This window comes from Arvicanthis niloticus, chromosome 17 (assembly GCF_011762505.2).
Source record: "Arvicanthis niloticus isolate mArvNil1 chromosome 17, mArvNil1.pat.X, whole genome shotgun sequence".
Taxonomy (NCBI): domain Eukaryota; kingdom Metazoa; phylum Chordata; class Mammalia; order Rodentia; family Muridae; genus Arvicanthis; species Arvicanthis niloticus.
Genome location: NC_047674.1, coordinates 52,218,619 through 52,290,543, shown reverse-complemented (window position 1 = coordinate 52,290,543; position 71,925 = coordinate 52,218,619). Strand labels below are relative to the sequence as shown.

The 71,925-nt window shown below is 42.4% G+C and overlaps 3 protein-coding genes across 5 annotated transcripts in view; 1 reads left to right on the top strand and 2 right to left on the bottom strand.

Moving 5' to 3' along the window:
- Clic5 (chloride intracellular channel 5) overlaps positions 1-10,866 on the bottom strand; it is a 144,086-nt gene extending 133,220 nt beyond the window's left edge. The window contains exon 1 of the mRNA XM_034521469.2: positions 10,226-10,866. Within this exon, the coding sequence (XP_034377360.1) occupies positions 10,226-10,744 (519 nt within the window). The 5' untranslated portion in view covers positions 10,745-10,866. The remainder of the gene's footprint in view (positions 1-10,225) is intronic.
- A 27,055-nt stretch (positions 10,867-37,921) lies between these two features.
- Positions 37,922-47,808, top strand: Enpp4 (ectonucleotide pyrophosphatase/phosphodiesterase 4). Of its 3 annotated transcripts, none has more exons than XM_034521914.2 (4): positions 37,922-38,240; positions 41,540-42,398; positions 42,697-42,867; positions 44,533-47,808. In XM_034521914.2, exons 1-4 carry the CDS (start codon positions 38,196-38,198, stop codon positions 44,895-44,897), a joined length of 1,440 nt encoding a protein of 479 aa, XP_034377805.1. In that variant the 5' UTR covers positions 37,922-38,195; the 3' UTR covers positions 44,898-47,808. The 3 variants fall into 3 exon arrangements, with proteins under 3 accessions (XP_034377805.1, XP_034377806.1, XP_034377807.1); XM_034521915.2 differs by having other exon boundaries at positions 37,981-38,178; XM_034521916.2 differs by having other exon boundaries at positions 38,112-38,367.
- A 10,173-nt stretch (positions 47,809-57,981) lies between these two features.
- Enpp5 (ectonucleotide pyrophosphatase/phosphodiesterase family member 5) lies at positions 57,982-66,357 on the bottom strand. The gene is made up of 4 exons (XM_034521620.2): positions 66,218-66,357; positions 63,175-64,038; positions 61,601-61,777; positions 57,982-59,350 (listed from the first exon to the last, which is right to left on the bottom strand). The coding sequence occupies exons 2-4, from the start codon at positions 64,001-64,003 to the stop codon at positions 58,926-58,928; spliced, it is 1,431 nt and encodes a 476-aa protein (XP_034377511.1). The 5' UTR covers positions 64,004-64,038; positions 66,218-66,357; the 3' UTR covers positions 57,982-58,925.
- Between the last annotated feature and the right edge of the window lie 5,568 nt (positions 66,358-71,925).

Sequence of the window (71,925 nt, the reverse complement as noted above, 5' to 3'; positions counted from 1 at the left end):
TGGTGTGAACACGGCAGTCAGATGTCAGTCATCACCTTACAGCTTCCTTGAGGTAGGGTTTCTTGTTGGTCATGGCTGTGTACACCAGGCTGGCTGGCTGATGGGCTTCCAGGCTTCTCCCATCTCACTGGGGAAGCAATGAGATTATAGACTTGTACTTCCATGTCTGGCTTTATGTAAGTTCTGGAGATCCAAATTCTGGTCTTCATGATTATGTGGCAAGAATGTCACTCACAAAGCGTGTCCACCACCCCTGTCTCATGTTTCTGAAGGAATGTCTTCGAGTTAGGAACAGAGCTGCCAATCTGAGTGGCTTTCCCATGCATACATTAGAATTCACATATAGGTAGATTCTGAACACTGAGGCTGGACATGGGAATATAGCCTGCCCATAGGAGTTCACCTTGGCAGAAATACAAACAACTTTCCTTATGGTCTCCCAAAGGAAATTATAGCAACTCCAGAGGCTCCAATGGCATGAGATTAACAGATGAGATATCATATTTGTAACTTTGCCGGTGAATAATTATCTAGGATATGCTGAGAACTAAAGAAATAAAGATAAAGACTTTGCAGAAGACAACACACCTTTAAGAGAAGAAGAGTAAGGGTCAGAAAGGGACCTTTCACCAGAGGCCAACATATTTGCTGAAGCTGTCACTTTACAAAATAATGCCAGGGCCATTCGACTGTGTTACACTTTGTGACTGTACTGGACATTTCAATTCAAACTCAAAGAAAGGAGAAGCAGCCCAAAAGAAACAAAGACCTTAAACTCACCTTAGACTGTGTCAGTTTCTAGTTGGGAGAGAAAATAAGTCAGACTTCAGGATTACTGCTGAAAAATGATTTGAAAAACTGATTTTCAGATACCAAAACCAGGCACATAGGATCTACATATGGTCTACCTGTCTCTGTGCTGAGTGCATAATGGACTTTGGAGTTTGAGCAGGTTGAGGCAGCTGGAATTGTCCATTCTAAACACCAGAGAAGATAGATAGATAGATAGATAGATAGATAGATAGATAGATAGATAGATAGATAGACAGACAGACAGACAGACAGGGCAAGAGCATATTTCAGACAAGCCCTCTTATATCTTTGGCTGCATACAGACTTGCATACTCATTTGAAGAAACTATAAAACATAGGAAAAGAGCTGAATGGAATGGGAGAAAGAGCCCCAGGTCTGTACCCTGGATTGGTGAGAGTTTGTGTCTCCAGGTAGTAGAGTAAGAGAACCTAGTATACAAGCATTGAACAGAGTCTTCACAGGACACTGTTCCATTAACACAGCCAAAATAACTAGACAAATCTCTTCCAAGTATTGAACTTGCAATGGAGAATGTGATGGGAGATTCAGTTTTTCTTTCTCTGTGCCAGCCGGTTTCTCACCAGCATTCAGAGACACAGGAATTTGCTTGAGTGCTCACCTAGTGTCTCAGAGCACTCAACTAAAGTTCCCATAACCAACAAAGGCCAATTCTGTTCAACAAGTATTTCTCAACCTCAACTGTGGGCCAGATTCTGCTAACTGTAGGGATTATACAGCAACAACTGGAAAGTGCTTTCACTGTGGAGGTTTCTGCTCAGTGGGGAACTGAAGGGAACCAACCAACCAGGTCATGTCAATCTGTAGTGATGAGCATTAAGACAAAGGTAAGTGCTGAAGGAAGGACCCTCAGAATTCCCTTAAGGATTGGAGGTATCTTCCCAGGAAACAGGAGTCCAGAAAGAAAAGAAAGGGTTGACCATATGGAGAAAATGAGTGTGTGTGATGGGGTGAGTATGTGTGATGGGGAGAGGGTTTGTCAATGTTTTCCTCATAGAAGGATGCTGAGAAGCACCATTTCACCCTTGTCTGGTATCAGAGTGCTCAGTCCTTCCTGATGCTCTTCTCCTAGCTATATGAAACGCTATCCCGGCTGCATGTGGTCTTTCAAAAGTGTAGAGTGTAGAGCTGGATGGAGTGTAATGGGGACTCCATCTATGTAGCTGTGGAAAAAGTCATCATTCTGGAGCAGGTGGGACTTTCTATGGATATAGTTCTTCCGGGGTCACCCATGCTTATGTAAACAACCCCTCATCTATACTCCTATGAGACAAAAGGACTTATTGGCTTACCAAGATGTACTTGGGTGGAATGGTTCCTTCTATTGTCTTGCCCTATCTAAGATAAGCAGACGTTTGAATTTCTTTAGGACAAGTTCAACCAACACTTAGACATATTGTCTCCTGTCACCTTCATTTTTGAGAACTAATAGAACCCCTATTTGAGTAATACTTCATTTTCCTCTTTTGAAGGAAATTCTCAAGATGACAGAAGGGTTTCGAGGAAACAGTTGACTACACATGAAAGACAAGGTTGCACTGCAGTGAGCTCTACCTCCTCCCATGTGGGCTTTAGGGCAGGAGTGCCCACATAAGGAAAAAGACTATGTCACAGTGGCAATTATGATTTCTGAGAGAGTGTCCTGAGGTCACCTGACACAGAACATTTTTCACAGAATTTTGGAACATCCTTGAGCCTTCTGAAACATGCAGATGAACTCTCAGCCTCCCAAGCCACAGGTGTCACTGTAGAGTAAAACACCCTGATGTACCTGCCTAGAGTACCAGCTTGCCAAAGACAGCTCTGTGGGAGCCGCTTGGGCTGGCTTCTTCTTATTGGGCAGTAATCTTCTTGTCATAGTGCTGGGGTTCTGCAGAATTCTTGTATTGGTTGAAATTAATTTTCAAAGAAAAGCAGTTCACATGGACCCCTCAGAAATGGCTTTCAATGTGACTGAGCCTCGATGGAGTTCTCAGCATTGAAATTAAGATGAAATCATAGCAAGAATCGTTGTCTGCTTACACCCACCCATTGCTTCATTTTTGTATGTTTCATTGGTTCTCTGGAAGGACAAATGCTCAGGAGACAAGCTTGGGCTTGTGTATCCTTTTGGGTTTTTTTTGGGGGGGGGTGTTGTCATTTTTCCATTTATTCATTTATTCACTTTACCATCCCGATTACAGCCTCCCTCGTCCCAGCCCTCCTCAGATAGCCTCTCTCCACTTCTCCTCTGAGAAAAGGAAGGTCCCCACCCTAGGTACCAATCCACCCTGGTACATAAAGTCATTGTAAGACTAGGCACATTTTCTTGAACTGAGGCCAGACAAGGCAGCCCAGTTAGGGGAACAGGATCCACAGGCAGGCAGAGGGGATGCAGAGAGGAATGGGGGTAGGGTCAGGTATATATGTAGAGAGAAAGAGCCAGGAAAATAAATGAAAATTGGTGGTGGGCAGCATGCGAGCAGGGGAGTAGCTCTGGGATATGCCAGAGACCTGGGATGGTGGTGAGTCTCCAGGGAGTCTATGATGGTGACTCTAGCTAGTCTAGACTCCTAGTAGTGGGCCTTATGGAGCCTGAAGTGACCACATCCTGTAACCAAGCAGGAATCCCAGTGGAGGGCTAAAGACACCAACTCACCCACAAAATCTTTGATCCAAAATTTGTCCTGCCTTCAAGAGGTTCAGGGAGGCTGTGTATTCTTACAAATGTTTGTTAAGAGCTTACTTGCAACATCTTTAACAGTGACATTACACCTGAGTGTTCTTCCTGATCATGGAACAGGAAGAGAACATTCCAGACATCTGGGGAGTACTCAAGCTTGGTTATTTTATACCTACCCAAACACATTTTTTTTATATTAACATAACAATAGTTGATATTTTTGTGCTGAATTTATATATTTCCCATCACCTTACAAACAACAAAGCAACTACAAACACACAGAGGTAACCCATAAAGTATTATTACACTAACTAGCTTTTATTAAAGTTTTCTCTATGTTAAAGCCAAGCACTTCAATATTTGGATATACACAGATGATGAGTTGAAAGGTAACAGCCTTAATTGCACACAGGTCTTTACAAGCAAATCTTTGGATGGATCTTAGTCACGAATCATGTAGATGTCTTGGTCCTGCTGTAGGTGGCTTGTAATTTGGTTGCCTGTCATCTGGTACAGTGCTTTGCTCATGACTCACCAAAACAATTGTGTTATTCTTGATGGCTTCCAGGATAAACTTCATGTTCCTTAGTTTGTAGGTAAAGTGACATATTAACTCTCCATTTTGTTATCTGGAATCTCCATGGACTCCTGCCTACCCAACCTCAGGAATGTAAGTCATGTTCTTGTGTTCCTCTGCTGTGTGTTGCTGGGGCTACCCCTCTACAGCATTAGCTGAGCTATGTGGCTCAGCATCTATGTCTAGTTTCTTCTCTCTCATTGCTCAATGAGATTTTATAGTTTCTCACCTGCAACAATAAACCTTGTTTGCCTTAAAGGCAAATGGATTAAATGGGATGGGATGCTTATGAACAATTGTAGGAAGAACTTGGTTACTCAAGAGACCTGATCTTATCAGAATGGTATTGTTTTTTATTCTACCATTCTCTGACCACATGAATTAGGTTGAGGAGCATATCTTGAATTCATGACCCTTGACATCATAGCAAGCTCCTGATATTATGAACCTCAAAGAAAAATGCTTGTGGAACATCTTTTATTATCAATGTATAGCAATAAAACTATCCAGTGAAGCATCTTACTATTCTGAGTCAAGTTATAATAAAAACCAATCCTTTAGAAAAACAACTTCTGCACTCATGATGGTGGCACACAGCTGTGATCCCAGCACTTAGGAGGCAGAGACAGGAAGATCAGGAGTTCCAGGTTATCCTTGAGTACATAATGAATTTGAGGCCATCCTAGGCTACATGAGGCTCTGCCTGGAAACAACGAACAACAGGAAAAACACAAACAAGACCCCACAGAGTCAAATTAAAGCCAGATAGAAAAATACCCTTGACTGAGTAGCTCGAGTCCCCGCTTGCCACTGACCAGACAGTGCTTCTCAGTCTTCCTAGTACTGTGACTCTTTAGTACAGCTTTCACGTTGTGGTGACTCCCAACCATAAAATTATTTCATTGCTACTTCATAACTAATTTTGCTACTGTTATGAATCATAATGTAAATATCTGATATGCAGAATATTTGCTATGAACCACAGGTTGAGAACCAGTGAACTACAAGCTCATGACTACACGTCTCAAAGATACCAAATGTGGTTGTTTGTGTTATGTCATCATTCAGGATGACACTGTTTACATTTCCTATGAAAAAATTTTACTTCTGCTCAAACCTATCCCTTCCACAAGCTGTTTTTTCCTTCGTATGGACCTCATGAGTGGTCTCATCACAGACAGGCTCTGTTGACCATGGTTGTCAATATTTTAGAGAGATGGGCTTCATTCACATGAGCTACGGGTGAACTGGAGTATTTGTTCTAGGTCAGTCTTTCCAACCACATCCAAATCTAGAGATGACCACTGTCGTCATCCTTCTGGAGTGGATGACTAAAGGCTCCATCTGTGTACACAGCTGATGAACAGGTAGAGTTAGGCATCTTGGAACCAAAGACCGGAAGAGCTGGAGTAGATTGCATTTCAAGTATGGGGAAATTTGGGCCCAGGAATATTTTACATGCTACAATTGACACCAGTGTTCTTTCCACAGCATTACATCCTCATAATAGAATAAAACAATCATATAGTTACTCAGTGCTTACTAGCCACAAACGTGCTTAAAATAAAAGTTATTTCTGTAGGGTTCAAGTTCAGTAGAATAAATCATTTAGGCCTCTATGTATCGAGATTTATCATATATCAGACAAGGTACCAAGCAGTTCACATGCATCACATTTTCTTATTACTCAGCATATCCCTATGAGGGACGTGTCAGTATAGCTTCTGCCTTTCCAATGAGCAAACTGGAACAGAGAAACTAAGGATTCAACCAAAATTAACTTGCAATCTTGAGTGTAGTTGAGTTGGCAGAATGCTTGCTTAAAACCCATAGAGAAAGCCCAGCACTGCCAAAAACCCAGCCTGGTGGTGCACTCCTGTAATCCCAGTAAACAGAAAGCAGAGGCAGGGAGGTTAGGAGTTCAAGGCCTTTCTCAGCTACATAGCAAGTTGGGGGCCAGCCTGAGGTACATAAGACTCCTTCTGTCTCTCAAATAATTAATTTTGGAAGCCATTCTATCACTGGTTAATGGCATTGTTGCTGCCCATGACAAATGGTATTTGTGCCATTTTCTTTTGTTAAAATAATCATTATTGGTTTTCTTGGGGGTTTTGGGGACGGGTTGGGGGCCTTAAACAAAATACAAGAATTCTTTTCTGCTGGCATGCTCCACCACCATCACATTCCCTGCTCTGGACACATACATACAGGAATCATTTGGAAAAGTCTGCTCCCACAGTCACATGTCCCTTGAGAGAAGGTCATGGATGAAAGGGAGATAACATCCCCATTCCTCAAGTAGCTAAAGCCTCTGAGTCAACCAGGACCCTTTGTTCATTAAACTCTACACTGAACCCTTCACCAAATCAATAGGCTCCTTCTTGCAAACTGTCTTTCACCCTCCTTCCCTTTTTCCCTCCCTCCCCTTTCTCTCTCTCATTGCTTGCCTACTGTCTAATCCAGCCTCAGCTCCCATGCCTATCCTTCTCCAAATACAGTCGTTTTTGTAAAAACAGTCCCTAGGAGTTCCTTTGAAACTGTCCAAAGATTGCCTGCATCACTCACTGTGGACATGAAAGTTCATCTAATGCCCAGGGGCTGACACAGACCAGGGTCTCCTCGTCTCTAGCCTCCTGTCACCTCACTGTCTGCTTCTCAACACCCAACCAGACCGATTTCACTCTCCCATACTCAACCTTCTGGGCTATGGGAAGCCAAATGGTGGCCAAAACCATGCTCATACTAATTCCTGGGGGTTGTAAATGTTACTTAATGTTGGACTATGGACTTGTAGATGAAACCAAACTAAGGTTCTTTAAATGATATTATCCTAGGTTATTACTAGATCCAATCTAATCATGCTTGTCTTACTGGAGAGATAGAAGGAGGGAAGAAAGAAGAGGAAAAATAAGAGAAGGGGAGGGGGAAGAGGAGGGGAGAGAGGAAGAACACGGTGATAGTGGAAACTGATAGACAAGATAAGGGAGTTGACCTGGAGCACTTCATCAGCTTCTAGGAGCTGCTGAAGACATAAAAGGAGAGTTTGTCCTGGACCCCAACAGCACAGCCTTACCATACCCTAGTGTGTGTGTGTGTGTGTGTGTGTGTGTGTGTGTGTGTGTGTGTGTAATCCTCCTGAGTGCTTGGATTATAGGAACACACTATACACACACACACACACACACACACACACACACACACACACACACATCTCCCAGAGCTGTAAGACAGTGTCTGTGCTATTTAAGCCACTAAGATTTCAGCCATTTGTCACAGCAGCAGTAAGAAATAGATATACCCATCTCTTGAATATTTATTGCTAGGGTTAGCAGCTGGCTACTGTTTCTCTTTATGCAATTACTATCTGTCACTTTATAAAGCCAGTGCATGTCACAAATACGGCTGGAAGGATGGAAGGACTAGGTGGATGAAGTAGTTTAAGTGTCTGGTTGACTCTGAAATAAATCTCAACATAAAGTTGGTTGGACATAACCATCCTCCCACATACCTGTCTCACACTGTCACTGGCATGCCCAGAAGAGGTGGGAACATTCACAAGTTAGTTAGCTACGACTACAACCCTGGTTGTCAGCACTAAAGTAGAAAATCCCAGGCTTAGAAGCCTCAGCCTGCTAAGAAGATGGCGATTATTATTGCCCTTTCAAATCGGAGTTCCAACACACATTCCAGAGAGTTGGGAGGAGAAAGGAGCCCACACAGGCCACCACACTGACCCCCTCTACAACTGTCCCAGCAGAGCAGGGCTTGCTAGATGTCATTTATCTATGCCATGTTGATTCATCTTTGAACAGCAATTTATAGTCAGGATGGGGCGGGGCATGGAGTTGGGAAGTGGGGCTCCCATGTGGTTCCCATGTGGGGTTTCATGAGGTTCCCATGTGGGAACTGAGATCCATAGTATAATCTGCAGCCACTTCATAATATAACATTACTAAGACACGCTATCAACTCAAACAGCTCAATCCGATATCTGCCTTAGAGAAGAAAGTGTTTAGCAGTCCCTTACTACTGTTAGACAGCATCTCCCACTGCTGTCACCAGCAAGCGACAAACACATTCCCTTTTCCTGCTGCTTCTGCTTGGCTCCAACCCCAAGGCCAGGATAATTTCCACTTCGATAAGCACTTTGCCAGATTTATAAATCACGTCTGGATGGGCCATCAAGGATGGTAATAACATTCCCTATCTTGCTGCATGAAGTCATGTGGATATTTCTGTCTTGAGAAGAAATGCATCTAGTTTCCACTTCTTAAAATGTGAGTTTGAACCCTGCGATGCCATTTTGATATGGACACAGAGATGGGCAGGTTGCTCGATGCCACCTCCTTGTGGAGCCTCTACTTATTTCTCTTTGCTCAGCTCAGCATCTCCTCTGGAACACATAACAGCATCCCACTGCCCTTCCATCCTGTCTCTTACAACATGGTGTTCATCTCTTAAGGACAAAAGTCACATCTTCTGCATCCCTTCTCCCCTTGGCGCTTGGCATGGAACCAACCAAGTATTAAGGAAGCTCAATGTGAGGTTTTTTAAAAGGTAGACCTAGGCAGGCACAATACACAAAACACAAGACACAACACAAAGTACAAAGCAGTGTATATTGAAGTGTTCAACTGAAAAAGTTCATTTCATCAGCAGGATATTGGAAACCATGGCAGGGAGAGATTACCATGGAATGGGGATTGCATAGGCTCATAGAGCAATTGTCTTTTGAAACAAGGCCTCGAGTATCCCAAGTTAGCCTGGAATATAGCCAAGGATAACCTTGGACTTCTGAGCTTCTTGTCTCCACCTTCCTGTGCTAAGATTAGATTTCTGCCAGCACTGGAAGTTTTATGTGATGTTCAGGATGGTGTGAGGTAGATATGTTGGCAAGAACTCTACCAGCTGAGATATATCCCAGGCCTGAGAGTAGCCGTACTTTTCTCTCTCGTGTGTATGTGGTACACATTTTGGGTGCATGTGTATATGTGCCTATGTGCAGGAGTATGCATATAAAGGACTAGGGCTGGCATCAGCAGTCTTTTGGGTTGTTGTTCACCTTATTCACTGGGACAGAGCCTCTCCGTTGAACTCAGAGCTTGATAATTCAGCTAATCTTAGTAACTATCTTGCTCCAGGGATCCCCTATCTCTGCCTTGGGAGCTCTGGAATTACAGTCAGACAGCCATACCCACTCGGCATTTACATAGGTTCTGGAGATCTGAACTCCACCCTCACACTTGAGTTTCTAGGCTTTCATCTTCCCAACCTTAGTATTCATTTTTATCAGCAAGAACTAGCAATATAGACTAATTTGTTTTCACATGAAGAAATTCAAGTGAAGGTGACTGTTATCTGCATTGGTAGGGGGCTGAGTGATTTGTTTAACTCTAAATCACTTTACCTCTTGGTAATATTCATAATCATAACCTTCATAGTATCAATCTAATACAAAGACCACTGAATGCCTTTGTTTCCATATCATAGACATTAAATATTAACACATGGTTGGCGTCTAGGTACTTCTCAAACTATTTTACATCATCAGGTCTTGAGTTGTATTTGTGTTGACTGAGCAGACACAACAACAAAGACAACACTTTCTGGCCAAGTATCTAAAGTATGTGCGAACTTAGAAACAAGAGGAGGAGACTCAAGCACCTGAAAGGAGATAAGACTGTCTCTCCTTAGCTTTGGTTTCATTTTAAAAAATAACATTGGCAAGGAAGAAAGAAAGAAAGAAAGAAAGAAAGAAAGAAAGAAAGAAAGAAAGAGAGAGAGAAAGAGAGAAAGAGAGAGAGAGAGAAAGAAAAGAAAATTAACCAGGCATGAAAATGCAGTTAACATCTGTCACAGATATAAAGATTTGAGTAGCAATTTCTGGTCACTTGTTTAAATGCTTAGAAAGCACTTTCCCTGTGTTTTATAAAAGTTGATGAGTAGACACACACTTTAAATAAACTTTCTAATTTGGATCATTTTGAGAAGTCCCGGCACTATTCCAAACGACCAACTTAATCATCTCTGCTCTGAAGTATGGCTGGTGAACCACTTGCTAAGGACATCATACACTGTCCCTTGATCTACAGAGCAAAACAAAACTCTAAACACTTCACCCTGTGTAGGTGTGCCTGTCAGAGACAGCCCTTACCTTCACAAACAGGAAGATCTCAGGGTCGCTGAAAGCTGCTTTATTTTCTTCCAAACCGACAGCAGCAGAAGGGTAGGCAGGGAAATCCTGGCTTGTGGCAAGGACCTTGCTGTGCTGAACCCTGAAGCTCAATAAAGAAGGCGCCTCTTCCTCAACCATTCTTCCTTTCTCCTGAGCTTCCCACGGGAGAGGCTCTGGGTCCTGGCTTAATGAATGTGAGTCTTCCATCGAGACATCCCCGACCTTCTGGGGCTCAGAAATCACCTCATCTGGCAGGAGGTAGCCATCTTCTTCTGGCTCCAGGGAGGTTGGGGTGGCTTCGTCACTTTTTGAGACATACGGTGACAAATAGTCGTATTCGTGGCTTTCTAGCCTGGTGGCATACAGACCATTTTCAGTCCATGAGTCTTCATGGACTCTGTCATACAAAGGACCATCATTTTCCTCCGGCGGGTCTGGACCCTCATCCGCACTCGTCTTTTGGATTGTATCATAGATCTCACTGTAGTCTTCGTTCATGTTGCTTGGTCGGGCAGATCCTTTCCCAGGCAGAGCTGAGTAGGTTTGGCTAAGGAACAGGCTAAAGGATGATGTTTTCCCACTGCACGAAGGAATCAATGGGCTTTTGAAGTGCAATCCTTAGCAACAGCCATCAATGACGGGTCTCTAACAATCATTTACCGGGAGACCTAATAAGCAAACCACAGGTCCGTTGGACAGAAGATAAAGTTCATCCATTTGGTTAACTCCTTCACTACTGAAAAGACTCTCAACTAGACCCTGGTGTTTCCTCCATATTCAGCAACTCTAAGAAGTTGAAGCATCAATCCAGTCCAAGTTGAAATTCTGAAGAGTCAGCCTCTTGTGACTCATGGAGGAGCCCCCTGCTGCAATCACCCTAACCACTAATCCCATTCAAGAGATTCCTGTAAGTCAGTGGATTATAAGTCCGAGTAAACCTGTCTCTTACATCTGAGTCCAATTCAGCATTTTGTTTTTCTGACGTTCTTTGTCATAAATCCCACGCAGCCCAGCTGAGTAACCAATTTCATTTACAGCTCTTATCTAGAACCCCAGTAGGTGATTAAATGGCAGAAGGAAAAGAAGATAAGTGCCTGTGGATTCATCAACACAGGTCACACCAACCGAGACTCAAACATTTGTGGCTTTGGTTTGTATCCAGCCCCCCCCCCCTCGCACTGTACACATTGTCCACAGTCGACAGATGCCTGCTCTGATGCTCTTATACACAGGGTTGTGGACTGAGCTCTAAACAAAAGAAGTAGAAAATCGCTATCCTGGGGGGGGGGAAGCAAACCCGAACTATATAAACTATATAAGCAGAACTGTATGAGGCCTTGCATGAGGTTGACCTTAGCTTGAGGTGTACAAGGCCACCTGGTAGGTAGATGTCATCTCTAGATGCTGCATTTTCCTGTATATGATCTCTGTTCTGTATTTTGGTGCTATGTTCTACTAAGGCGTCTGTCTCTTCAGCATACCAGTTGTACCTCTTTTTGAAGCGAAATTCATACAGGTTGTAAGTGAATTCTAAAGTCTAGACCACGTGAAAACCGGCAAGCATTACAGTCCTGGCTAAAGGCTCCAAAGCATTTTGTTTGGGTATGTTCTAGTGACAGCATATATCCTGAGGCTTCTAAGGAAAGTTCTACAGCAAATTTAGCTTTGAGTGCAGGTAAGGACTGGATAAGGGCAAAGAAGCCAGAGATAGATCTTAAAAGCTAATTATTGTAATTATTTTGTTTATCGAGACAAGGTTTATGCAGTTCTGAATGGTCTGGGACTTGCTATGTATACCAGGCTGGTCTCAGACTCCCAGAGATGACCTCTGCCTTCTAAGTGCTGAAAGTTTGAACTATTTATTTTATTGTAATGGTTCAATGGGTACAGATATTGGATAAATTATCTTAGGTTCCAGAATTAGATGTCCGTAACTAAATGGTCCCAGTTCAAATTTTCTTCATAACTTTAAAGCTGTCTATAACCTAACAGATCGTTAATCTGATATTTTATTTCAGATTTGAAGTCCATTCAAAGGCAAGTCCGTGTTCCAAGTTCACACAGATTAATGACAGTTGATATCAGTTATGGTTCTCAAACCTCCAGGGAAGAAATAGAGGGAGGGAGTGATGGCTCAGCAGTTCGAGCACGTGCTGCCGTTGGAGAAGATCCAGGATCAGTTCTCAGTACCCATCTGATGGTTTACAACTATCTGTGACTCCAGTTCCAGGGAGCAAGGAATCTGAATCATTAATTAATTAGATAATAACTGTTGGGACAAGGTTTCTCTGTGTAGCCCCGGCTGTCCTGGAACTTTCTCTGTAGACCAGGCTGGCCTGTAGCTCAGAGATCTGTCTGCCTCTGCCTTTTAAGTGCTGGAATTGAGGTTGTGTACCATCATTCCCTGCTAAGGTATCTGAATTTTACAGTCATAAAATGACATCAAGTGTATTTGTTAATTTTCTTGGTGCTGTAGCCAGATACCTAACGAGAAGCAGCTCAAGTAAAGCTGGGTTATCCTGGCTTGCATGCTGGCAACAGCAGGAACCTGACGGTCACATTGCAGTCATGATCAGGAAGCAAAGGGCAATGAGTGTCTGCCCTGCTAGTGCCCTCCTTTGTATAATGTCCAGAGCCCTGACCAACAGGAAGGTGCTGCGTGAGTTTCAGATGGGTCTCTCCATCTCATTAGCCGCATCCAGAAACTGTCTCATGCTTACACACGAGGGACTCGTTTCCACAGTAAGTCTAAATCACAGCAAATGGACCATGGAGATTAATCACCATATTGTAATAGAAAACAGTTTCAATTCATTTCACAGCTCTCAGTTCTAGCTGGGTTTAAGCTGAACAGGTGCTCAGAGAAAACCGTTTCTGATAGCTCGGCATTACTCACTGAAGCTACTCGGCCTCTTGGCCCATCACAACCTGAGTGTCTACATTTCAGTCTAAGCTCAGTGAGCAAACTGCAGGAACCCTGGGCGTCTGATGAGTCTTCATAGTCGCTGTATGTACTCTGCTCTCCCAATGCTCTCTCAAAAACTACCAAAGCCATTCGCAGCCACGCTGCCTGTCTTTTGTTTTATACTCTTCATTTATGCTATATATGTCTTCACAAATCAAACTTAGCTCCTCTAGACCAGCATCCAGTGCTCATAACCCCTGCCCATCCCTGCAGCCTGACCCCCATCCCTGCAGCCTGACCCCCATCCCTGCAGCCTGACCCCCATCCCTGCAGCCTGACCCCCATCCCTGCAGCCTGACCCCCATCCCTGCAGCCTGACCCCAAATAATAACTGCATCTTCATTTCAATTTACAGGTATTCTCTGCCCCTTGTATCTAAGTTGATTGGTATACCTTAGTGTGATTTTGGATTACACATCTGTAAGAGGTCCTAGAGGAGACTAGGTGAATGGCACTTATGGACATTTTATTATTTAGAGAAGATGGAGAAAGAAAGCAGTTAAAGTGGAAAGATTAAATATTGCAAAAACAAGACAAATGGAATCCTCTCAGTCAAATCTGAACAGTATGGGATGACAAGACTATATTGTTTTAATTAATAAAGAAATAGAGCACCCAAAATAGTACCACTTGTAAAATAGAGTACACTGTATACTGTCAAGCACCAAGGCAGATCATCCTGTTCCACCCTATCTCTCCACCTAACCATTGTCATCTGGACACTGTTATGATACCTAGGAGGGGTTACATTCTCAACCTCAGCACCCATTTTCAGGGATGGTGTCTCTGGACTGCTTCATTTCAACTGTCAAGTCGTTATAGCCTGAAAACACCTGGCGAGAGGATCTTAATGAGGATCTAAACTTAGTTACCCTGTGGGCGTCAGAGATCATTGTGATAGTTAATTGACCCAGCCCACTGTAGGCAACACCATTCCCTAGGCTGGGCCCTGACCTATATACAACTGAGAAAAATTATCTAAGAGCAAACAAGCAAGGATTCATGCATTTATTTCTCTCTGTTTTTGATTGTGTTTGTGACTTTTAAGTTCCTGCCTTTACTTTCTTATAGTAAGGGGCTGTAAGCTGTAAATGTGAACCAAATTAACCCTTTCCTTCCCTGCATTGACTTTTGTCCAGGGATTTGTCACAGCAACAAAATGAAACCAGGACCTCATCTTTCTTTCTTATTCAGGGTGCCTCTAATTTCCTCCTTCTGTCTCTACCATGAGCAGGTTGACCCTTTTGAAGGCACTATGTCACTTTTCTGGAAACTTCAATGTAGGAAAGCAACCCCTTGAAGCAAATGATCCTACAGATTGCCCAAGTGTGATCAGCTTCATACAGAGAAAGGAAGATTTAATACATATACATATACATATACATATACATATACATATACATATACATATACATATACATATATATATATATATATACATACATACAATGCAAAAAGATCCCTTGATTTATTCAGAAAAGAGAAAAGGCTGCCTGATTTGATTCTACTGGATACCTATAGTTTTACTGGGTTCAGGATACATGTCCATTATAAGCTGTCCCTTAGCCTCTCAGTTTCACATTTTATTTGTGTGTGTTGGTGTATGCCTACATATGCATTCATGTGGGTGTGTGCATATTTGTGCAGCTACTCAGACATGTGTATGTGAAGGCATACGGAGACCAGAGTCTGATGTCATTTGTCTTCCTCCCTTGCGTTCCATCATACTTGTTGAGACAGTGTCTCTTACTGAACCTGGAGCTCATGGATTTGGATAAGCTGACTGCTCAGTAGGGTCCAGTCCTCTGCCTGTCTCCACTTCCCCCGCTCTGGTGTTACTATACCAGTACACCTGTTTTTGTACAGCTACATCTAGCTTTTGCATGGGTGCTCAGGATCCGAACTCACGTCCTCATGCTTATTCAGCAATGGAGCCACCTCCCAAGCCCATTTTATATTTCCTAAACAGTATTTCCCAGTTCTACTGTCTTTAAGTTTCTTCCCCAAAATACGTGCTTGGCATGAACTAACATTATACTAATAATGTCAGTCAAAAGTCAATGGCAGGAGACATGTACTAACGGTGAGTCTGTAGAGTTGAAATGAAGCTAAAAATCCATACTGCCTAGTTCATTCATTTTTTTTCTTTTATGGTGATGAACATCATGACCAAGGCAAAGAAATGTTTATTTGATATTATGCCATCAGAGGGACAAGTGTCTGTAACGGCTGGGTAGTGGCAGGATGGCTGGAGTAGCGAGTGCAGAACCACACCTTGAACTGCAGGCAGGACACAGAGCAAATTGGAAATGGCACAAGTCTGCCCCTGATCCCACACCTTCCAAACAGTACCCACTGCCAGCTCCCCTACTAACCTTGTAGACACCCTTGTAGGTTGTAAGCACAATGCATTACTCAGGTGTCTGTGGGGACTCTGCTGTAGACAAACCTGTGGTATAGCAAGATATATGAAAAAAGTAGTATATACCGTTGTGTAAAGTAGGTAATGTCTGGTAATGAAACAAGTGACTATGTTCCTGGCTTATGCATTTGTTATATGAGAGTTTTGTGGTTGAAGAGTGTATGTTCTCTACTTCAAAAAAATTACTATAATACAGTCTTCCCTGTTAGCTTAGCAGCAAGCTCACACATGTTGTGTTTATGAGTTCTCTTAGGGGGTCACATGTCAGGACTGTCTAACCATTTGGTACTGTGATATGATGTTGTCAGGTACAAGTGTGTTGGGTGGCATTTATAGCTAGTCTAGGATGCATGCAGCTCATAGGTTACAGCTTGGCCACAAACTACCCTACACCATGTAGATTTGTGTAAATAAAGTCTATGAATCTTCATCTCAGAAGGTATTCTCATCATTACAACTGCATCAATGCAGGGAAACAGCTGCCATCTTGGGCTTCTGTTGTAGGATTCTTTAGACTGGGGAGGGGGGTTGTTTCAAGACAGGGTTTCTTTATGTAACCCTTGCTATCCTGGAACTGGTTCTGAAGACCAGCCTAGCCTCGAACTCAGAGATCCACCTGCCTCTGCCTCCCAAATGCTGGGATTAAAGGCGTGTACCACCACCTCCTAGCTAGATTTTTTTCTGTTTATAAAGGAAATTCACACACACACACACACACACACACACACACACACACACAATTTTTCCAATAGTGAACACCATATTGGACGACATAATGCATACATTTAGAATATTTAAAGGTGGATTTTTGTTGTTGCTGAGCCAAATGAAATTTAAAAAGGCAGAGGATGCTGTTAAGACTGCTCATCAAATCAGGCACTGAGAAGTAGAGCTTCCGTGTACTAGTTTACCTCTGTGCCCTTCCCAGACGGCAATGCTGTGATTCTTCAGAAAACCTGGAGTTATGACCACAGCTGGGAGTCCACCCACTGTAAGGCATGACACATTCAGATGGTGGACAGTTCCCCCTTCCAGGTAGTGTACTCAATTGCTGTATGCATGCAACATTTGCAAGCAGTGTAGACAAGCTGAAAGGACAGATGGGACAAATATTGAAAGTGAAGGATAGAAAAAAATTGTTTATCAAGACATTTTGTGTATGTGTGTGCATGTGTCTGAGAGAGAGGTGCACATGAGTGTTTGAGTACATGTATGATGTATGCATATAGTGTTGCTTTGCACAAGTGTATGAGTGTGATTTATGCATGTGTGATATATATATATATATATATATATATATATATATATATATGTGTGTGTGTGTGTGATGAGTGCATATGAGTGTGTGTATGATGTATGCACATAAGTGTGTGGGTACAAGTGTATGTGGAGTCCAGAGCAGTCTGTCCCCCCATTCCTCTATTGTTCCTACTATCTGTCTTGCTACTTTGAAACAGGGTCTCCTAATGAACTTGGAGCTTATCATTTGTTCTAGGCAGACTGGCCAGGAGGCTCTTGGGGTCCCACCTTGGGTCCTTTGCCAAAGCCAGAGACATCAACACTCACAGTCATGCCCAAGCCTTTTACGTGGGTGCAGGAAATTCCAACCCAAGTCCTCATCCCTGCAGAGAAAGCACTCTTACCCACCGAGCTACCCTCCTTCCCCAGAGGTATTTCACTTAATAAAATTTGTGTAGACTTAGGGAGACATTACATGCTTAGCAACATGTAATGTGGGGCAGAGGTCCTTGAGTTCAAATACAGGCGCTGCCACTCCTGGCCCTGAGTAGTCCTGGCCACAATCGTCTAAATTTTCATAACCATTTTTATGAAAGTGGATTATCCTCCTCAAAGCATTAATGAGAAACGTTAAGTGCAATCTATGAGGGAAATCTTAGCATCCAGCAGACTGCATTGGGTGTTCTGTGCTAGTCTTACCACTAAGCACTATCTGAGATAGCATAAGACTTCTGGAAAAGGAAGAAAATGATGGAAAAGTAGCATAATTAATCATAGCATATTAGCATATAACCGGAACCCCATTTCAGTGTGTCAAACTGATTAGTATGCATTTGGGAATGTATGCTCCTTCAATAAGCTAATCCCTCCTAATCATGGTGATTGCATTTGTATGTTGCGATAATTTCAACCTTCAAAAGTCAATCACAGGCATCATTTTTTGTGATGTGCACGGGAACACAGAAAACAGGCAGACATCTTCAGACCCATTTAAAGATAGGACTTCTGCCAGGGAAGAGCCTGCTCTCGTGGTATTTAGGGTCCTGGTCCAGTCAAGATGGCGCTGAGTTTCCATTGCTTACACACACACACACACACACACACACACACACACACCACGTTTGTGTGCTTTCCTAAAAGTGTGTTTTCTAAAAGTGAGCCTGAAAATACCACATGCTATAGTTAATCCATAGTGATGGATAGTGTGTTGAAATTAAGGTGAAGATGGTCATTTTAAAAAATCAAATGCAAACATTTGAAAGAATCATGTTCAAATCACTCTAAGGACTGAGAACCCCTGGTGCTTCTGCTTCCAGAGTCCACAAGGGGGCACCATTGTCCACTGTATCTGATCTATCTCTCTAACTCTTGACCAGCTACTGTTTAAGCAAAAACTGTATCTCAGAATGGAGTCAGCCTTGGAGCGTTCTCCTAGGGGATTCTGCTTTAAAGGAGGGAATCTTCAAATTCCAAGCGTTCTTAAACGCTTTTGATCAGTGTAAGTTATATTGCTTTAGGAATCCATTTTACTTACAGTTCATTTAACAACTCATATATTTTTTTAAAGTGTTTAAATTTGTGTGTTGGGGGGGTGAATGTGTGATTATGAATATTTACATGTATGTGTAGGCCAGAGATTGGTGTTAGACATATTCCTCTTTCCACCTTAATTATTATTATTTAACTATATTTATTTATTTATTTATTTATTTATTTATTTATTTAGAGTTGGGGTTTATTGAGCTTGAAGCACACTGATTGGCTAAGCTGGCTGGGTATCGAACTTGGAACACCTGTGTCATGTTTTCTTGTTTCCCTGTCCCCAAGCCCCAGTTCTAGGATTGTAAATGTGTGTCCCCACACCAGGCCTCACACAGTGCTGAGGATCTGAACTCTGGTCCTCAAGCTTTTCGAGCAGACACTTTACCATTAAAGACATCTCCCCGGCCCCTGCTTTGGGAAACTTAAAGAGATAAAATTGTGTATACTTGTGGTGTACAACATAGTGCTTTGATATGTGTGTGTGTGTGTGTGTGTGTGTGTGTGTGTGTGTGTGTTGGGTAAATACACTTAGCTTATTTTATAGACTTTCTATTCTGTGTGGTGAGAACACTTAAAATGTGTTCTCCGATCAATTTTTCAACATATGATATTTTCTCATTAACTCTAGTCCCCAAGTGGTACAACAGACCTGTTTAGGTACTTTCAGAGGTGCCAGGACAAAATACCTGATTAAAGCAACTCACGGGAGCCAAAGGATTCACTTTGGCTCATAGCTGCAGGCATGTCTAACCTGTGGGCTGAAAGCAACCTGATAATAACTGGCCCAACACATTTGTAGATGACAACACCCTACATACTCCTGGTAGGGGGGGCGTCTGTCATGGCAAGGAGGGCATTGAGGTGGGAGTAGTTCATGTCTGTGGCAGGAAGACCTTATTTACCTCTGGGGATGTCATGAAACTGAGAAATGTCCTGTTTCTCTGATTAATTCTAGGACCCCAGCCCATTATATTGTACCACCCACAATTTTCCCTCCCTGGAACCTGGAAACACCCACAGACACCACGACCAGAGGTATATCGCCCAGGTGGTTTAAAATTCAGTCAAGCAGACAATGAAAAATAACTGTTATAAGACCATGTAATAGTTCTTTTTCTGGTATCATGGTCAAATATCAGTTTACAGAAGGAAGAGTTTATTTTGGGTTACAGTCTATCACGGTGGGGAGGCATGAGGGCTGATAGCAGGCAGGAATGGCAACATGTATCAGGCATGGTGGCACAAGCAAGGAGCTGAGAGATCACATTTTTAAACACAAACATGAAGCAGAGAACTATAAGTAGGTTTATAGGTTGAGACACTGAACTCTCAAAGCCCTTACCAAGTGATGTACTTCCTCCAAGACTGAAGTACTTCCCCTGACAGCACCCCCTACTGGCAAGCAAGAGTTCAAACACCCGAGCCTGTGGTGAAACTTCTTCAAGCCATCACAGACTGCTTGCCTGTGTTGCCTCCCACCCGAAGTTTTGTATTCTTTCACCAGCATGTCCTCACTCAAACCCCTCCCCCTGGGCCTGGCAACCAAGGTTACATCATCTGCTTCTGGACATTTCACTGTTTCACAGTCTACATAGAAGTGAGTGCATGAAAAGCAGGGTTTCTGAGCCTGGCTTAATACACTTAGAACAATGTCTTCCAGGTTGAACTATGTAGTTTCAAATGACAAATTTTCCTTAATTTTAAAAACCAAATGAGGCCGCATTTGTTTGCACACACTGAATTTGCTTTATCCATTCACTTCTTGGTGAAAACGTAGGGGAATTCTGGATCTTGTCTATTATGAACAATGCTATAATAAACATGGAAGTGAAAAGATTTATTGGAGATATATAATATATATATATATACAAATATATATGTATATATAATTATTCTATCTATCTCTATATATATCTTTAGATATGCACACAAATGTGACTTTTTCTTGGGAGACCTCAAAAAATTATCTATTCACCCCAGCTAGGTCATTGATGACAGACCAAAGACATTGTTCCACCCAAGTCTAGCTCAGTGGGCCAGTGAGTTCCCTGGGGTTACTTATAGGAGTGTGGGTGAAGGGTAACTTACAAAGGCATGAATGACTCTCCAGCAGCTCCATCACATAAAAGCCCACGCCAGCCTGGCTGATGATTTATGAAAGCTCTCCTGGTGTTCCATGCTCAATCTGTAGTCAGATCCACAGAAGAATCTCTGTTCCTCCAAATCACTACTGATGATGTAACCCTGGTGAGAAGCCTTGTGGGTCTTGAGACTCTGAGCTTCCCAAACCATGCATGTTTGTTTAGCCTCTGGCACCTCACACACCTTACTCCTCCTCATACAAGTCAGCTTTTCAATGGCAATAACCGTTTGAGACAATCAGCTTATCTACTGCACAAATGTGAACACTGTTTCCCACAAGTTGTCCAGGGTCAGGGAGGCAGGAAGTAAGAAAGCAACTGAAGTCACAATGGGTTTGAACCTAGGAATCCCCTCTTCGCTTGACCTCTTAGCATCTCGACTTCCATTGCTAACTATGGACTAATAAATTCTCCTTACACCTGCTAGAGAAACAAATTAAGGTGATATTTTTAAATAATGCTTACTTTAAAAGTCCTTTACAGAGCCTTTAAGGGTTTTTTTTCCTATTTTTCTCTTTAATGATTCCACTCCCCTGCCCCAGGGTTAGTCAACAGCAGTTCCTTTCGGGGTGGGGCCTGGAGCTCTGCATTTCTAACCAGTGCCCAAGGGATACAAGCACTGCTGATGCCCATAACACAGTGAGCAAAACCACCTCTGTAAACACCAAAAGACGACTGAAAGTGAAAAGGCAAAAAGCAAAATATACATCAAAACTCTAGTGACTTTCTGTCATTGTGTCCAACTTTCCCACAAAAGCAACTTCAGGGGAGAAAGGGCTTGTTCAGCTTGCCATTCCATGTGACATCACTGCACGGAAGTCAAGAGTCAAGGCAGGGACGTGAAGCACCTGGTGCCACTCAGTTCAGAAGCGAGAAAGAATGAACACAGGCTTGCCGACTAAGCTCAAGTTATGTTATCTAGTCTCACAGGGTCCAGAACCCAGTCCAAGAGAAAGATGCAGTGCAGAGTGGGCTGGGTCTTCTTGCACCAATTAACATAATGACACTGTATCCTCTCATAGATGTGCCCAGAAGGCAGCCTAATCTAAATCCCTCACTAAGACTCTCTTCACATGTGATACTAGATTGTGGCAAGTCAAGTATTAAAACTAACCATCATGGATGGGTGGCAGCTCAACTCCCACCAATATGGTTATAATTAAAAAGTGAACAACACCAAGAGTCTGTGAGGATGTGCAAGTGCCTGGACTCCTGAATACCCTTGGTAGAAATATAAAAGTGCTGCATCTGCCTGAGGGAAAATGTAGCGAACATTGTTTGCTCGTGAGATGTGGTCTCATTGTGAAGACTTAACTGCTGGGCCTCTTGCTCAGAGGTTCTCAACCCTCCTAAGGCTGCAACCCTTTAATATATTTTCTCATGTCGTTGTGACTTCAACCATCAAATTATTTCATTGTTACCTCATAACTGTGATTTTGCTACTGTTGAGAATCATAATGTAAACCTCTGATGTGCAGGATATCTCATATGAGACCCCCCAAAGGGGTCCCCATCCACAGGTTGAGAACCACTGTTTTAGATTTAGCCTCCTTCGTGTTGGGATTGCAGATGTGTGACACTGCACTCAGCTTTAAAGAACATCTCATCTCACACACAGTTCCATGGATTTATTAGACATGAAAACACACGTCCACAAAGATGTCAGCATAAGACATCGTAATTCATAACAGCCCCAAACTGAAACTAGCCCCGATTCCACTAACTGGCAAAATGATCTGTTGAGTTGTGTGATGTGTCTCGAACATTCAATGTTAGACATTCTTTCTATGCCATGGGATACAACCTCTAGACACAAAAGAATACTTATAATGTGATTGACTATATTTATCTTATGTAGAAATCTATAATTTCGGCCAAGACACAACAGTGATTACCTAGGGACGGATTATTTTAATGGGTCATACGGGGAGTCTTCTGAGGGGCTGGGATATTCTATTTTCCAATAGGACTCTCTGGGTAACAGGCATACATGTGTGTTTTAACTCATAGAATAAAACACACTGTTCTTGGCAATATTTATTTATCGATCCACTTATTTCTGTGTCTGCCTGTGTGGTGTATACCTGTGTGCATGCATGTCTGTATGCAGGTACACTCTCCCATGCATGTGAACATGGAGGCTACAGGTCAACACTCGGTATCTATCTACTTCAGTACCCTGCTCCTTGGGTTTTGAGAGAAGGTCTCACACTAAACGTAAAGCCTTGTCATTAGCTAGTCTGGCTGGCCTTGGAGACTGCAGGATCTGCCTGCCTCTGTCCTCTCGGAGCTGGGATTATGGACACATACTGCTACTCTCGGCTTTTCCAGGGGAGAAGATAGATCCAAACTCAGGTCCTCTGTTAAGTTCATGAGAAGATATCCATTTATTGAGTGTTAAAGATGCAGATTTATGGAGACAAAAAGGATGGCAGAAGCATAAAAGGAATTCATTTTTGAAATTGTGGCTAAATTTTCTTCATTAAAAAAAATTGAGTAGAGAAATACAAAGGACAAGTGCGTTAGCTTTTTGTCCACTCTCCTGGACAGAGTCACTGGAGTGGCAGCGTTGTACAGAAGTCTCTATTTCCCCTTCTACTCAGGTAAATATGTATATATTTTAGAACATTGAATTCAAATGAAGACTTGCAGATGTTTCTGTTATTGATTTAATTAGTGCTGAACCAATTGGTTGGATGCAGGTTCCTTTTTGGAGTCAAAATAGGTTTCTTCTCTCCCCTGCCCAAGATCTGTTTTGGGTATGTGTGCGTGCCTGTGTGTATGTGCATGTGTGTGCACCACATGCATGAAGTCACCTTTGGAGGTGAGAAGAGGGTTTAGATCCCCTGAACTTGCAGCTACAGGCAGTTGGGAGCCATCCAATGTGGGTGCTTGGAATCAAATTCTCTCTGTCCCTTGCAAGAGCAGCAAGTTCTCTGGGCTGCCGAACCCTTGAAGCCCCTGGCCCCTGAAGGCTGGCCTCTCACTGGAACCACCTGGTGCTTTTAACCGCTGGCGGATGCAGCCTGCCTTAGAACAGAAGGCTCAGCACGCAGAGAGGCATAGAAAGAGAGGCCCGGGCACCAGTAACTTTAGTTTTACTTTATTTTTACTGTTTGTGTATAAGCCTGCATGTATGTCTGTGTACCAGTTTTGTTCCCGTGAAGAGGATGTTTACTTCCCTGGAACTAGAATTAAAACTCTTGTGAGCTGCCATCTGGGTGCTGAGACTAATTCCTAGTGCCCTGGGAGAGCAGCAAGGGCTTTGAACTGTAGAGCCATCTCTCTAGCCCTGTTACTACTACTACTACTACTACTTCTTCTTCTTCTTCTTCTTCTTCTTCTTCTTCTTCTTCTTCTTCTTCTTCTTCTTCTTCTTCTTCTTCTTCTTCTTCTTCTTCTTCTTCTTCCTCCCCTTCCCCTTCCCCTTCCCCTTCTCCCCTTCCCCTTCTCCCCTTCCCCTTCCCCTTCCCCTTCCCCTTCCCCTTCCCCTTCCCCTTCCCCTTCCCCCTCCCCTTCCCCTTCCCCTTCCCCTTCCCCTTCCCCTTCCCCGTCCCCTTCCCCTTCCCCTTCCCCTTCCTCTCCTCCTCCTCCTTCTTAATTTATGATTCATATTACATCCCAGCCACTTTCCCTTCCCCTTTTTCCTTCCAATCCCTACTCTCAACACCCCTATCTGCCAGATCTACTATTCCTCCATTTTCCTTCAGAAAAGAGCAGGCCTCCCAGGCCAAACATGACATAAGGACCTTGAACAGGCTACCTTCTGTAACCAGGCAAGGATTTCAGTGGTGGGATTCATTGTTGTATTTTAAAAATTCCCTCTTTTGGTGGAAATTTTACATAACCAGATTTTAAATTTCTTTTAATGTATTAAAAAGATTAAAAATAATCTTTAAACAAAATATAGCTTTCTTTAAGGAGATTTCCTATTTGTTCGGTTTTAAAAGATTCTTATCAAAGTATGATGAAGCAATAAATTTACAATTGGGCAAACTTTAGAGGGTGGAGCAATGACTCAGTGATTAAGATTAAATATTGCTCTTACGGAGAACCCCAGTTTCATTCTCAGCACCCACACTGTACATGCATGCACATAGACAGACAGACACACATAAATACATTTTTAATGAAAAAAATTGAGCACTTTGGTTTTAGATCACCAGAATACCTTAGTTATAGATTCTCAGAAGTATAAGATTTCACCTGCAGAAATTATTCTAACCTTATGATTACGTCCAGAATTCCTCTGGGTGCAAACACTTTACCTCCTAGGCAGCGTCAGCATGTGCTTAGGGCAAATGCCATTGCTTTTGGGAAAAGCTTTATGTTTGGTATTTCAGAAGTAGCATTGAAGGAGTCACTGGAGTATTAAAACAAAAAACAAAAAACAAAAACACATTTATACCAGCATTCCTTATTCCAGATATGGGAGGAGGGAGGAGCCACAGCCTTTGGAAGGACTGTTGTCAGAAGGTCTCAGTCTGCCCAGGGAATGCAAGGTGCTCTCCTGCTTCTGGGCTCTTGCACGGCACCACATGGCTCCCAGCTGTCAGCACTCAGAGGACTAGGGAGTTAAAGCACAGGAGGGAGCCTGTGCCTGCCCCCAAGGGTTACACACTCAACCTAATTGATAACAGAGTACTGATTGTTCTTTCGCTGCTGAGCAGGGCCTGCTGCCAGCACATAGCCACCCAGCTCTGAGATGGGAAGATGCCTCCCGAAACCAGCCAACTAGGTGTGGGAGCACCAGCAACTAGTTGCTCTCTTTCCTGGTCGGAAGGTCAGGAAGTGATAGTAAAGAATGTGGTTAAACAGTGGTTAGGAACGCCAAACTTCCTAGACAGGTTCCACCACAAGATTTGGATTTTAGAACTTTATTTTGTTTGAGAACGGGGCTGAAACCAGCTAAAAGCTGGGTTAGCAGTGTCTCAAAGATCAACCTAGGGGAGGATGTGGAATCTATCCTCCCTTGCTACACGTGCAATGCTCTGCTTGGGGTTTCAGGCAGCAAGGGGCAAGGCAGTCTCTGGACTCTTCTTAGAGCTTTGTCAGAACAATTGGGACGTCACAGCTTCCTGCAGTAAGGCAACCGCCACAGGAAGCCAGAACGTTCTAGAAAGATTATCACTGCACACTGATATGAGCACAGGCAGTGGTTTCTTCCTGTGTTCACAGAGGGGGAAAAAGTAATCAATGCACACTTTTTAGAAAAACACAGAGAGGAAGTTATCATGAGTTTCTATCTCTGGGTGAGAGGATTGTGGGAGAATTTTACTTTCATTTCTATATATTTCTAGAGTATGCAAAAAAACGTGCACATCTTTAAAACTCACGGGAGTGGAGGATGAACTATGGGGGCTGTGAATGTCCACTGGCTTTGTGGCTGGAGTTTGGTGTGTGTGAAGGTGCTGGGGAGAGGGAGTCACTGATGGGCATATTTCCTTATTGACACGGATAGCAGAACAGATCATCCTGGTGATCTAAAAGCCTGCCACTCTCTTTAATTGGGTGAGTTGCCACCCAGTAACACCCCCTCCATAGTCTGCATACATGCTAGGCAGATATTTGCCATGACACTGTGCTTCTTCTTGTTACCCAGCCTCAACCCTTGCTTTGTCTGCCTTGCAGTCTTTGCCTTCTTTCAGTCTTCAGTTACTGAGGTCAGAGGTGTAATGTGTGGAAATGTCAAGTGGTCAGGAAAAAAAGCAAAATCGAACCAAACTTAAACCAAATGAGAAATCTGTAGGCATTAATTTTTTGCAACCAATTGAATAAGGGTTCAACCACTCCTCTTGCCCACCACCCAGCAGAGATAGTGGAAAAGTTATTAGGATATGGGGGAAGTCGACCTGTTCAGCAATAGTTCTTTGGGGGCAAGCTTGGTCTCCTTAGGCAGCAGTTCAGTCCTGTAGCGAACACCAAATATAACCCAGCAGCTACAGTCCAGTCCTTTCAGCAAGCAGACACCGGGCAGCTGTAGTTCAATCCTGAAGAAACTGCCAGGCTTGCCAACCAGTCTGCAGCCAGGCCACAGAAATGTCAAGCTGCCATAGTTCTTGGGCAACTTTCTCTCAAGGGCATTGTCATCTGAAGTTGAGCTCAAAAACACATATGTAAGGCAAGCTAACACATGTTTGTCGTTAGTGGAGAATAACAAGGCAGAGCAAACCAAGGCTCAGTCTCTCATGGTCTGTGGGGTCATATTTATATTCCTTCATCATAGGTCCTTCCACGTGTTTCCTGTAGCAAAGCATCCTTTCACCTGTGTCTGCTTCAGGAAAATATTCTTTCACATGTCTGCTTTAGCAAGACATCCTTTCACCTGTGTGCCCCAGCAAAACATCATTTGACCTAACTTTCCAAAGACCTAGAAGTTCACACTTCAGAGGTCTGTAGATTAAATGGACCCACCACCACTGCTATTATACCCATTTTAAAGATAAGGAAACTGACTCATGAGGATGGTTCCGGATCTGCCCTGAGTCATGAGCCTCTCTATGACAGTGGTTCTCAACCTGTGGGTTGTGACCCACCCCCCTTGGGAGTTGAATGACTCTTTCACAGGGGTCACTGAAGACCATAAGAAAACACAGATATTTATATTATGAGTTATAACAGTAGCGCACATACAGTTATGAAGTAGCAGTGAAAATAATTTTATGGTCAGCGGTCACGAGAACATGAGGAACTGTATTAAAGGGTCACAGCATTAGGAAGGTTAAGAACCACTGCTCTATGACTTTGCCCCGAAACTGTTTGTGTATGGTAGTGCCAGAGTGTGGCCCATGACACCATCTGCATTGACAGGGTAGGGCAGGAGCCACCTGCCTGTGCTACAGATTTGACCTGCTAGACCTCGGTTATAGCTAAACACAGGGGCAGCAATGTGTTACGGACTCTGAGGAACTGGTATAGTTGTCACCTTGTTCTTGGTTTTAACAGTGAAGCTCCAGTGTCAAATCCTGATTAAGTCTTAGATCTTAGCAGCAGGTCTATCTCTTGTCAGTTTACAGACAAAATGTCCAACACATCAGATCTTCCTAACCCAGCAGCGTGCCCTGGCTTTCCTGTCTCCTGTCCTTGCATCCCAGTCTGAGCTCTCTCTGGAGCTTGACTTGCTCATGAAGAAGCTCCATGCACAGGGATGTACGCTGCAGATTCAGCCTCATCCTTGTACCGGAAGGGGAATGTCATCACTTAACCTGCTTTCCACTGGGAGCTGGGCCAGTTAGGAGTAGGAGGGAATTATGTGACACTGCGCCTTTGACTCCTTCTGTGCACATGCTCTACCACTTAGGGGCACCAGTCACAGAGGGAGTGCCAGCTAGCCACCATGTTGCTGGTGGTATTTTTTTTCCATGTACACAATTGCAACACAAGTGAGGACTGGTACTATAGGACCAGTGGGAAGTGGGAAGACAATTTTAAGTATGGATGCCCTGAACTGAATACAAGAAAGTTCACACTGTGCTTTTTCAGGATGCTATGAGCACTGGCAGGAATCCCTTAACACCTTGCCTCTGGTCCTCAGCATCAGATGTCTCACACATTTGCAATAAAACATTCAATTCTTGCTTTCTCTTTCCATCCACCAATCCATCCATCCATCCATCCATCCATCCATCCATCCATCTATCCATCCATCCATTTACATCTTGATTGCTGCCCCCTCCTCCCACTCCCCTCCACACAGTCCCTTTCCCCATCTCCCCATACCTTTCTCCTCTGAGAAGATAGATACCCCCTGTATAGCCCTCCCCACCCCAGGCACATCATCAAGTCTCTGCACATCCTCTCTCACTAAAGCCAGACAAGGCAGCCAGTTAGGGGAACAGGATCCACAGACGGGCAATAGCTTTAGGGATAGCCCGTTCCAGTTGCTGGAGAACCCACATGAAGACCAAGCTCCACATTTGCAGGGGTCCTAGTTCTAGCCCATGTATGCTCTGTGGTTGCTGGTTCAGTCTCTGAGAGCCGCCAACAATCTAGGTTAGTTGACTCTGTTGGTCTTTCTGTGGCATTCCTACCATTCTGGGACCCTCAATCCTTCCCCCAACTCTTCGCTAACACTCCCAGAGCTCTGTTCAATGTTTGGCTGTGGGTCTCTGCATCTGTTTCAGTCAGCTGCTGGGTGGAGCCTCTCAGAGGACAGTTATGCTAGGATCCTGTCTGCAAGCTTAAATCATTAATGGTGTCAGGGTCAGGTGCAGGGGGAGTTAGGAGAGAGGGCCAGAGAGCTAGGAGAATTATTGGAAATCAGGGGTTTATGGGGGTGGGAGTATTGGGTGGGGTGCATCTCTAGGACGTGCTAGAGATCTGGGATTGGGGAGGCACCCAGGAGCCTATGAGAGGTGACATTAGCCGAGACTCCTAGCACTAGGGATGTGGAACCTGAAGTGACCTCTTTCTACAGCCAGGCACGACAACCCCACAGTGGAAGAATAGGGATGCCAACTCAACCACAAGATGTTTGACCCAAAATGTATCCTATCTACAAGAAATGCAGAGAGAAAGAGGAAGGGGAGCCTGAGGGAATGGTCAGCCAATAACTGGCCCAACTTGAGACCCATCCCATGGGCAATCAATTATTTCGTTTTTAAGACATCGTATTGTATTAATTCTTGGAGAATTTCATACAATGCAGTTTGCTCATATTTACACATACACCCAACTCCTCGCAGGTCCATCCTCTCCAATATCCCTACCCACCTATGCTCTCAGAATCTAGGCTCTCCCCCTTCCCCATTTGGGTGTGGACAAATCTTTTACACCCTCACTTCGGTTTGACCCTTCCGCAGTCCCTCAGTGGTGTCTGGGAGCCCAAGAGCCTGAGAACGAGCTGGTCCCCAGCCACCTTTTGGCCCAGGGACCCTCAAGCCAAGAGCTCTGGCTCCCCGTGGGACCTCAAACTGTGCTCCCTCACCCCTGGAGCATAGCCCCGTGGCTTCACATTGCCTGATGTCCACCAGGCAGCAATGCAGAGTAAGCACAGTCAAATTCCTGTGCCTCTGTCCCTACGAGAGGCCCTAACCACCTGGTAAGACAGACGCGGGACCCACACAGCAACCCATGCACACGACAACCCAACAGGCTTTGTATATGAAGGATGATCTGTTGCTTTGAACTGTATTAAGGCACTTTATTCCAGAAGATGCTTAGTTGACATAAAAGGTAAAAATCAAAGAAAGAAAATGAAGATTGGAAAAAGTTTAACAATGATAACATGTCAAGAATCGGTGATTATGTTTACCCTGCCTCTTTGGTGGAGACATATTCAGAGACGTTGGGAAAATGTCCAGGTAAGTTATCAGATCTCTCTCCTCTGGTTGCTCAAATATTCTCTCATTTGGATATGTTTACTATGTCACACAGTTTTTTCAGGATGGCACACACGTTTCCATTTTCTAAGGGGACTAACAGAAACTTCAAGAGATTGATATGCCTATTGCCACATGACTAGTCTCAGCAGAATCTATAATTAAGATTTGATTTTAACAAACAAACAAAAAATGGCTTCTGAAAACCATGTGATTTTTCCTGAAAGCCTTTAGCACATAAATAGTATTCTACCTTGGTCTACCTTACCTTTAAACAACTGTTATAAATTGTATACCTGTAAGTTTGTTCCTATAAATTGAAAACTGCTGCTTTAAAAACATTTGAAATCCTTAACAGTTTACCAAGACGATTTCTACTAAAATGGAGATTTAATGAATATGGCAAAATACAAGTATGATCCACGCAGCTACATACAGAGGAGAACTGACCATGGGAGGAAGGCAGAGGTTCTCAGGCAGGTGATGGTATGTATACAGCAGTACACTGGGAGGAAAATATTCAGATCAGAAGACACAGGACATCAGCCATGTGGAAAGCAAAGAGACCTAAAACCAGTTGCCATTAGCAGTTGATAGCTGCTGAGGACAGAGTAAAGAGGAAGTTGGAAAGAGAATGAAGAATGAAGCATGGTTATGATCATATATCTTTGTATACATGTAGAACATTCTTGAGAATAAAGAAAAATTGAAGCTCATAATACCTAGAACATAGTACTAGAACAAAGTAGCTGAGCCATAGGAAGTGAACTTTCAATTGCAAAACTCGTGTGGTTTCTCAGTAGAGACCAGACAGTGTGTGTAGAAAAGGAAGCAGGAACTGGGGAGGTAGATCCATCAGGGCCTAGAGAAGAAGAGGCATGGCCTAAGTGTTGCTGGAAGGAGACATGAAGCAAGTTCTAGGGCAGCGTTGCAAGGCTGCAGTGTCAGTAGACTGGCTATGGTGCTAGGCAGCCAGGGAGTAATTTAGCATAAACGTTGGTCATCCAGGCAAAGTCAGCGGGTTCTCTCAAGTGGTTATATGGCACTGGCCAGTTTGTGTGAGTTCTAGGTAAGTTCCAGGTCACATCTGCAAGCAGGTAAATTATGTTGGCAAGCAGACTACTCGGTGTTTTGAATAAATTCCTGCCTACTTGAAATTCCTATAATGAAGTTCTAATACTAAATGCCGTGGTGTGGGAACCTATTTAGAGATTACACCTTTAAAGAGGTAATTAAAGCAGATCTTCATGAGACTACAGATCTTAAAGAAAGATATTAGGATATACACAAAAAAATGACACTGTGGAGACATGAAAGATGGCCATCTTGGTTTATTTTTTTATTGCTGGAATAAGATACCATGGCCAATAGCAAGTTGGGGAGGAAAACATTTGTTCTATCATAAAGGGAGTCAGGGCAGAAACTCAAGGTAGGAATTGAACCTGGAGTCAGAAACTGAACCAGAAGCCATGGAGAACATTCTTCACTGGCTGCTCTAGTGTTCTAGAGCTTTCTGATAGCATCCAGGACCAGTTAGTTGTGCAGGGACGGCACAAGTCCACATCACTCATCAACCGAGACAATGCCACACATGGATAGGCCCACATGCCAACCTGAGTAGTGTTTTTATCAGAGGAGCTGCCCTCTCTTCTCAAATGACTCTGTTTTTGATCACGTTCACAAAAGCTAACCATACAGGAGCCAAGGAGAGAGACCCTCCAAAGCTTACTGATACTTTCATCTTAGACTTTTTGCCTTTGAAACTTGTCAACTAAAATATTTCTGTGGCCGTTAGCCTCACAACCTGTGGGAGTTTGTTAGAACCGTCCTGCCAAATTAGTATATGTGCATAACAGCCATCAGGGTGTGTGTGTGTGTGTGTGTGTGTGTGTGTGTGTGTGTGTGTGTGTATGAGACAAACAGACAACTGAGGGAAAATGTGAATTCGCAAATAACATGAAAATGAACATGAAGTTCAAGAGTTGCTGGGGAAAAGGATGTCTGGAAATCACTGGGTGACCCCAGCAAATATAGACATGATAACTTCTAGGTACTTTACTATGGCTGTATTTCAACACTATGACCAAAGTGACTTCTGGCAGAGTTTATCTTGGCTTGCAGTTCCAGTGGGAAAGACCATAGCGTTTGGGGAGCCTTGGAAGCAGGTAGCTGAGGGATCATATCTTCAACCACCCACAGAGAGCAGAGAAGGTGAACTAGAAACTGGGTGAGGCTACAAACTCTTAAAGCCCACTTCTAGTGACATGTGTCCTCCAGCAAGATTGCATCTCCTAAAGGTTCTAGAACAACAGTTCTCAACATGTGGGTTGTAACCCCCAAAAGACTACTGGAAAATGTCTATTTTTATATTATGATTCAAAATAGTAACAAGTAATTTTATGGCTGGGGGTCACTACAATATGAAGAACTGTATTAAAGGGTCCCATATATAGAACCAGTGTTCTATAACCTTCCCTCCCGAATGGCACCACCAACCTGGGTGTCAAGTGTTCAGATACATGAGCTTGTGAGAGACAATAAAAAACATCTTACTGAGACAAGAATGTCTGGGTGCTGAAGATAAATCATACGGTGTGGGAAGTGAGAAGATACTGGTTTGGGGAGCTAGGTTCCAGTTGGCGCTAACTCACTAGAGGCTGGACCATAAAGAGTATTAGGTTTGACGGTTAAGAAGCATGGCTTTTGAAAAACACCAGTTTTCAGGTGTCACGCACAATTTCCCAGGCATAAATCTTTATGAGAGGAATCCGTGTCAGTTTAAATGGAAGCCATGGATGGCTCAACAATCGTGAGGAAAAGCCAAAGCATGAAAATGCATTATGTATCACATTAATCTATCTGCTCTTAATTGAACTGAAATTTAAAGTGACATACAACTTAAAGGGATACACTCACTGGGAGATTACAGGATTTATTCAGTAAATAGAATTCTTTTAATTGTACTGTTAGGAAGAATATTTATTGCATTTCCATAGGTTAAGAGACAGGAGAGTATACCCAGTGAAAAATTATAGAATAAGTAAATAATTAGAAGACATAAATAACAAATAAAATGAGAGGAGTGAAGTTATTGTTTTAGAAGTCAATTGGTCAAAAGATTCTAAATTTGAGAAGAGATGGTGTCTTTACAGATTCCGAATGGAGTGCCTTTCACATTGTAACACGGGAGAAATTAGAGTATGTTCTGTGGCTGGCTGTAACAAATTTGTTTAGTAGTGTATAAAAGTAAACACGTAATGGCGTTTCTTCCTACAGTGCCTTGGAATTGCTGGAGTACTGAAAGACATCGACTAGTCTTTCCATTTCTGTTTATGTGTAATAGGTGACACAGGTTTGTTTGTTGCCTCAGAGCCACCCAGGCCTCAATGCTACAAACTTGACCATACGTGTAGCTCCAGCACCAGCCCAGCCCATTTCATGGGGCCCTGTACCCTGCTCCCCCAGGCTTTGGGCAGGTGTCCTTTCTTGGGAGTTTCTTATTGTCTTTTGCATCTACTTTCTGTTTCTCTATATAAACATTTTTTTTATATTCTTCTGTGACCAATTAGCTTTTAGGATGTCTTATCACTTTGTAACATATTGGAGTAATTTCCTGCAGCTGAATATAGCTTCTTCTTGTGTGATGTCTCTCTTAGAGTGCTTACCTCACTTGATGGCAGAGAACAAGCTATCAATTTGATATTCTCATTCCCATTTTAGATATAAGCAATAGAAACTTAATTCTGACGAGTTTCAGAGAAAAAAAATTATCAAAAGCCAGGAGGAGTCAGTGAATAAAACTTGCTTCACAAATTACCTGAGTTTAAAAATCCCAAAACCTAAATAATCTGGAAGCTTCCTAGGGTATTTGTAATACCCATTCTCCTGTGGTGAGATGAAAGGCAAAGACATGAGAACCCTTGGAAGCTAGTGGGCCAGAGAGCCTGATAATATGCAGCACAGCAACAGACAACTAAGGGGCTGCCTCTTCCAAGGTGTAGGGGAAGGACCAACAACCAAGTTTGTCCTCTCACCGATTCTCATGTTATGTGTCACAGACAGATGCACACACACAGCTACACAAACAACAACAATTTACTGGGGCATGCAAATTACATTCAGAATGAAGTTACAAGGAAACGTGGATACGAGCAGTCGACGTCCCCAAGTGTTGGGCTCCTGCTCTTGGTTCCTCTTTCTTCTGCCTTGTTTTATTCCCCAGTAGACTTTCCCTTTCCCGTGACAAGTTTGACCAGGATTACCCCTGGGCTTACAGACTTCTGATGTAGCAATTGTGTTGATACACTGACTTTCTCAATTAGCTCATCCTACTGTTTATAGAGATTGTACTGTTTGAGACTGGAGCATGTCCCCATGACTGAACAAAATCTTTTGGGTGTGGAGTGGAATTGTTCCAACAGACCAAGCTTGGGTCAGTTTTGACTAACTTGCTCCAATTTGTTTATTACTCTTCTGATTTTCTATTAAAAAAAAAAAAAAGAAAAGAAAACCTCCCACACCCCAAGAAAGTCTCCAATTTAGTGTCAACTGAGACAGTTGGCACCTAAAGAGTCCATTCTGGAGATGGAGTACTATGGCTAGCCTCCCCAAACTCTCATAGACTAAGAAGGCGAGGGGGCTACCCTGCAGAGCTGCTGCTGTGGCGAAGAACAGGCACTGTTCATCCAGGGGGACCTGCAGCCTCTAGCTTCCTCAGCTACCTGTCCTCACGTGCACATAGTCACACAGATACTCACATACACATAATTAAAAGTAAGACAAAGAAATATTTTTTCTTTAAAAAAAAAAGAATGAAAGCGGCTAGTCTTCATTAGAACCACGAGCAAAAGCAAGACAGCTGGACAAGCAAAACACCAGAATAACACCTTCTCTGTTCATCTCTTTAGATTTGGCCCATCAAGGGCCGAATCTTATACATTTTTTTTTTTCAGGGGAGAAAAATTTTTAAAAACCCTCAGAAGAATTTTTGCTCTCTCATTTTATTAAAATACTTGGGAAAAATCTTTCAGGATGAAGAAATGTCTCTCAGGATGAAGAAATGTCACAACATTATACAGGATCATTTTAAACCACATTTCAGTGTTTCAAACCCATCACCTCTAACTGAGATTATTCAAATGCAATATTGCTTAAAGCAAGCTAGGTAGATGATTTCATTCACTGAATTTTCAAAATCATTACAGAGCTATGTTTCCTAAAGTAGTTTTAAGCCTTACAGCTACAATAAAACCCACATTATATATTTATATAGAGAAGCATCTGGTATACATCAGAATCTGATCTTTAATCTGTGCTCCTGAAGACCTGAGAGTCACCCACTGGTTCATGTTTCATGACTGATGACTGTCTACTTACAACTGAGCAGTGAGCCTGTATTGTTTTGCTTTGTCCAGGGTATGGCTTTTGCTCTGAAACTATTTTCCTGTAACTTCTGCCTAACTCCTGCCAACAAAGAGTTAGGCTTGAGAGTTTTTTTTTTGTCTGTTAGTTTCTTTCTTTAAATCACAAAGAGGTACATCTTTAACTTTGAAAACAGAATAAAATTATTTTAAGATTTTAGGTTAATGGATGGAAAATCTTGAGCTTAGTTCATGAAAGAAAAAGAAACATCCTTTAACATGTTATCTTAAATCTGAGGCTGCCTGTGGAGACAGACTTGAGTCCCTGTGAATTGAGGCTGGCCAGTTCTTTCTGGAGCACAACATTCACTTGTATTCGAATAATGAGTTCGTCTGCTGCTTCCTTTCAGTCTCTAATGCAAGGTGAGTCTAAAGAATCTATATAAAACCCTCTTTTCAAAAGCTGAGATGAAAGAACATTATAAGTTAATGTTATTCTTACCTAAATGAAACATTTATGTAAAAAAAAAAAAAACACGTTGGAAATGCAGATCAGTAGTAATGTCACATTCTTTTATCATTACATTTCTAGAAGGAACTTTCCATCACCCACTCCACCTCAAATCTACTAAGGAAAAAGTAGTTTCCGTAAATAATACCTGCCCCCTGCTCAGCCTCGGGTGTGGATGGAAAGACTGGCAATTACCTGTTTCTTATATTTGTTTTCACTGGCTTTGTGATGTTCATACTGGGCATGTGAGACAGGAACTAGTCTGACTGAAATGAGAGATATCACCACTCAGAGGCCAAACCTTCAAGAGGGCATGTATATCACCCAGGGTACATGGAAAAAAAAATGGATCTTAACATTCCTGTAACTGCAGATAGTTATCTTTACTAGGAAAGGAAACAAATGCCAAATAATTTTCAGGTAGAGGAGAGAGAGAGAGAGAGAGAGAGAGAGAGAGAGAGAGAGAGAGAGAGAGGTGCCCATGAGCGATGCCTCCTTTGCTGAGTTGCAAAGTCAGTGATTTCTGAAGTGTACCTTCTCCTCTGAATTTCTTGTTCTACAAGGAAACAAACAACCTTTATCATTTACCCTTATTTCATGCAGATTTCAAGCACAGTTGATGAAGGAAATATAAGATAACAGGAGTCTGGTGCCAAAGGAGACTATTTTGTCCCTTTGTTTTTGACTGCTTCACCTTAAAGTGGAGGAGACCACACTATAGGGGACTCTGGGCAGATACACACACACACACACACGGGGGGGGGGGGGAGGGCAGTGGATAAGGAAGCTTTTTTTTTTCCTGTGGGTAATCAGCTCACTGCTCTTGTTATTACATGTGCCACCCATGGAGCACTCAATTCTGTGGGGTTTTTTTTTTTTTTTTTTTTTTTTTTTTTTTTTTTTGCAATTGTGTCCCCAATTAGGACGCAGCAGGATATGCAAGATCCTGGTCTCCAGATGCTGACGATTTAAGTTCTGCTAAACTAGACTTTACATAAACTCTCCTGGAACTCCGTCTTACACTATTGTTCAAAATGGGGCCCACCTGGAGGCATCACAATGACAGTCTCGCTAACGCCATGACCAGTGACTGTTGAGTGCTTTATTTGCTTCACTGAACACATTGGACAGGAACCCTGAGAGGTTGGTCCTGCAGATGTACTTGATCTGTAGATGAGGAGATGAAGCTCAAACAGGTTGGGGCACAAGCCCAACATTACTCAATGCTGGCAAAGACAACCTCTAGGTCCAAGGTGTGAATGTACAGGGTAGCTGGAGGCTTGGAATCAATAATAATGAAGAGACTACACTCATATTAAAATTGTCTCTTTGGTTGCATGCAGGCTCTTAGTTATGGCTGTACTCTCAACTCAGTGCAGTGTACCAAATGCAGCCTTTGGCATTTAATGTCCAGAACCTAATAAATCCAGCTACTGGGTTCCTGGCTAAGTCTTTTAGATTTCAGGATACAGTCTATGATTTTGATATCCTTTATTTGTTTCATTGTACCCTCTTGAGTATCTTGTGTTGATACTGTAATGAAAATATTCTCTGGGCACTTGCATCTTAACAGAGGAAGCATTTAAACATCAAGCACCTTAAAATACCTCATTAAACCCAACAAAGATTGAGTACTTCAATGTCAGGTTCATCTTTGGGCGTTAGAGATACAAAGAAAAAAATACTAACTAACCTCTTTGTCAACTCTGTCTGGGCAATACAAATATTAAAGAAATCTATCTCTGGCGATTCTGCTAATTAAGTTCGAAGTTGGGTTATTCAGCTACGTGACTAGTATTCCTTTTAAAGGCAAGGGTATAGTTTCACATCCACAGCTGTGGGCAAAATTAGAACAAAATTAGTTTGAGGACCCTAACTGACTTCTATTTTATTTTACAGAAAGGGAATTTTAAAAGGCAGAAACATGACCAGAAAAAGTGAATTGGTTGTTTCAGAGTTTCTTTCCTTATGCGGGTGAAGGCAGAAGGAACTTCTTCATCTTCCGTCTGAAACTGGGCGCCCAGAACTAGGGTGATAAGAAACTGGCACTGCGGGTGAGAAGCAAACCTGTTCTCAGTTCGACCTCTACCTGCCTCCGAGTGGTACAGCGAAGCGAACCAATGGGAAAGGGAGTCCCATTCGCCGCGGGCTCGGGCATCCAATCCAGGTACGCGTCTCAGACTCCCGCGGACGGCCGCAGGCGCCGGTCCCAGCAGCAGCTGCGCACTCGGAGCGCCCTGGGCAGCGCCGCTCTCTGGGGTGGCCCGCGAGGTGGGCGCCCGCTACTGCGCAGGCGTCCCAGGAAGCGCTCACCCCCCCCACCCCCCGGAGCCGCGCTCCGCCCGCGTCCGCCGAGCCCGCAAGTACCCCGGAGCGCGCGGTTCCGCTAGCGCTGAGTTCCGCGCGCCGGACCGAAGTGGCGGTGGAGGCCGGTGAGTCCCGAAGGGAAATGCCACTCCCTTCCCCGGCTCGCCGACGGCGGAGGGTAGAGACGGTGAGAGCTTCTGGTTCCTTCTTCTCCACCCGCGGCGTCGGTCGGCTGGTGGAGACGCGCGTGGGGTGACCAGGGAGGCGGGGAGGAGGAGAGTACTGCGGCAGGTGGATGTCAACTGTGGCGTTAGGTGAGGGGCGGGGGTCATGGTCATGGTCAGGGTCAGGCGGGCGGGCGGGGCCTCGCCTGCCTGGATCTCTTCTCCAGGCTTAGTGTTTTTCTGCTGTTCAAATGTCGTTCCTGAACTAAAATCTAGAGAGCAGGCTGCGGGAGATGCCGGATGCTTCCTTAGGCGCTGCACAAACAACCCTTCCCACGCTGGAGCCAGCCAGCCCTGAGCCTTGATGGCTGTCCAGCTAGTGACAGGAAAATCCTCGTGTACCTTTGGTAGGACTCCAGAGGGCCCAGCTGCAGAAGCCCGCGCGGTTGTGTGGTTTTCCCCCTTTCTTCCAGTTTCCCCAGAGATTTCTCAATTTTAGGGGAACTCGGAGCTTTCGCGCTTCTCCCCTGCCTGACCCCTCAACTAAATTTAAAGTCAATTTTACTGGGTATACCTGGGAAGAAATTTTGTTGGATATACAATGTGGGGCATTTTATGCGCGGTAAGATGTAACTGAGTTGAAGATGCTATGTGTGGCCTGGAACAACAGAGAACCATTTAGAATCGGAGAATCTTTAAGACTTAGAAAGCTTTCAGGGAGTTGGGTTTTTTCCCTTAGGTTGTTAAGCATTCAATAAAAAATCTGTGGGTAAACCACCTGTTGTCTGTGCCACGGAGTAATAAAAGATAACGCTATTTTAAAGCCACGTTTGAATTTCATTGCTTCAAAAAGCAGATGGAATGCCAAGGCTGGGAAGTGGCTTTTTTACCTTACCATCCTCCAGCCGAAGCCTTTAAATGGTCTAGGGTTCAGTGAGAGTTAATTGACATGCATTCCATTTAGGCAAAACCAAAACCGGCAACCCAGAGCAGGTGAGGGGTGTTTTGCCCCCAAAACTGGAGACTACATCAAATTTCCAGTTACCGCCAAGCTATTTTATACAGTCCAGATATCTGCCCTCCCCCCACCCACCTTTTAATTCCCTTTGGGGTTTTGTTGGTGTGAAAATTACAGAATTTCTTGCAACATTTTGTAATTTCATTCATGGATCCATGGCTTTCTCGTTCCATAAAAATAATCTGAGGACCTTTTGACCGGCGATTTGTTTATAGCTTAAGACTCAGTGTTAGAATGAAATATGTCAGGGTAAACATGGATCTCTGCACTGCTGAGGAAAGATGTTCTGACAGGCATGGTTCTCTTCAGCTTGGAGAGTGTTGTCCGGCTTATTAACTTGTAATATTTCTATACTCATTACAAGCATGAAATTAAGATGGTAGTGAACTTTCTGAGTTCCACCAGTCAGCGAAGTAAATCTTTGCCATGTCTAAAACGAGTCGAAAGTCTTCTTAATTTATCATTAGTTCCATTGTAGTGTTCTGCCTGTCGTAGCACAGGCCTGGCTAATTTTATAGCTAAAATGGATGAGGGGAGCTAATACAGAGGATCTGCTCCTAACCTTTATGCATTCCCATTTTACCTACAAGGAACTAGAAGTTGGGAGAGAGCAGAGGACCAAGGACCCCATCTCCTAGCAGACTTTCTATTCTGTCCATGTTGCCAAGCTTCACAACAAGGATTGCTTTCTGTTCCAGGCAGTGTGCTAAGAATTCTGGGATTCATAATTGTGTGTGTGTGTGTGTGTGTGTGTGTGTGTGTGTGTGTGTGTGTACATCCTTTTTCAGGATTTGGGGAAGGAAGGTTCTTTTCGTTTGTATATTTGGAGAAGGGCAGACATTGGTTTCATTCCGTGGTATCATTTTGAATATAGGAAGTAGTGCAAAACATTCTCTCGTGTTAAAACACTCAAAGCTGCATGGTAAGATGTGGAATTCGCACCATTTTTGAGTTAAGATGAAATGATAAGAGTGTTTGCTCTTTTGTGGTGGAACACTTAAGGATACAGTTCCCTTTTTAAAATACAGTTTGATATGTAAGACACCATTGGACACACTCATTTAAGTGTGCAGCTTTCTGAAATTGTAACCGTAGTCACAGTCAATTTGAAAGCACTTTTCACCACTCTCAAAAGAAACTTCCTCCCCCTTGGCATTCACCTCTACTTCTCCCAAGCCTACCCCTAAGCCTATCCATACTGTCTTATCTCTATAGAAATGGCCTTCTTAACATTTCATCCAAATAGAGTCACACAAGAGGTGGTCATTGGTGACTTCCTCTTTCAGTTGTGCTCTTGGCAGGACATCTAAGTCTGGACATAATCAAAGGTAACGAAGAGTCACCGCCATACTTCCCTCTAAGAACTTACAGCCTTAGCTTCCATGCAGGTCTGTGATGGGTTTTGATTGAACTTTTCCATTGTCAGGAGATGGGAGTACCAGGCTCATTGTTTTGCATGTGGCTGCCCAGCTTTTGCAGCGTTTATTGAATTGTCTCCTCATCTCTATAACCGTCAGAGGCAACTGTTTTTGAAAAATTGTAAGCACACAATTTTAATTGCATATAGTCCAGTAATCAATGGACTATTTCTAGAAAGTGCAGTTAGGCATAATGCTGAATCTGGGATATTGGGGGGAAAAAGTCATGCCTTTAGCTGTAAGGCAGATAGATGTTGAAGGGTGATATGCTGATGAAATCCCTTTTAGTAACTGTTCCATTTCTTCTGAAGTTACTGTGGCACCCAAGTCCTTATAAACTTTGTCTGTTAGTCATCTTCGTGTCACTATTGGAGCAGTTGCCCACTGAGATTGCCCCTGGCCGGTAGCATTCATTTTGTCTTGATAACATTAGTTTTATCTTAAACACAAACTGGGGATGGGCCCATATGGTAGACTTCACGCCAGCTACTCATGTGGGTTGATGTAGACCAAGAGAGCTTGCATTCTGAACAAAAGAATCGTTTTTATGTATTCATCTGATTTTTATAAATGTTTAGGATAATTTCTGCTGCTCTAGATGAGCAAGATAGACAAACAGGAATGTTTATGGAGCAAAAGAAGGTCCCATTTTCCCTCCAGAGCTTGACGGTGCGTGTAACAGATGTCAGTAGTGAACCGGGAAAGTAAAGGCAAATTTTTTCTGTGTTTCCACTTCATTGTTCTCTTTGAAGCTCAGTTCTAAGTTGACATCAGTAGAGTTAGCATGTAAGGGATTTGTAAATGTTGATTTTCTTCTGTTGGGTAGATTTCTGAAACTTAAATTGTGTTGCTACTTTATGCATTATGTGTTTCTTTTATGTTTCAGGGGGCCCTAGCTGCTGTGTCCAACATGTTCAATATGAAGTTATTAGTAATTCTTCTGTTTTGGGGACTTGTCACTGGCTATAGAGGTAACTCTTCCTATATCTTGGTACCTCAGTTACTTCTGGTATCTTTTGACGGTTTTAGAGCTGACTACCTGAAGAACTATGACCTTCCTCACCTCCAGAGCTTCATCAAAGAAGGTGTCTTGGTGGAACATGTTAAAAATGTTTTTATCACAAAAACATTTCCAAACCACTACAGCATCGTGACAGGCTTATATGAGGAAAGCCATGGCATTGTGGCCAACTCCATGTATGATAACATCACAAAGAAACATTTTTCTGAATCCAACGATAAGGATCCATTTTGGTGGAATGGCGCAGTGCCTATTTGGGTGACCAATCAGCTTCAGGAAAACAGATCAAGTGCTGCCGCTATGTGGCCTGGTACTGATGTGCCCATCCACAATATCACACCTTCCTATTTTATGAATTACAACAGCTCAGTGCCCTTTAAGGAGAGACTAAATAAGGTTACCAGTTGGCTCAGCAGTTCCAACCCACCAGTCACCTTTGCAACGCTCTATTGGGAAGAACCAGATGTAAGCGGCCACAAATACGGGCCTGAAGATAAAGAAAACATGCGTCGGGTATTGAAAGAAGTAGATGACCTTATTGGCGATCTTGTCCTAAAGCTCAAGGAGTTAGGATTGTGGGAACACCTTAATGTGATCATTACAAGCGATCATGGGATGGCTCAGTGTTCTAAGAGCAGACTGATATATTTGGATTCTTGCATCGACCATTCAAACTACAGTGTTATAGACTTAACCCCTGTGGCTGCGATTCTTCCCAAAATAAGTAAGTAGCTGTTTAAAATAAGTAAGATAGACATTTCTTCCAGTGATGGAGCTAGGTATCAGTAATAATACACTCAGCGTAAAAACTATCCTTTTCTAAATCAACCAGGACAGGCTGGTTGAATATGTGAGTTATTCCAATGCCCATCTCTGACATTGTTGTATGATTACAATCTGTTTTGAGGATTAAAAGCAATTTAATTAGATAATATTATCCATAATGTATTTCTTTTATGCTAGTCAGATATATCTTTGCTTCTGAGTCAACTGGTTTTCCCACTGTCCTTTCCCTTTTACAGATGTAACAGAGGTTTATGACAAACTGAAACACTGTAACCCTCACATGAATGTTTACCTCAAAAAAGCTATTCCTAACAGATTTTACTACCAGCACAGCAATCGAATTCAGCCCATTATTTTGGTTGCTGAAGAAGGCTGGACGATCGCACTCAACACGTCATCATTAAAATGTAAGTGTTTATCTCTGCATTTGTGGAGTCTCTAAGAGCTACATTGTGACCTTGTTCCGACAGGCGAAAGGCAGGTGCTTTGATGTAGCTAGTTCCATTCATACCGTACTGTGAGTTTTGCAGGGCAGCTCCCAAGTGAGTTTCCTTGCATGACCGTGTACAGTGGCCACAGCTCACCCTTCTGTCAGGAGGCTGGGGAACTCCAGGGAAGAGCTGCACTTTCACTTTCCAATTCCTTCTCCTTGTCTGTGTTTGGGAAAAAAAAAAAACCAGCTTGCCTGAGTGACCCTCAGACTTTCCTAGATGATGACATCACTTCCTTGTTGATCTGGTTCTGTGGGCCACTGTGCAACAGTTGAAAGCAAACAAATGGTTAAGTTAGCAAAGTCGACCGTCACAGCTGCTCAGTGATCGAGTGTGCAGGGTGAGCTATACATAGTCTTGTCTCAGATGGCGCTTATGCATCTGTGTTTTGTTTTTTGTTTTACTACTGCAAGAATTCTGATCCCAAAGTCCAGTGCAGGGCTCTGCAAATATAAATATTTCTGGCTTCGTGAGCCCGCTGGTTTCTGTTTGAGCTACTCAGCTCAGCTCTTTTTCTAGCATGAAGACTGACATGGATAGCTGGTGAGCTAATGGAAGTGCATGTAGTAATGAAAGTTGGCTTGCAAAAGCAGGTGAAAGACCACACTGAGGTGCAGACTGACTATGGGAATGTGGATGTATGAGGCAAGCATAAAACAGACTGGGTACTGTTTATATTTACGTTGTTTTATTTTTGTAAACTAGGAAAATAAAGAAAACAGAACAAAACCATTGCAATCCATCAGTATGAAAATATAGACAACTTTTATTTGTGGGACTTTGCCCTCCTAATACTTTTTCATATACTTACCTGAATTGGAATTTTAATGGCAGTGGAATCATTGGAGGCTTGGGATATCAGTCCCCTGAGCGCTGCATCAAACTTCCATATCCCTAAAATGGAAATTCAGGAAATGCATGTGGTCCACATTCACAGACAAGATCGTTAGAGCCAAACGTAAGAATCTGCTATTGGATTCCTATCGTGGATCGTTTGCCATTATTTCTTTGAGCCAGACATTTACTGGAGCTACAAGCTAGAGTTGTCTGCATTTCTCTTACATTCAGTACACACATGATTTCTCTACAATCCTCACTTAGCTGACCTTCCTGATTATTAACCGGCAGTAAGTCAGTGATGTGTTACGCCGTGATACTGCTAATTGGAACAATTGAGAGTTAAGTCTGGAATCCCATCCCCCATTCAGTGTTCCGTCTTCTCCTCTCTCACTTGTACAGGACTCTCGGCACCAGTGCTGTCAATAGTGAGCTTTTGCTGCTAGCACTGGGGGTGAATAGGTGAAGTAAGGCAGTTAAAACCGAAACATAAGAACCTCTGGTTGAGAAGTGTTGAAGTCTAAAGCTGTGGCTCCTGGGAAGAGAGGTGTGCGCATCTGAAATGCAGGATGCCCTAAGTTGATGGAGGTACAGATTTCATGTCTGGCTTCTGTTTAGTGCAGCCAGGCAGAATCTTAATGGATGGAGACCAGGCTGGCAAGAAGTTAGTGTATTTATAGTGAACAAGGTATTTTGTAATAAAAAGCTAACATTTAATAACATAATTTTGTCTTTTTTTTCCAGTAGGTGACCATGGCTATGACAATTCCCTGCCTAGTATGCATCCGTTTCTTGCTGCCCATGGACCTGCCTTTAGGAAAGGTTACAGGCAGAGCACCATCAATACTGTGGATATTTATCCAATGATGTGCCACATCCTGGGACTAAAACCACATGCCAATAATGGAACCTTCAGCCATACCAAGTGCTTGTTAGTGGACCAGTGGTGCATTAATCTCCCAGAAGCCATTGGAATTGTTGTTAGTGCACTGTTGGTATTAACCATACTAACAGGCCTCATAATATTCATGCAGAACAGAGCATCTGCATCCCGCCCATTCTCCCGCCTTCAGCTGCAGGAAGATGACGATGATCCTTTAATTGAGTAATTCACCGTGTCTTATTAATTTCAAAACTAAGGATCCATGCAAGGAGTGGTGTTACAGCCATAAGAAGGAATATTTCAAAAGATAAGACACACATGGCAAAATTACTCTGGGTGTGTGTGTGTGTGTGTGTGTATGTGTGTGTGTTTGTTGTTTTGGTGTATCGCCTGATGCAAATAACCCTGATGGTATTAGAGTCGCTGGTAAATCAGTTTAAACCACCTGTTTCCCTAGCAAGACTAGCCTTTGAGAAAAAACTCTGGGTCCTCCTTCCTCCTTCTCTTCCTTCTTTCTTTCCTTTTTTCCTTCATTCCTTCCTTTTGTCTTTTCTTCCTTCTTCCTTCCTTCTTTCTTTTTAATGAAATATATCTTTAAATGAAAATATACCAGGATTTAATAGGCATGCTTTTCTAACAAGTTTATATATTTGTAAATGACACAAAACTATTTATGTAATTTATGCATTTTGTGTATCCTGGAGAAAAAATTGCATATATTTTTATATTTGTCTTTAGTTAGTGTGTATCCCAGGAAAACCCTTGAAGTAGGAAATTCTGAGATAGTTAATAAAACTGATTAGCGACATAGCATAAGTGTAGCATACAAAGAAACTGTTTTAAATAAAGCTGCTAAAAACAAACAAAACCCAAGGACAACTATGTAAGCCGTTGACACCTCAGAAGTTGAGTCTGGGGCTGGACTTGGTGATGCACACCTGTAGGCAGGATGAAGCAGAGGGCCCTGAGATGGAGTCCAGCTTGGGTTACATAACACCTTGTGGTTTTCTTTGTTAATTTATTTGCTTTAGTTACATTTTTAGATACTATTGTTAATAAGGAGTTTCAAAAATTTGTGTTTAACGTCTCTGGCTAAGTTGTGTATGCCAGCGTGTTTGTATGAGTGAGTGTGCAGACGTCATATGACATGTACAGGGGACTGGACTCTGTGCCAGAACACAGCTGTCAAGAAAGGTTCAGCTCGAGGAAAGGCTACTTCTTGCAGACCTTATGTGTATACTTTCACCAACTCAAAACTTAATATCACAATTAAAACATCATATTTTTTGTTACAATTTTCAATTCTCATGTTTATTGGAAGTGTTCGAATGCTGTAAGAAAAAAATATGGCCTGAGTATAAAGCTGCAAGGTCAGGACTTTTGTATTGACCTTCTGGTCTTGAATGTGCCTTCTGTGCCGTCGAGTGGTAAGACGTAAGATGGAGTTCAGTGCTAAGGGCGGAGCAGCTCCAGCCCTGCACTGCCTGCCTCCTCACCTGACTCATCGTGACCCTGAGAACCAAAGAGTTGTTGTGAAGCACTGTCGTCATTCGTTCCCTCCATAGCTGGGTACTCAGAACCAGAGCTATTAGAACAGCCTGTATAATGTCCATTAGACAACAGACCACCGCTTCCTGTTACTGGTGTGATCTTCAGCGCTCTGACAACATAAAGCAAACTTGGTTATTGCTTTCAGATGCTCTACAGTAAGTACGCAGTGCAGTTAGACACTGATGATCTGTGGGGATCGGAGACGTTTGTCAGCCATCTTAGATCTATTGTGCTGTACTGGCTCACTGCGAACTTCCTTAAAGTTTGATGTCTGACGCTTCGTCGAATTGGGGTTTTGAGAGGCATTTCCGTACTACATATATAATCTATGCTCTTGGTCACAGAATGGCTGATTCAGGGACAGGATAGGACTGATTTTGTTCATAAATGTTCTGATTTATTTGTTACATGCAATAGTGATACTAAGGGGTAAAGAGTTGATCCAGTAAAATAATAGAGAAATCCCTGCTTATTTCAATTTCCATTTAAAAAAATAACAAACTGCCATATTCACTTTGAAAAAAAAAAGAGTGGGTGTTTTTGAACCATCTACGAGCAGTGTTGAAGATACCCTAGTTCCTACAGTGGTGTGGATTCCAGTGACTCCTTTACCTCCACTGCACCTTATACTTGGTGTCCACCTCTGGAGCAGTTTTTTTTTTAAAGGATGGGAGAGAAAGGGATGCCCTGTCAGGGTCTTAGCCCTTGCAGCACATGTATTTATTTTGTATTTTATTTTGTTCTTAGAATACTAGAACTAGGTAAGATTTTATAACGTGCTTATTCAAGAGACAAAAATAGTATTTATTTAATCAAATAGATTATCATATTGAACTTTCTGCTAATTTCATTTGTATCTTTGAAAAAAAAAAAAAAAAGATCACTGTTAAAACCCATGGCTGCAGTTTTGCTCTGAGAAAACCTTTTCGGTAAAGGTAGCCTTTGACATAGAGGTTTGGTGTGTATGTTGTAAAGCATTCACTAAGCCTGCTCTGCTTTCTGTTCAGGAGAAAATACATGGCTTCAGGAAATATTTAGCTCTTAGTGATAGTACCCAAAGATAACAGGAAAGTGTTTGTCTGTGTGGTTTTGTTACTTGCACTAGTCAGCTCAGAACTGAGTACCTTGACTTTCTAGTAGAGGACCAGTCATGTCCCTGTTAAACACCTATCATGCATGCTCTTCTGTAAAATCCATGGAGTATGGCAAAGGCTCGCTGGCAGTGCTGCCCAGAAGGCTTCCTTTGAGAACCCACAGGTAAAGCCTTGGGATGTTAAAGGATCAAATGCCTTTGCACTGATCTTGGGTGTATCCCTCTCATGCCCACCTGGTAAGCTTTAAGGATGGTTGGCTTTAATTCCTTTTATGAAGAGTGGTTCATTTCGTTTTTAACATTACAAATGAAGGACAAAGATTAGGTATATAATGTATTTATTGTCAGTTCTCAAAAAGCCTGTAAATACAGTGAGTATGCTGTAAGGAAATTTGCAGTGCCTTAAGTTAAAGGAAATGAATTGTTTCAACTTGTAGCTAATGATTTTGTTTATGATTAAAATGTATGTAAATAAAGTCTACCCAGACAAATACGTCAGCCTTCTTAATTCGTCACCTTACAAAATGTACATTCTGTGAAAGCTGAATGTTCATGACTTGAGTGATTCTGTAAGGACCTTTGTAGACATTCATTATAGATCTTTTTTAAAGCCAGGATTAAAGGTATATAACAACAAAATGTTTAAGCAATATATAAAATACATATAGTATGAAGGCATCATTGACAAGAGACCCAGAGCAGATTTGCACAACCTCTCGAACTAAGATTAATATCTTAGAATAAAAGGGAAGAAATTTGATAAACTGATTACTGAACAGTTGGGTATGGTTACAGTATCTAAACTTTTGTCTTTTGTGGAACTATAGGCATTTAATGACTTACCCAAAAGCCTATGGATTCAACTACATTCTCTCTAGGAGAGCATTCATTCATTCAGTCTTTTTCAAATTAACCAAATACTGGTAGGAAATAGGAAAACTATTTGTTCTTTACTCTGGAAGAGAGAGAGGTCTTTAAAAATTGGAAACATTTGTATGAACAGATAACTCACATCTGTTTGTGGTTTAACTCTTGCTTGGAGCCAGAATCATTTTCTAGGCTCTCCGCTTGTATAGGTTAGGTGACCCTTTTGCCTCTTTCTCTGCCTAGTCTTGGGTGTTGCTGTATTGTCCCTCCCCCAGCACATACCTTAGCCATCGCTTGAGAGACTAGATGAAGTTCAAAGATCCAGTTGGGTCCTGAGGTGCTGGATGATGATTTGTGTTCTAACATTTGTGAGTGTAGTGACTATCAATGTCAAAATGAAACTGGTCTCACTCATGTCCCAGAGTTAGAACTGCTTGACAAGCAAATCCAAAACTGCTATTCAGGCCTGCCTGTCTGTGGTAGTTTGAATGTAATTGGCCCCCCTAGGCCCATAGGGAGTGGCACTATTAGGAGATGTTACCTTGTTGGAGAAGTGTGTCACTGTTGGAGCAGGCCTTGAGGTCTCATATGCTCAGACTTTGCCCAGTGTGATACACTGTCTCCTGCTGCTTGTGGATCAAGATGTAGCACTCTCAGCTCCTTCTTCAGTGTTATGTCTGTCTGCATATTGCCATATTTCTTGCCATGACAATAATAGACTAAACCTCTGAAACTATAAACTGGTCCCAAATGTTTTTCTTTATAAGAGTTGCTGAAGTCACGGTGTCTCTTCATAGCAATAGAAAGAAACCCTAAGACAAGAGTTGGTACCAGGAAATGTGATACTGCTCTGAGAGGCCTGAGCATGCTTTTGTTTGGAAGAATGTGGATCCTTGGATTTTAGATTAGAAAAACATTTTTGAATGCTGTAAATGGAGCTTAATAGGCCATCTAATAGGAACATGGAAGATAGTGGGTGCTGACAGTTATTTGAACTGTTGGGGGCCTGGCTCAGGGGGTTTTGGAGAAGAATATTAGTATGTGGCCTAGAGAATATCCTTGTGATATTTTGGCAAAGAATTTGCCTGCATTTTGCCATTGTCCAAAAATTCTGACTGAGGCTAAAATGAGGAGTGTTGAATTATTTGCATTGGTAGAGGAGATCACAAAACAGCCTAGTATAGGCTCCAGTGTGTGGTTACTAATGTTCACTCTTATGAAGAGTGTATTGATGAGAAGGAGCATGCTGAGCAAGGAGAAATACAGACTGTATGGCTCCCGGAGGAAAGGGGCACCAGGAAGTAGAATTGAGCTAAATCCCATGTTCAAGGATAAACGGAGCCGGGACCTCAAGGCAAGATTACACCCAGTTAAGCTTCTGTCTTGTGAAAAGGAATTAAAGAACAGCTTAGGTCCTAGTTCACACCTTCCAGTGTGACAGACTAATGGCCAGGCCCATAGTGAGTGTATGTTTCACGGCTACTGTGCTTAACCTCACTTTCATAAAGACTGGATAATTAGCTCCAAAACAAATCCAGAAATTATCCATAAACATACTTGAAGAATTTAGCACTCCCGGCTAATCGGTTAGACTAAAACCATCCTTCCCATCCCCCCAAAAATAGACCTGAGGATGTCAACTCAGGTGTGATATGACTTATGTGTCATTGAGAGAACACTGCAATCCAAGCTGTTCTTTTTATAGGCCCAGATCAAACAGGTCTCCTGATTATACTGAAGAAATAAAATGATACTTTTTTTTTTTTCATTCAAACTTTCTGTGAAGGTACCGTCGTCCCTTGCCTCCTCTGCTTCCTTTGTCTTTGTTTTGATTTGTAAAAGGATAAGGAGAATTGTATTTTCATAATGATAAACTGTGTGACTCAAACAGCTGTCCCGCTAAAGAATGAAGAATTGAGAGAGAAAAAAGTAGAGAGTTAATTCTCAAGGCTTAAAGAAGTTCAGACAGTGAAGAATTTGCAGGCAGAGACTAAAAGTGAAGAACTATGTACGTACGAGCACCTAGTGGCATCAGAGTATTCTAGAAAAAGTTGTGGGGCTGAGGAGCTGGCCTAATCATGGGGGAGGGGCTGAATGAGCACAGATGTTTCCATATATCATTTAATATAGGAATCTAGTTTACATTCTTTGGCACAACTAAATTTGTGTGTATAAATGACATGAATAATTTCCTAGGGAGTTATTCTTACCAGACCTAGAGAAAAATACAGTGGAATGATTTCTTGACTTAATTTATTTTTAGAGTGAATTTTATTGTACTGTGTCATGAAATAAACACAGGTATTAAAATGTTTTCCATAGTGAAACATGATTAATCAATTTCTTTATCTAAAACAGGTTCAGAAGGCTCTAAGCTATTATACAAGAACATATTGTACAAGTAAAGACCATAGACCTTGTGAGTTCTAGTTTTCATTTGCCACCATAACAGCAAGAGTTTTAGAAAATAGATAATTTTTAGGTGGAAAGACTGTGATATAAAATCAAGCAAAAAATAGAACAAGTTTCTTTAATGAGACAGTTAACAAAATGAAATTTTAAACTTGAAAATTAATTACATATAAAAGAACAAAACATCGGAATGAAAATGGCAGGGGTTAATAAAATTGGATGGACAAAACAATATCAGGAGGTAGTGTACAGGAGAGATACCTCAACTTCAAAACTACAAATTGCAAAAAATATATGGAAATTGATATCAAACTATCACCTGGATTAACTGTGCTTTCTATGAAAAGCTCTCAAGACCCAAGTTTTAAGCTGGAGAGAAGCAGTGCATTGTGGTCAAAGGAAGGAGCATATGCAGGGAAGAGACAGCACTTCACACCAAAAACCCTTTAAAACATACACATGAAAGACTGATAAAGAATCCCTCACCATACCTGAAAACAAAATTTACTACTCCTCTCAAATTGTTAGAACTAGACCAAGAAAGTCAGGCAAAGAAATAGACTTGCCATCAACCACCTTTGACATTGAGAGACCACCACAGTGTAAACAGCAGAAGGGTGTTCTTTCTGAGTACATAGAATTACCAAGACAGTGTTTACATTGTCATAGCAGAGTCTTAGCAAAAAGTCTCAAAGGATTGCAGTCTTATAAATTATACTTTCTAACCAAAGGAGAATTACATTTAATATAATGTGGAAAATATTTTGGAATTAAATGGACTGCCTGCTTCTAAACCATGAGTAAGCCACAAGTCAGGTAGAAATACAAATGAAATATTTTGCAATTCCAATAGATAACCTATTGAATTCTAAGATATACAGATAAAGCTTTATTTAGAAGGAAAGTCACAACCTAGAATTGCTATCTGAGGAAAAATTCAAAAATCAACAATTTAAGCCACCTCTTCTTGGAAGCTAGAAAAGAAGAAAAAATTGCAAAGATAAAATCAGAAACAGAAAAGACAAGCAGAGAAAGTTAATAAAACCAAGCCTGGTTGTATAGCCTAATTATTAAAATGGTTAAGTCCGCAGTAAGATAGCACAAGCTAGCAAGACGACTTAAAAAGAGGACAGATATAACTACAGTCCTGTGTCTAGCAAAGAAGATCCCAATACATTTGATAATGTAGATACAATGAAGAGATTCTTTGAGAAAATATGGTAAAAATTAACACAAAGTAGGAAGTCTTAGCTGCCTCCCTCTAAATGAGAAATTGTTTAAAAAAACATTCCAAGGAAGGAAACTCCTAGACTAGGACATTTTATTAATTCTATGAGAAATAGTATCAGTTTTACAGAGACTTACAGAAAATGGAATAAAGAACCCAAACTATGAAGATCTAAAAGAAAATCATCATTATTCTTATGAAGAAAACTCCTTGAATTTAGTGTTGCAAAGGATGGTGTATTTAATAAGTGTCGTTTGCCATAGTGGTGCAACATTATTTTGGTCATTTTACATCAGTCTGTTGGAGCCGGAGAGATGCAACCATCAGTGCTTAAGAGCCTAGGCTGCTCTTGCAGACGGCCTGAGTTTGGTTCATTGTACCCATGTTGGGCAGCTCACAGCTGTATCTGTAGATGGTGTCTTCTGGTTGTGTGCTTCTGCACTGATGTACATGTATACACACACACACACACACACACACACACACACACACACAAACAAACACTTAAAAAATCAAATATTAACAGAGCAAAAAGAATGGAAAAGAATTTGCTAAAACTCATCACTCATTTAAACAAAAAGTTAAAAATTGGAATAAAGGGAAGAATCCTGAAACTGGTGACGTGGTGTGTATAAACCCCAAGTAGAAAGTTACTGATAATGCTCTTAGTGGTGAAATACTGAAATGTTCTAAGTTCAAACAGGAATGAGTTCAAACTCAGGACTTTGATTTAACTGGAGGATGTACCTAGTATTAAGGACTAAATATCCATTTTTCTGAGTCCATTATTCATCACTGAATCTTAGATACACGACTTAAGTTTCCTGTTAACATCCTCATGTATATGTCGGAGTAAGAACAGTAGGAACCCGTGTGGCTGTTCAAGTATTAAAATTACTTTATACAACATACTTATATCTTAGTTGGGAAATGGCAAGCTCCAATAACTGTTGGTACCTTCTATTATGTCTCCTTCTTTGTGTCTGAGTGGGGTCTGTTCAGGTTAGAAAATGCTGTTGTAGACCCTGAATCTGGAGTTACAGGTGCTTATGAGTCAACAGAGACGGGGATGAGAACCTGACTCCTCTTCTGCGAAGCAATATTCCTTAACCTCCAAGCCTCCAGTTCAACCCCCCTACTCACCCATTACATAATAATGAGTCAGGAAACTAGTTACCAATAGTGGTAGAATTGATGATTCAGAACAATACATCTGTGACAAGGAAAAGAGAGAGCCGCATAAACATTTTCAGCCTTTTCATAATTGAAGAAAATTTGAAGTGATTGTAGATTTGGAAGAAATAACAGCATTTTTCACATTTTTAAACTGTGTGGTATACTTTCACCAACCGAGTGATATTGATATAATTTGCCCGCTATTCCTTTATCTAATTTTTAGTGGAATCACTGGACTGAGCACTTATTCTGATTTTTTTTTTTTTTGAGCAAAAGTTCCCCCTGATTTGTTATTTTCAGTATAAAAGACATTATGACACAGGCTTATACCTAATTAGGGACTTGAAATTTCCCAACCAGTCTTGCAAAGTGTTTATATGTAATAATTCTTTAATACCTGAAATAACTACCCAAGATTAGTTTGATCATTGAAAAATTAACTTGTATCTCCCCCAAATTCACATCTTGAAGCCCTCGCCATACTCCCTCCCATATGACTTTTTTCCAAGTGAGGGGTTTGAAAACTTCTAGTGAGGGGAGAAAGAGCCCCTATAATGAAATCAGTGTCCTTTAGAGGAGTAGAGAGGACTGAGTGTATTCCCCTCTCCAGCCCATCTGCCCTAGGCATGGGGAGTTGGCCATCTACAGGCCAGGATGAGAACTTAGGAGAAAAGCCCTGGGACTTTCCACCCCCAGAGCTAAGACAAGTGTACGTACACTCAGGGCAGCTGTGACTAGCTGCAATGTGATATACTTCCAACACAAGGGTCCCCTTGCATTGTCTTTTAATAGTCACCTTCCAATTCCAAGATGACGTCATTTCAAAATGTCACATGAATAACTCCAAAGTGCTAGATTTTGCAATCAGTATCATCATCCACCAAGATTTATCCATCTCATCATAAATCTCAATAAACCTCTTTTTACTCCTACTTTTCCATGCTATTTTCTATGTTTAATGCCCTGTTTGTTTATCCAACAGTTTGAAGAATAGTCAGTTTCAGAGTTTGGTCATTAATATAAATCCAGTATGAACACTGCATAGCTTGGCTTTTCTGAAGATGTTTGTCTTTCTTTGGGATAAATATCCCAGAAAGGCAAATACTGGGTCATGTTTGGCTTTCTAAAAAAAAATAAAAAATAAAAAATAAAGTAAATTTAAAAAAAAAAACCCTAAAAACAAACAAAAACCCTGCTGTTTTCCAGAGTGCATCTTCTGCTTATATTCCCAGGAACAAATGGTTGATCTACGTGTCCCAATAGCTTCTGATGGCACACTATTTTTAAAATCTTAGCAAGTCTGACAGATAATGTTACTTTTCTGTGGTTTCACTTTGCACTCCCCAGGGCCCACTGATGCAAAACAGTTACACAACTGTACTTTCCCTGTTTGATCTTCGGTGAAAAGTCTCCATGAATTTGCCTGCTTTGAAATGGAATGTGCTAGTCCTTTGTTTCCTGTGTGGTTTGAGGATATTTTCCTCCCTGTCAGTGGCTTGTTCTTTGTCCTCTTCACAGGGACTTTCACAGAACAACAAACTCATTCATTTCAGTAAGCGTCAAGTTCATAGTCTCATCTCCCAACCCTCTATGTGCGTTCGTGCCTGTCTGTCAGCCGGTCTGTCTATCTCTCTGGTGGGCTTAACATACATGGTTTCTTGCATACTAGGGACTCACATTACAGCTGAGCCACACTCTCAGTCCCCAGTCTGTACTTTAGGGATTGTAACTTTGCTGAGAAGCCTGTTAACTCAGTCTTGTTCTAGGTTCTGAAAATTTTCTACTTTTTTCTTCATTTAAGTGTACCATCCATTTTGGGCTATTTTTAAAAGAAAGTTGTATTCATTTTTCATGTGTGCGTGGATGTGTGCAGTCTACAGCATGCATATGAAAGTCAGAGGACAACTTCTAGGAATGGCTGCTGGAGAGTCAACTCAGGCTGTCAGGCCTGGGGGTAAGTGACTCTTACCCACTGAGCCAGGTCTGCAGCCCTGGCTTTAAACTATGGTTTACAGAAGATTATGTGTTTGTTTGCCTAGGGATGCTTAATTGCTTCTGGTACCCTCCTTGTAAAGTCCACTCTTTCTCAATTTAAAGCTTTGGAACCTTTGTCAAAGTCGCAAGAGTGTTTTCCATAAATATACGACCAGTTCTCTAGTGTTTCTTCAACTAGTGTCACTTCCATGCTGCACTGATCATTACCTCGAGACAGTAGGATTTAATATCAGGTAGGATGATTCTCACTTGTCTCTGTCAAGTAGGTGTAACTCCTGTAGTGCCTGTGCCTGGAAGACATACAAATGCTGGGACAAGCTTGGCTGTATTTATAATGAGCTCCCTTGCAAGTCAAAGATCAGGATCGACATTGGCTGACATGACATTTTATTATGTTGCAAGCAACCTATGAATATAGGCTGGTTTTTTTTTTTTTTTTTTCCTTTTCTTATCTTTTGAGGTTTCTTCCCATTTCTTTCTTCAGAATTTGGTTGCTTTCAAGATACAAATTCAGTAGGTTTTGTCATGTTTGTACCTGTTTTCGTTTTATGATGTGATTATAAATAGCATTATGTTTTGAATTGTCTTCTGCATGTTCTTAATATGGAAAAATGTGGCTAGTCTTGGCACATGCTGTTAACATACAGAAATATAGGTTGTCTTGGTATTGGTATCTTTGATATCGTAGTTTGCTATACTAGTCTTAAGTGTTTTTTAAAGTACTTGTTTCTTGGTGATTTTCTACAGGCATGGCCATGTCCCCTGAAAATGGGGACCATTTTATTTATTCTTTCCAAACATATATGCCTTTTCTCTATTTTTCTTACTCTGCTGAAGCGTCTAGCCTTTGCCTTTCACTTCATCTTAGCAGGGAATCACCACACACAGGCTTAGCATGTGACTCAGGGTCAGTGTCAGCCTAGAGTTCAGTCTTCGTGGTGGGACGTTGGTGTGCTTTGACCATGTGCTGCTAAAAGTCACTTCTGGTCTGCTCTGCAGGGGATGCCAGGTGTCACTTTGGGGAAAGGGGACAGGGGATTCTATAATTCATCCTTCCACATAAATCCATGGTATTTGGGGGTAGAGGGAACCTCAGGAAGCGAGGACAAAGGGGGTTCAGTTCTTAGACCAGGACACTTTCTATAACTTGGTCCCATTTATGCCTGTGCTGCACACCCTGTTGTGTCTCAACCTTAAGCCTGCAAGTACATAAAGGTTGGGCCTCTCTTACTGATTGTGTTTGTCACATCTCTCAGTAGTAAGGTCTCAATTCTGAGGATGGGGAGAGAAAATACTTCTCTTGGTTAGTTTTTAACAGGCCCCCAACTGGGGCCAGTGAGATTGTCTTACCTGATACAGGCACAGAGGCTCCTTCAGTCCCAGGGAGAAGCCTGCTTGGGCTGCCATCTTGCTAGGCTGGGCTTTGGGAATGGAGACCATCTGCAGCCCTCTGTTGGGTGAGGAATATGTGAAGCCCTGCCACCGTGCCATGCATCCATCCTTTGGTTCCTAACCAGCTTGATACCCACTAATCACCTCTCAGAGTTTTGGCTCTATTCCCAGGATTATTTTTGTGTTCGCTGTGAAGAAACAAGGCTACGAATGTCAATTCTGTCCTGTTCTGACCAGATGACTTCTGGTTTTTTTAAGTGTCTGCATGCATATTCTAGTGTTGAAATGCACACCTGGACAAGTATATATGCTATGTGTGTATCCGTATAAAGTTGGACCATGAAGACATTTAGGTAAAACTACCTAAATAAAGCCATCAAAGGGTTCCGAATGGCAAGATTTTTCCCAGGAAAGTTAAAAGTTTTCTTTCTGCTGCCTCTTCTCACTGCTGATTTTCCAGGGATGTGGGTATCTCTGATAAACCATTCAATAATCAAATGTATCTGTAACAAACTCTTGAGTAGTTTAACCTTCCTGTCTAAATTGTGATGCACTCATCACCTTTGTTCTCAGGTAACAGCACCTTCTAAAGTGAACTAAACACAGCCAGCTGAGTGTGTACAATGCCATATGGACGGTGGTTCTCTGAAATGGTCCTTGAGTCTCTACATCGTTCAGAGCCACAGTCCATCACCATGTGTGTACACATCTTCAGGATATAGGCAGCCAGAGTTGAAACTCAAGAGGGATTTTCTCCTAGGCGTCTGTCTGACTTCCCAGCATCCTCTGGGATGTTGGCCATTTGCATGTATTCTCTTCAGTCCTGTTTTAGAGGTTTTTACTGAAATGAAAATTATGTGCTAATGGTCTTTACCTCAGGAGCAGTATAGTCATTTATAAATATCTCAGTTCATTTTGGGGAACTCGTTAAAATCCAGCTAAATTTCTATCACTTTTGATTTCCATACATAGCCAGGCCTTTCCCTCTGAAATAATGATGTCATTTCTATAGTCAGCTGACAGGTATGTGAAATACAATACACATTACATGCTTCCTATGGGCCTTGTGTCTACTTTGGTATTGTTTTCCAAAGAAAGCTTTCCTTTGTGGATGGGTGCTCTTGTCTCAACTTCCTCACTGCTTAGCATCTAAAAGGCACAGCTTGAAGCTGTTGTTAAAAAGAGGGGCTGACACAATGGGGAAGCCAAAAACCCACTAGCTGGTGAGGCAGCTGGGAAAGGGCACCCTCCTTTTACATCAGCGAACCCTGGCAGAAATAGTCAAATATTTCTTGAAACAAAATTAAGCGCTCTGAGTTTGAGTGCTCTGATACCTATTATAACCAAAAGCTTTTTTCCCTACTAGAGGTACCCTTTGTTACTATAGTGACAGGACACACATTTCATCTGCGACTCCACTTGCTTTGTTTTCCAGGCTCCTTGGTACTTTCACTGATGTCCTGTGGCCAATATGTCACCTAATGCGGTTTGTCCTCTTTTGCAACTCTGGATTTTGAAAGGCTCAGGGTTAAATGATATCTGGATGCCACTTCATGCCACCAGAAAGAAACAACCAATAAGCAAAACAAAACACTGTTTTTTTTTAAATCTCATTTGATTTTTTTAATGTGATTAATAATGTTGTTTTCAAAGAAGCAAATCATGACAGGCAGGAAAAAAAATACACACAGCAGAGATGGTGTCTGGCCTCCGCTTTTCAGGCTACTGCTATTCTACACAGAAAGGAAGTCTTATGTGCATGGCATCCTTATCATGGAATGAGGACTAGACTCATCCACAAGGAGCAATGACTAATGTATAGAAATAATAAGAGCTTTAGAATGCACCCTTCAGTGCTGGAATCTACCTGAGGGAAGAAGCAAATGAAAACACTGGTCCTTAGGGAGGAAACACAACTAGAAATGCCCACAATGCAACCTGCTGCTGAAAAAGCATCTATCCAGATGCAGGTTACAAACTTAGTCCCGATGACTTTTCAACACCGTTACTTCCTCCTTCTCTTCCTCCTCCTCCTCCTCCCATTTAAGGAGACAGAGTTCTACATTATTTGGGAATTGCTAGAATCTTCCTTCACGATGTACATGGAATGCTAATAGTTGGTGACAGAGATCCAGAAGGTTGTCATTTTCAACCAAGTTACTAGATGTATTTATAAAGTGCATGTCAGAGAAAAAAGTACCTACTAGGATAGTAAAAATAACATCATCTTAGGTACCTTCAATAGTGCAAAGTTGTTAAGTATGCACATTATAAGTGCCAACCCCAAATAGAGCACCATCTACCTACTAAGCCAGAGAAAGCTGTGGAGGGCTACCCTTACGTTTTTGATCATTTGCAGGCAGGAGTGTTTCGATCTGTCGGTGGCGTGCATGTATGTATGTGTGACTGTGCCCGAGTATCGGTTAACTGCTTGATGGCCTATGCAGGTATCTGGAACTAGCTTTCAAGAAGCTGAAGGGTCACCACTGATATAATTTCACACCCTCCACTTCAATCCGCACTTCCATGTCAAAGAAGCACTAAGCCTGGAGTAATGGCTGAGCAGCTTCAACCTGCATATATTGTAAAGTATGCACCTGACTGCGTAGTAAATGCTTAATGAGAACTACAAAGAATACAATAGCTATGATGCTGCCGAGAGAGATGCCTATGTAATAAGGGTACGACTCCTCTTGCTCATACCCTCCTGGCTTGTCACTACCAAGGAGTGTGGTACTCTGTGTGTAAGGAGATGCTTTTGGAGTTGCTGAACTGAGAAGATCCTGGACGTTCCAGAATGATCCATTGTGTGGCAGGGCGGTGATATTGAGGAGGTGGCAGAGCAGTGGGTACAGATCTGTGGAGTTCATGGCTTCTTTTGTGAAATTCTTTCTGAAGGCAGGACCGTGGGCTAAAAATATCGGATGCATTTCTGCTAATGCATTATCGTAACCGTGGTTGCCTGCTGTAAAGAGAAAAATGCATGAGTCAGCCAACCAGATGGCATTAGAATGGAAAGAACTGTCATATGGTCAAGTTCTGGCCTTAAGTGCAAAGGTTATCCAATTTGACTTTATAAAAAATGAAGTTATCATTTATAATCTGTGCTGCTGTCAGCCCCACAAATAACCTCAAGAAATCCAATGTCACCAGGCTACCCATCTTCCTTAGGGGCCTATACTACCTTGAATAGCAAAGAAGGAAGAGAACAGGGCAGAGCTGAGCCAACAGGCTGGGGAACGGAGGCAGACGGTTGATTTGGTTTTGTTCTGTGGCTGGCTGACTCTTGGCAAATACTTCCTGGGTAGCTACGATGTCTAACTGCTATTCTAAAGTAACATGGTGGTAGTCTCAATCACAAAAGGCAGAACCCATGATAGCCAACAGAGAGTGAAAAGCACTGTAGAAACAGGAGACAGCACAGCAATCAAACCTTTAGTCACAGCTGTGACCCACTTCGAAACACAAAGATCAGAATGTGTAGGGAGGCTGAGGAGTGTGGGCTGGTGGCTCCATTGCAGACCCAGCTTCGTGTGCTGCATTTTAGTGTGGCTACAAATAAAACCTTAAGAGGTCTTCTCGTGGGCATTCCCAGTGACTCCACTTAAAAAAAAAAAAAAAAAAAAAAAACCAAAGGGATTGAAATGGCATATTCAAAGCTGAATGTATGGCTGGCGTGATATCAGAGCAAAGGCATGGCCCCAGTTACGGCTAAGATGGTGACCTAAGAAAACTGATAGGCTTGAGAGGAATTATTTGAGAGTAATGAGGAACATGAGTGGTGACTCCAATTGTATTATTGTATCCTTGCTTGCTGCAAGGAAATCCACACAACAGCATCCAAATGCAGGAAAGTCACTGATCTGTCACCCCCAAAGTAGTGTGATATCTTCCTGTGAGTCAACTCCACCTGCAGAAACCGTTCTAAATGCCATAATTCCTTTCAGTTTATTCAAGCATAAATATTGCTGGGTTTATGAAACAACAGCAACTATCAGACAGAGTACTATGCTCGCCTGTTTAGTTGATAAATCACATTGGGAAATGTACCATCATATATATAATCCAGAATTGAGTTAGGTTGTGTTCATTTTTGTGAGAAGTTGGGATCTAGAGTCTAAGTCGTATGAGAAGGTCACAGTGATTCTATCATATGCCATGGACCAGAGAATCAGATTCCAGAGGAAATCACAAAGAGCAGGGACCCTGTTTGAACCAGTGGACAATAATAATAAGTGTCCACTGGCGATAGTTCTCAGACTATGCCGTGAATGTGACCCCTAGGGTCCACATAAAAACAGAGGGGCCATGTCCCCATGGTGTCCAATTTACTGTGGCTAGGTTGAGCCCAAGGATGTGCCTTTCTGACAATATCCTGATGATTTAGACACTGTTATACCAAGGGACACACTTTGGAAAACTCCTGTCTTTGAACTCAGTAACTTGCAGAATTCTGACAGAAAGGGACCACAGGAGCCAGGGTTGAACTATCCATTGAATACATAAGCATAAAGTAATAGAAAAAGGATCAACTGGAGTTTTCCTACCAACAAAATAAATGTGACCAGCCTACTGTGTAATTGTAGCTCACAAAACCAACGCCCTACAATGCCTCCCTAAATTTAGGTTAACTTTAAAATAGGAAATGCCCTCAGATATCAGCAGACCTTTTCTGAGTAATCCTGCTACCTACATAGTTAACAAACAAATGAAGGTGGAAATTATTCTCAGGAAACAGGTTTCCCACCTTCCTTGATGTGATCAAATACCATTTTACTGATTATTTGTGGGTACAAATGGTTAGAAACCAGAATGCCTGTAGCTGTACGTACCTGCTATTAGGAGTCACAAAACCACTACAAGCACATGGTCATGCAACTACTTTGCTTTTAGTCACTAAACAGACCAAGAACTCAATTCTAACTAAAAAGACATTTTTACACATTTTTTTTCTCATGTTGGGAATCAAGCCCAGGGCCTTATACATGCTAGGCAAGCATATGTGCCACCAAGTGATAGCCTCAACCTTGTACGTTTCTTATGTATGTATCTTTAAGACATTTATAGATGAGTACCGATACGATACAACACAGATCCTTCAACACTTAAGTAACAGAGAATTGAAAATATCAGTAAGTAAACTGCTATATTATCCACGGCCTCCAAGTTAGCAAGAAATGGTGCAGAATGGGAAGAAATACGATAACATACTCACACATAAAATCATCTGACTTATTCTGCAAAATATACCACCCTTCGTCAGCCACCGCTACAATTGGCTGGACTCGGTCATTGTGCTTGTAATTCCATCTTTCCGGAATCTCCTCCTTTTTGTAGACCGTTAGATTAGGATGGGCACTGGCCAGTGCCTCGTACACTTCATCAAATTTACCTAAGGAGAAAGGAAGCGAGAGGGACTCAGAACAAGACTCACATTTCTACAGACACCCAGGACTGGGAAGCTGAATGTGAGCCATGCATGGTACAACGCCACACCCCAAGAAGAAAGTCTTGAAGGGAATATAGAAACACCTGCTCTTCTGTTATTAGCACATTCTCTTACAGAATAATAATTAAAAAGGCTTTAAAAAAAAGAAACAGTATTTGCTACTCTCTAAAGACTTAAATATGGATATAGATACAAGCACCTATTGTACTATAGACGGCACCTAAATACCAAGGTTTTGTGAAACCCAAACAAAAGAATACAGGTAGATTAAACAGACAGCAGCCAGTCTGTGGATGTAGAGACAGATCCTGGAGAAGAGAACAGGTTATGTGTAGGTCAGGTGTAGCGGAAGATAACTGGGGGTGGAAATCTTACTGGGCGTATTAGAGAACACACCAGAACTGAAAATGTACCACATCTTACCACCATCTTTCACTCTTATTTCTCAAATCTATTTGTCGAGTCTTTGTCTCTCTTAACAAAGCTCAACAAGAGAAAACCCACAATACCAAAACCCAACTGCCTAAGGGAATCTAATGGGCTGTTAGTAATCCAATGGGTCGATGTAACATCTGAGTTGCAAATGGTGTACCATGTGTACAGGCAGGCATGCGTACCTCCACGTTAGGTAAAGGCAGACAGGCGTACTTCCATGTTGCCACTTAATAGATTTTGCTTAACTCCCCTGAGAGGGCACAATTCCCATTGGTGAGGTAGTAGAGCCTTTCAAAATCCCTTCTCTCTAAGTAGGACCAACTCTCCAAGGTGCTACCCTTTCATTCAGAAAAGCAAGCCTTGAATATTTGGTTATATATTCCATGACCTCTCCTCCCCATGTTAACCCTTGACCTTGCTTTAAGATGTTGCTGATGCTTAGGTGACAGTTTGGGAAGAGGGATTCCTGCAGATGTTTTTTAAAGAACACAAGGCACTAATCAAACCTCCTTATCAAAATCAAACAAGCCTAAGACTGACACAAACACTCTCTCCTTCACACACTCCACTCTTTCCCTATTAACCAGGTCTTGACTAAGGGTCTATTGATGGTCACAGGCTTCCAAGAGAGGACTGAGATTGTATTCAAAGGCCCTATCCATTTCTCTTGTAACCTTTACCATATTTTGTGATTCTAAAATGCTTAAAACCTATAGCCAAAGTGTCAGCATTTCCCCGGTGTGGGAGGAAATTAAACTCAAGAGAAATGAGAATTTTGTTTTCCAAGTCTAAGGATTAAATCTTAGTACACCCTTACGACATAGGCAAGGGTCCTGGAAAAGCAGCCACTTACACACTGGGCGTGTGCAGCGCTAGGCTGCTAGGCTCTGATCGGCATGACTTACCTTCTTTTGGCAGGATGGCAGCTACAGGTGAGTGGTCAATCAGGGTGTAGTGCTCTTTGTCCAGGTAGTGGTCAAGTTCTATGACCCTTTGCTTTGAGCACTGGGTCATCCCGTGGTCACTCGTAATGATGAGGTTAACATTATTCCATAACTTTGCCTTTTTCAGCATCTTTATCAGATACCCTAACTTGTGGTCAATATCAGAAATAACAGGCCCCATGAGAGGACTGTCAGGTCCCACATCGTGGCCCGTGTCATCGGGCTCTTCCCAGTAGAGAAAACCAAGATTGATGGGGTCTTTGGCTGTAAACCACTCAATGATTTTAGCAACTCTGTCTTCAAAGGAAACAGACTCATTGTAAGGTAGATAGTGGGTAGGGAAGCTCTCATGGATCTTAACATCGGCTCCGGGCCACATGGCCGCACCACTAGCATGCCCCGCCCTCTGGTTTGTGATCCATATTGGTGTGGCTTCTTCCCAAAACTTAGAATCATAAATATTCATGTGCTCCAAGGAGAAAGACTTGTTCAGAATAGGATCGAACATGTCATTTGCAACAATCCCATGATTCTCTGCAAAGAGACCAGTGACCAAAGTGTAATGGTTAGGGTAGGTCTTTGTGATAAAAACATTAGTGACTTGGTTCACGTGGACACCATTTTTCATGATATAATGGAAGTGAGGGGTTGGAACTTTATATAGGTAATCCCAGCGGAACCCATCAAAAGAGACTACCAGGACCTTCTGCTGTTCTGGCTGCAGAGAAAATGGAGCTGAGTGAGACAGAGCAACCAGTGTGCAAGCCACCAGAAGAAACTCTGGAATCATTTTCCGAGTCCTTGATCAGCTCAGCATAAGGTAATCTGTAGAATAAGCATAAGGGAATTAACGGTGACAACTTCCAAACTGAGGGTGACAGTGGTTGTGATCCCATTTATATCATAAGTCACTGCCTGGAAAAATCAGTGTAGAACTCCATTTGATACAGAAGACAAGGGCCGAAAAGCTTTAGTGCCACTTAAAAAACAAACAAACAAACAAACAAAAACTTTTAGTTTCCTATAAGGTATCAAAAATATATTCCTTAGAGAAACAAAGGAATTATTCAGATGGACCCCACAATAACATTTAAAAAGATGATTTGTATATGTGACTGTTCAGAGACATATTCAGCATGGTTTAGAATGTTTGAAAATTCCTGTATATGGGGTGTGTGTGTGTGTGTGTGTGGTGTGTGTGGTGTGTGTGGTGTGTGTATGGTGTGTGTGTGTGTGTGTGGTGTGCGTGTGTGTGGTGTGTGTGTGTGTGTGTGTGGTGTGTGTATGGTGTGTGTGTGGTGTGTGTATGGTGTGTGTATGGTGTGTGTGTGTGTGTGGTGTGTGTGTGGTGTGTGTGTGGTGTGTGTGTGTGTGTGTGGTGTGTGTGGTGTGTGTGTGTGTATGGTGTGTGTGTGTGTGTGTATGGTGTGTGTGTGGTGTGTGTATGGTGTGTGTGTGTGTGGTGTGTGTGTATGGTGTGTGTGTGTGTGGTGTGTGTGTGGTGTGTGTGTGGTATGTGTATGGTGTGTGTATGGTGTGTGTGTGTGGTGTGTGTGTGTGTGTATGTGGTGTGTATGGTGTGTGTGTGTGGTGTGTGTGGTATGTGTGTATGGTGTGTGTGTGTGTGTGGTGTGTGTGTGTGGTGTGTGTGGTGTGTGTATGGTGTATGTGTGTGTGTGTGGTGTGTGTATGGTGTGTGTGTGGTGTGTGTGTGTGTGTGTGTATGTGGTGTGTATGGTGTGTGTGTGTGGTGTGTGTGGTATGTGTGTATGGTGTGTGTGTGTGTGTGGTGTGTGTGTGTGTGGTGTGTGTGGTGTGTGTATGGTGTATGTGTGTGTGTGGTGTGTGTGTATGGTGTGTGTGTGTGTGTGTGGTGTGTGTGTGGTGTGTGTGTGTGTGTGGTGTGTGTATGGTGTGTGTGTGTGTGGTGTGTATGGTGTGTGTGTGTGTGTGTGTGGTGTGTGTGGTGTGTGTGTGTGTGTGTGGTGTGTATGGTGTGTGTGTGTGGTGTGTATGGTGTGTGTGTGTATGGTGTGTGTGTGTGTGTGGTGTGTGTGGTATGTGTGCATATGGCTCTGACTTCCCTTGCAATGGTCTAAGAAGGGGCAAAGGTAACCTATGAGGCACAATGGCTTTGCTTTCAGAAACACAAGCTGTATGCAGAGGATACAGATGTGCTCAAGGTAAGATTTGCTTTTTTAACCTGTGGTTTCTTCCAAACTAGAAACTGTTTTAGACATTGGTTTCAAGGCAATGACTGACTGATACCAAACTTAAATTTGCTATTGTATCTTGAATGCCACTCATTTTGGTCCAATTCTGGGAGCGATATTAATGATGGCTGTGATGAGGGAATGAATTGTATGAAGAAACTGCAAGTGACTGATCCCAGTTCCTTCCCCCCTTTCCTTTTCCTTCCCCCAATTTTCTCTCCCATCTCACTAACACGAAGAAAATTATTATCAACCAAATACAATTTAACGCCAAGAAAGAATCAATTGCACGGAGCGTATGATTTTTTTTTTCCATTTATTTTAGTTCATTGCGGTAAATAGAACTGTTTCTTGGGGCAAACCGAAGTGAGACATGAGCCTCTGTCTAAAGTTCCGGGATGTTCGAAAAGAAGAAGCAATATAATTACATGGGTGACATAACGCATGGGAGTGGGTTTGAGGGGGAAAAAAAAGACAAATCTCTCATAGCTCCACGCAGAAATGGCACGAATCACTGAAAAATTCTAGATCTGGATTGAAATCGCCCTGGCCTCTCCAGTCCTTCCTCTCTCCAGCCCTTCCCCCACAACCTGGGCAAACCGGAGCACTAATCAAAGCGCAGAGGAGGGTAGAGAAGAGGAGTGGGTTTACGTCAGGGTGTTTGAGGGGATGGGTGGGTGAATCGCCTCCTCCCTACTGGGTTACTAGGCCTCTCCGCCCCCCAGTCTCCCGGCCAGTGACAGCCCCAGTATGGGCCTCGGGAGGCAGGCCACCCATCCCAGGGGACTCACCCGCGCTGAGATCGATCTGTCCTGGAGGGTTTGGGGCCAAGAGGTGGCGGAAGAAAGGGGCGCTGTCGGATCCCGTAGCCTCACCTGCAGGCAGCCTCAGCACAGAGCACCTGACCCTCGCTGCAGCCCGCCCCGCTGCTGGAACGCCATTGGCTCCTGCCAGCTTGTCATTGTTACTAGGGAGAAAAATCCGCTCCTAGGAGTAGCTGTGCTGCCTGTCAATTAGCGCAAGCAGGGGGCGGGCACTGCGTGGGTTTGAAGGAGCGGGACTTGGTGGCCAGGTTTGGGGACAGGGAAGGGTGGCTGGGGACTCTTGAAAGCTTGTCACTCAGAACTGTCCTAGTAGGCCTGTTGTGTTCATGGTGTTGAGGGACCCAGTGGTTGATGATCTGAAACTCATGTTTGTTACAAGCCATTTTGTTCTACCATCTCTTCTGAGTTTTCTTCTTCCTCTATCATAACTGGTGACGTCACTCAGTAAGTTTTTAATTGAAGGAGGGATATCGGAATACCCAAGATTGCCATGACATGGTGTTTATAGTTAGAGACAGGGTCTCATTTAGCTCACGCTAGCTAGCCTGAAACTCAGTTTGTAGCCCAACTTTATGTCAGACCTAAAATCTTCCTGCTCCAACTTCCTAAATTCTGGGGATTACAAACAGGTTTTATGAGGTGCTGGGGATTAAACACAGGGTTTCCTGGATGCCCGTGGAATACTCCCTCAACTGAAGTATTATCCCCAGCCCCCATGAATCTTTTGTTCATGAATAGCTGGTTTTCTCTATGGAAAGATTTTGGGAACCTAGTCAGCTCTGCAGCTCAATGTGTGACTTTCAAGTGTTTGCAACTTATTCTGCGTTGACCACTCAGACACTCCCCACCCCTTCCTCCACGAAGCAGCACCTGAAAGCTCCAGCTAACTCCTGAAAGGCTCCAGGCAGGCTTATAATTGACACTTGGTAGAAGGCAGAGCTGTTGTCTGGAGGCTCTCTGGGCTTCAGACACAGCTGCTTAGCTTCACGTTCGACCATACATTAAAGCTGTTATTTCAGGGAGGCACCCCATATATTCGGTTTATTCGTGATTCAGTTTCATCTTTAAAAAAATTTTTGACTGTAGATTAATTAATTATTCGAATTGATTAGTTATTAATTATTTATTATTAATAAATATTAATTATTATTTAAGTGTAATTAATGATAGTTTAAGATCTGAAGGGGTGTAGTCATGGTCCCGATTTGCCTATTTAAGTCAAATTATATGTGCTGTATATGATAGCAGTGGTACCATGACACTCTAAGGCAAATTATATGTGTTGTATATGATAGCAGTAATACCATGACACTCGAGGGACTATGTCTAGCTACCCAGTTCCTCATCCTGATGCTAACCTAATTAGATAGAATTCTAAGTCTGACTGCAATAGGCAGTATTATCTGCTTGGTTGACACAACTGAAGGTTCAACGTTTAGTCAGCTGGTAAGGGTGCAAGCATCCTCAGCCATGACCTTGGCATCTGTCTGCAGCAGAAATCCTCTGTTCTGTGTGCTGGATCTGTGACGTTTGTAGCCATGCTCTGCTGTTCTGTAAATGAGTTGAGCCTTTTGGTTTTAGCCTTCGGTGTATTTCTAATGAAGGGACAGTCCCAACTCTAACCGTGGCCATTTGCTAAATTGGGCAGCACCAACCTGAAGGGCATTTGGGCACTCTACCCTCGGGACTTTATAGTTTTAAACACGTGGGAAGGAGACTGAGAGGGAGGTTGTTTCTGTGTGTAGCCAGACCCAAGACCGTGAAGATGCACAAGTTGTTCCGAAACTCCAAGCCCTGACCTTTGAAACTGCTCAAAGTTGGAAGGAGGCGGTTCAATCTTTAAAGGCCCCATCTCCCAGCCTAATAAGCCAATTCTGTGTTCACTCTAAACAGAGAACACCTTCTGATCATCACAGGGCAGGAGTGAGAATGGCCTGTTTTTATGTTTCTATGTGGGTCGTTGAGGATTGAAGGCTCTGCTCAAATGACGAGCTGCCATGCTTTACAGACTTTTATGGAAGTCATTATTGTTTCCCACCAGCCATGCTTGCAAAATTGTACTGTCTAGTTGCTAACCACAGCTTGTAAACAGAGGATGCCTCACGAGGGGCTCAGTGAGCTCAGGCACTGCTTCTAGATCTCCATACAGTAATGTCTAGTGATCAAGAGGTAGGCTTGAAATATAACTTACTATCCTAGTGGGCAGAGTCTTGCTCGAAAAGGAATGATTGTCGAGTTTTATTGACAAACTTCCTGCTTCCACATCTGTATTCTGCCAGTTGTTTGAATTTCTGTCTGGCCACAATAGCTACTCAGCAAGTTACATCAGCATGAGATATAAAGGTTCCTCTATTTTGGTTGAATTAGCAGGATAATATCAGAAATAGGGATGTGTGTCTGAACACAGAGCAACGGAAGGGTTCACTTTTGTTTCACAGGTTTGGGGTAGGGAGTCTCTCTACTTTTTAAAGACCTCAGAGAAATTTAAAAGACATTTGGGGGCTAGATCATTCTCTTCCTTGGGACTGCAAGAACATTGTGCTAACATTGGAATAATACCAGTAGTTTATGAAATAGCAAAACAAAACTAGCTGTATCACAGAAGTCTTTTCTAAAGCTAGAATTTGTGATAAGAACAACTAATTTTAAAAGCAGAGGGCAGGAGATATGTATGACTCAGCAGTAAGGAAAGCTTGCTGTTGTTGTGTTGGTTCCTGGCACCCATGGCTATGGGGCAGCTGTGATGGCTGGTTTTATGTCAACTTGATATAGTTGTTTTGGAGGAGGAAACCTCAATTAAGAAATGCTCCTACCTGTTTGGTTCATGGACGAGCCTCGGAGGTATTTTCTTGATTGACATGGATGTTTGAGGGCCCAGCTCATCTGTGGATGGTGCACCCCAGATGGTGTACACCCCAACCTGTCCTGGCCCTCCTGAATGTTTTTTTTAGATGTTTTATTTACACTTCAGATGCCATCCCCTTTCCCCATCGCCCCCCCCCCTGTAGAAAACCCCTATCCCATGCCCCCTTTTCCTTTTTTGCATTTATACATTTTTTTTTAAATGTTAATCACAGGCTTTATAAGTTTGGAATTGTTCAATCAGAGGTGTAACCCACTAACCAACCTAGATATAACAACTATCTTTGACTGGTCCTCCTGAATGTTTTAAGAAGGCAGCTGAGGAAGCCTTGGGGAGCAAGCCAGGAAAGTAGCATTCCTCCATGACTTCTTTACTTTCTGCCTTCCAGTTCCTGCCTTGACTTCGTTCAGTGATGGACTACAATATGGGAGTGTAAGATGAAATAAACAACTCTTTCCTTTCCAAGTTGATGTGGTCCTGGTGTTTTATCACAGCAACAGAACCCTGAGAACAGTGGCTCTCAACTGCCTGTAATTCCAGCTGCAGGGGCTCTCATGCCCTCTTCTGGCCTTCTTGGGTAAATGCACAAATAATAAAAGCAATCTGACAGCAAAACTAAAAATAAACCCAACAACATTAGGTTCATGTTCCAGGTCATTGTACTATAAAACCAAACAAACAACAACAAAAACTAAAAGAAACCCCATTTCTTAATCCTTTATAGAACATTCTGCAAGATAGGGGGTCTCATCAATTCAGTAAGCAGAAGTATGCACTTGGACTGAAAGGCTTCTAGAAGTTCCCGAAGCTGACCAAATATATTGCCCCCGTGCTCCAGTGTGTGTAAGCAATAAAGACTGTGGAAAGAGATTCTCAGACCAGCTGAGATGACTGGTCAAAAAGAAGCCCTTTAACCTGTTGATCCTCTGCAGGCCGTGCAGTGTGCTTCAGGGATCCAACTTTCACTGGCTGTCACCCATAATGGGGTGTCCTTTGGTGATGCAACAGTCTTTGGGTCATTTCTGCTCCTGTGAGTAAACCCTTGACCATACTTCTGTAAGTAAGTCCAGCAAAAGTCTTTCACCCAGTTGGACTTTGGTGGTATCAGTGCTCTGATTCTCTCATTGGTTCCTTAATTGGGTGGGTGGATTTTGTTCACATCTCCCTAGGAATCATTTCACATGACATCCCGAGACCCACATGGTTGAAGGAGAGGGCCAAATTCTGAAAGTTGACCTTTGATTTCCGTACATACACTGTAGATGGCTTCTCTCCCTATCCCACACAATAAATACAGTGTTAAAAATACAAACTCTAGGTCACCTGTTTTAGTTAGGTTTTCACTGCTGTGAAGAGACACTATGACTAAGGCAACTCTTATAAGGACAACATTTAATTGGGGCTGGCTTACAGGTTCAGAGGTTCAATCTATTATCATCAAGGTGGGAGCATGGCAGCATCCAGGTAGGCATGGTGCAGGAAGAGCTGAGAGTTCTACATCTTCATCTGAAGGCTGCTAGTAGAAGACTGACTTCTAGGTAGCTAGGCAGCCTATAGTGACACACTTTCTCCAACAAGGCCACACTTCTTAATAGTGCCACTCCCTGGGCCAAGCATATTCAAAGCACCACACCATCCTAAATTACAAAGAAATACCTTCTCTAATCCCAAATGGAGAGTAAACAGTTCACAGGGCCATGGTCCCCACAAAGGCTCTGAGGAAGGGTTGCCTTTGCCTTGTCCACACAACCTCAGCATATGCTAAGAACCTAGTTCTATATAAGATCGCAATTTGAGATTCTGGGAAATTTGAATTTTTATAGGCTCAAACCGAGTACATTTAGCCAGCAGAGGGTTAATTTCACAGTCCAGCCTAGAAGAGAAAAAATATGAAAATATCTAAAATCAAAGAAATTATAGCATCTAGTCAGAATGAGCACCAGGACCTGTTGCATGCTACTGATGGGAGGGGCTTCTCCATTACAGAAAACAGTTGACAAGTCTCTTAGGGAGTTAAATGCACACTTACCGGTCCTTGGTATTTATTTGAGAAAAGGGAAGATGGAATCTCACTGAAAAACATACATATTTTTAAAGCAATCTTATCCATAAAAATCTAGAAACAATGTAGCTATTTCTCAACTGGTGAGTTGATAAATTGTGATGTGTCCATAAATGGAATACTACTCAGAAATCATAAATAAAATCTGGTGACAATATAATTGAGTATCAAAAGCACTACACTAAATGAAAGAAGCCATGTGCAAATAGAAACACACTGCACAATCTCCTTTATGTTAACACTCTAGAAAAGGCAAGAAAGTGGTGACAGAAATCATGTTTGTAGTTGTTAAGAGGTGGGAGTTGGGAGAGGCATTGGTTGGAGAGCGAGCCAATGATGGCAACCTTTCCTGGTGGAGTTTGTGTGGTTTGCAATGGTGCATACATGACTGTGTGGTTTGCAATGGTGCATACATGACTGTGTAGGCTGATCAGTTTTATCTGCTATGTGCATGAAAAAGTTTGCTCTGGAAAGTCTGCCTCAAGGAACTTTCGTGACACCGCCCGACATCACGGTGATGCCCTTAACCTCCGACCAGGAGGTAGCCCTGATGATATTTGACTTACAGAGTTATTTTTCTCTATGAATAAGGATATGTTAATCTAACCTGTAGGATCAATAACCGGCAACCTGAGCAGAGATTACTTGAGGACCATCCTCTGTTGGCTTTGAGGTTATTGAGCCTCTTAAACTCTGGAAGTTACACACACACACACACACACACACACACACACACATACAATCTTTTTT

Coding starts and splice junctions, on each gene's coding strand:
- Enpp4 (XM_034521914.2), top strand. CDS start 38,196: ATGCCACTCCCTTCCCCGGCTCGCCGACGGCGGAGGGTAGAGACG. Junction 42,399..42,696: donor TGCGATTCTTCCCAAAATAA/GTAAGTAGCTGT, acceptor TCCCTTTTACAG/ATGTAACAGAGGTTTATGAC. Junction 42,868..44,532: donor CAACACGTCATCATTAAAAT/GTAAGTGTTTAT, acceptor TTTTTTTTCCAG/TAGGTGACCATGGCTATGAC.
- Enpp5 (XM_034521620.2), bottom strand. CDS start 64,003: ATGATTCCAGAGTTTCTTCTGGTGGCTTGCACACTGGTTGCTCTGTCT. Junction 61,778..63,174: donor TGCCATCCTGCCAAAAGAAG/GTAAGTCATGCC, acceptor CTTTCTCCTTAG/GTAAATTTGATGAAGTGTAC. Junction 59,351..61,600: donor TAAGTCAGATGATTTTATGT/GTGAGTATGTTA, acceptor TTCTCTTTACAG/CAGGCAACCACGGTTACGAT.